Source organism: Coregonus clupeaformis, unplaced genomic scaffold (assembly GCF_020615455.1).
Source record: "Coregonus clupeaformis isolate EN_2021a unplaced genomic scaffold, ASM2061545v1 scaf0282, whole genome shotgun sequence".
NCBI classification, from domain to species: domain Eukaryota; kingdom Metazoa; phylum Chordata; class Actinopteri; order Salmoniformes; family Salmonidae; genus Coregonus; species Coregonus clupeaformis.
Window position 1 is genome coordinate 226,535 of NW_025533737.1, and position 71,714 is coordinate 298,248.

Here is a 71,714-nt window from a genome sequence, read left to right on the forward strand (position 1 = left end):
CTGCTGATTTTGCAGGTTTTCCTACTTACAAAGCATGTAGAGGTCTGTAATTTTTATCATAGGTACACTTCAACTGTGAGAGACGGAATCTAAAACAAAAATCCAGAAAATCACATTGTATGATTTTTAAGTAATTCATTTGCATTTTATTGCATGACATAAGTATTTGATCACCTACCAACCAGTAAGAATTCCGGCTCTCACAGACTTGTTAGTTTTTCTTTAAGAAGCCCTCCTGTTCTCCACTCATTACCTGTATTAACTGCACCTGTTTGAACTCGTTACCTGTATAAAAGACACCTGTCCACACACTCAATCAAACAGACTCCAACCTCTCCACAATGGCCAAGACCAGAGAGCTGTGTAAGGACATCAGGGATAAAATTGTAGACCTGCACAAGGCTGGGATGGGCTACAGGACAATAGGCAAGCAGCTTGATGAGAAGGCAACAACTGTTGGTGCAATTATTAGAAAATGGAAGAAGTTCAAGATGACGGTCAATCACCCTCGGTCTGGGGCTCCATGCAAGATCTCACCTCGTGGGGCATCAATGATCATGAGGAAGGTGAGGGATCAGCCCAGAACTACACGGCAGGACCTGGTCAATGACCTGAAGAGAGCTGGGACCACAGTCTCAAAGAAAACCATTAGTAACACACTACGCCGTCATGGATTAAAATCCTGCAGCGCACGCAAGGTCCCCCTGCTCAAGCCAGCACATGTCCAGGACCGTCTGAAGTTTGCCAATGACCATCTGGATGATCCAGAGGAGGAATGGGAGAAGGTCATGTGGTCTGATGAGACAAAAATATAGCTTTTTGGTCTAAACTCCACTCGCCGTGTTTGGAGGAAGAAGAAGGATGAGTACAACCCCAAGAACACCATCCCAACCGTGAAGCATGGAGGTGGAAACATCATTCTTTGGGGATGCTTTTCTGCAAAGGGGACAGGACGACTGCACCGTATTGAGGGGAGGATGGATGGGGCCATGTATCGCGAGATCTTGGCCAACAACCTCCTTCCCTCAGTAAGAGCATTGAAGATGGGTCGTGGCTGGGTCTTCCAGCATGACAACGACCCGAAACACACAGCCAGGGCAACTAAGGAGTGGCTCCGTAAGAACCATCTCAAGGTCCTGGAGTGGCCTAGCCAGTCTCCAGACCTGAACCCAATCAAAAAAATGTGGAGGAGCTGAAAGTTCGTATTGCCCAGCGACAGCCCCGAAACCGGAAGGATCCGGAGAAGGTCTGTATGGAGGAGTGGGCCAAAATCCCTGCTGCAGTGTGTGCAAACCTGGTCAAGACCTACAGGAAACGTATGATCTCTGTAATTGCAAACAAAGGTTTCTGTACCAAATATTAAGTTCTGCTTTTCTGATGTATCAAATACTTATGTCATGCAATAAAATGCAAATTAATGACTTAAAAATCATACAATGTGATTTTCTGGATTTTTGTTTTTACAGACCTCTACATGCTTTGTAAGTACGAAAACCTGCAAAATTGGCAGTGTATCAAATACTTGTTCTCTCCACTGTATATGGCAGGAAGTTTACCGTATGTACAGATCATAAACCTCTACTGTCTCTTTTCAATGAAATGCTGGCAGTTCCACAGATGTTGTCTCCGAGAATACAGAGGTGGGCGTGGGGTGGAGGGCGCACGAGTATGTCATCGTTTTCAAGGCAGGAAAGTACCATGGGAATGCAGATGCCTTGAGCCGTCTTCCGCTGCCGTACATGCCCATCATAACAGCTCAAGAGGACAGAGTGCTGATGTTCGTGGACACAGACATGGCACTCGTGACTGCAGAGTAAGTGATATCCTGGACAGGTAAAGATACAGTACTGTCTAGAGTTAGAGAATATGTGGTAAGGGGATGGCCACAACAAACAGAAGGGACTGAATTCACACCAGTGTCAGGAAAACCATTGTCAGGAAAACAGAGTTGAGCGTACAGGATAGTTGCGTTTTGTGGGGAGCACAAGTGATTATTCCACAGCCAGCACGCCAGGCTATCCTACAGCAGCTACATCAGAGTCACCCTGGTGTCTCGCGTATGAAAGCGTTGGCTAGGAGTTACTTATGGTGGCCAAAACTAGATCAGGAGATAGAGAATCTAGTCAAGACATGTAACACGTGTCTGGAACACAGAAAGGCACCAGCAGCAGCTCCACTCTACCCTTGGGGGTTTACAGAGAAACCTTGGAGAAGATTGTACATAGATTACGATTCATGGGGAAAATGTTCCTGATAATCATTGATGCACATTCCAAATGGATGGATGTGTATCCTGTTAGTTCTGCTTCATCCACCACTTCTATAGATGGCCTACGACAGAGCTTTAATAACCAAGGGATACCTGAGATGGCGTTGAGTGACAATCTGACCTGTTTTGTGAGTACAGAAACACAAGAATTCTTCAGAAATAACAGTATTTAAGTGCAGAAGGGAGCATAGCAACAAAAGTGTCACATGTTCTGTTCAGCAACAGAATAACCCCTCAATCCACAACAGGACTTTCTCCAGCTGAGTTGTTATTAGGTCGTAGACTACGCTCCACACTGGACCTAGTCTAACCAGACCTGAAAAGGAAAGTTGAACGCAAACAAAACATGACAAACATACCAAGGGCCGAAGTTTTGGAAAGGGGGACCCTGTCCTTACCGGAAATTTCAGTCATGGGCCAAAATGGATTCCTGGATTCATAGACTCAGTGACTGGTCCTGTCTCCTACAAGGTAATATTGGGAGATAGATTGATCAGATTCTTGTCAGACGGGATGGAACAATAAGTGAGTTACCAGTTGTGATCGCAAAGGACAGGCTGTTCTCTAGCTATCCAAGTGCTTCTGTGGTGCACGTTCCACAGGCAGAGACCGTAACAGAGGAAACAGTTCACCAATAGGAGAACCCAGAGTCAGATACTATGAGCTCAGCTCAGAACCAGCTGGTGGCTTTTCCACCGTTGAGAATAAACACTACCCCTAGTGTCCATCATTCACAGAGGCATGCAAAGCTTCCAAGCTGCTTAAAAGACTTTGAACTCTGAACAAGAAAAAAAAAGAACTGTGATATAAATTGTTTCTAAAAGACAACTAAAAGACTCAAGAGTTAAAATTCTTAGTTACATGTGAAATGTCATGTTTATTGTTTACACTGACTTGTTTAGATCAGTATAGTACATAACAAGTTTAAAAGAATGATGTTTCAGTTAAAGGAACTTTATTTCAGAATTAGTTCATTAACGCAATAGAAGAGCAAAGGGAATGTCTTGTGTTGTATATCCTAAAAAAGGGTTTATTTGTGAAGATGTTATATTTAAGCAATAAGGCCCGAGGGGATGTGGTATATGGCCAATACACCACGGCTAATGACTGTTCTTAGCACGACACGGAGTGCCTGGATACAGCCCTTTGCCGTGGTATATTGGCCATATACCACAAACCCTTGAGGTGCGTTATTGATATTACAAACTGGTTACCAACGTAATTAGAGCAGTAAAAATTAATGTTTTGTCATACCCGTGGTATACAGTCTGATATACCACGGCTGTCAGCCAATCATCATTCAGGGCTCGAACCACCCAGTTTATAATGAAATCTTAAGAGGGGAGGAATGTGGTAATGTGGTATTAACGCCAGTACACATACACGCCACCAGGTGATGTAGCACTTGAGTACCGTTTGGTAACATTGTTAGAGTATTGGAATGCACCCCAATACAAATGCTGAGTGCAGCTGCGACTGCCTGTCTGTTACACCATGCTCCGGGTTATTAATAAAGTAATCAGTTCATAAAGAGCTACTCCTAAAGAGTTCCATGGGTTATTAGTCACCAAATGTTGTCATAATATATGCGCAAAACAGGCTTTAGTGCATTCGGTGCAAGCATGCAATTACTCTCACTGCCACCGGCGTCGACATAGTGCCAAAAGTCCAAGGTTAGAAATGTTACATTTATCAACCTCACTGCCTCAAGTCCCCAACAGAACATGGACTAGTGTACTCTAGCTGTTACTGCCTAAAGTAATGCTATAAGAAACAAAGTATATGCTGCACACAACCATTAATGACTATTCTCTATATCTCACCTCTAGTACCCATTACACTTTTGTTTTCTTTTTCGCCCCCTTCATTTCAATTTCTTCATCCTTAGTTGTCATTTCTTCCTTCACCCAGTCCCTGTGACCTTTGTCTCATCCTCCTTCACCACTCTCTTCTTTTTCTTTTGGTCAGCCTAGACCCCATCCTCTAAGCTATTAGACTAAGAAAACAACAAGGGAGAATGTCATTATTCACTTAATGGTGAGGAATAATTGTTGACTCCATGATTGTGGTTTACCTGATACTTCTCACAAATTCTATATTATAATACCGTAAGCCACAACTGCGGTGGGATCTCGTCCTACAATTGTGTGAAGATTTTCTTCATTTCATTTTATTTCTTCAAAATAAAGGAAACACCAACATAACATGTCTTAATTGGGTGTTGGGCCACCATGAGCCACCAGAACAGCTTCAATGCCAGGGTTGGGTAAATTCCAGTCGATTCAGAAAGTAAACCAAATTTTACTCTTTGAAAAGCACTGAAGAGAATGGGAATTGACATCAAAATGTCAGTGTACTTCCTGAATTGACTGGAATTGAAATAGAATTGACCTCAACCCTGTTCAATGCATCTTGGCATAGATTCTACAAGTGTCTGGATCTCTATTGGAGGGATACGACACCATTCTTCCACGAGAAATTCCACCATTTGGTGTTTTGTTGATGGTGGTGTAAAATGCTTTCTCAGGCACCGCTCTAGAATCTCCCATAAGTGTTCAAACCCCCTATACTCCTTTGAGACCCCTCTTTCAAAGTCACTGAGATCTCTTCTTCTAGCCATGGTAGCCAAAATAATGGGCAACTGGGCATTTTTATACATGACCCTAAGCATAATGGGATGTGAGTTGCTTAATTAACTCAGGAACCACACCTGTGTGGAAGCACCTGCTTTCAATATACTTTGTATCCCTCATTTACTCAAGTGTTTCCTTTATTTAGGCAGTTACCTGTATATTCCGCTGTGTTTTTTTTGTGTGTTAATTTCCCAGGTTTATTTTGTGTTTTGGAGTGTCCAGTATCCCTGGGATATGTGCTGTCACAATGCATATGATGCATGCATCTGTAGGCCAATTTGGAAAATGTAAAATTAGTCCATGAGCCAGACCCCCAAATTTTGGACATCACTATATTTTTAATTACTTCATTACCCATAATTGTATCTGTTTCCATTCCATTATGTGATGTCATGAAAATGCATCATAATGGCTGCATCATAATGCTTCTGGTGAAAAGCTCAATGACCAAACTGTATGGCTCTGCAAAACAGGTGTTGGAGGTAAGACGTGTCCACTCACCTATCAACAACTGCATATCTCATGGCCCGCTGCCCTGTTTTCCCCACTAACCATTAAATCCTTTCAAATAATGCTGTCAAATAAGGCACATAATGAATCAAATGAGTACTAGGCCTTGTCACGAATTCCGCCGAGACTGCTCCTCCTCCTTGCTCGGGCAGGCTTCGGCGTTCGTCGTCCCCGGAGTACTAGCTACTACCGCTTGATGTCTCGATGTTTGTTTGGTCTTGTCTTGTTAGTGCACCTGTTTCGTGTTATGTATTGATTAGGTCACCTATAAGTTTCCTTTAGTTTTGTTTGCAGTTGTGTGTGATTGTCCGCCTGTCCGTTGATGTATGGTATTTGTTCTCGTGTTGATAGTGTATTTACGCACTGTATGCGTAATCGCTCGCCTCCAGTGTTTGAGGCCCGTTATTTTGTATTGTCTTGTTGACTAGTAAAGTCGTTTTGACTGAGCTTCTGTGTCCTGCGCCTGACTCCAACACCGCATCCACATCAGCTTGTGACAGAATCACACACCAATACTATGGAGTCAGCAGGAGCAGCGGCGGCGACCGAGTCGCTGGAGGATCGGGTCAGCTGCCAGGACACCAGGATCCAGCAACTCGGCTCCGCCATGCAAGAGGTGATGAACACCCTGCGCCGATGGGAAAGGGGAGGCGTGCCCACACCTCCTCCTACCTTACCACCACCATCGGCCAGCCCCACCAGACCAGCTCCGGAGTCCAGTGGGATTCGGCTCTCGCTCACGAGGACGTATGATGGCACCGCAGCCGGGTGTCAGGGGTTCCTCCTTCAGGTGGAACTCTACCTGGCCACCATACACCCGGCGCCCTCGGGATACGAGAGCGTTTCCGCCCTCATCTCCTGTCTCTCCGGCAAGGCGTTGGAGTGGGCCAACGCCGAATGGAGGGGAATAGACGCCGCCACCATCAGCTACGCGGAGTTCTCCCGCCGCTTCAGGGCTGTGTTCGATCACCCTCCTGAGGGTAAAGCGGTGGGGGAGCGTCTGTTCCACCTCCGACAGGGGAAGAGGAGCGCACAGGAGTTCGCCCTGGATTTCCGGACTCTAGCGGCGGATGCGGGGTGGAATGAGAGGGCCCTCATCGACCATTATCGGTGTAGCCTACGTGAGGACGTTCGACGAGAGCTGGCCTGCAGGGACACCACTCTATCCTTCGACCAGCTGGTGGACATGTCCATCCGTCTGGATACCCTGCTGGCCACCCGCGGACGTCCCGAGTTGGGGCCGTCCATTCCATCCCCCAGCATCTCCGAGCCGAGCACGGTGGAGAGTCCGAACCAAGTGCCCGCAATGCACATTCCCCCTGAGTATGAGGATTTGGCACTCGTGTTCAGCAAGACTAGGGCGACGCGATTGCCACCTCATAGACAGGGAGATTGTGTGATAAACCTCCAGACAGGTGCGGCACTCCCGCGGAGCCATGTGTATCCTCTGTCTCAAGAGGAGACGGCGGCTATGGAGACATACATAGCCGAGTCCCTGAGACAAGGACACATACGGTCCTCCACTTCCCCTGCGTCCTCGAGTTTCTTTTTTGTGAAGAAGAAGGATGGACGGTTGCGTCCGTGTATTGATTATCGTAGTCTCAATCAGATCACGGTTAAATACAGTTACCCTCTTCCTCTGATTGCGAGTATGACTGAATCATTACGCGGAGCGCGTTTCTTCACAAAATTGGATCTCAGGAGCGCCTATAACTTGGTGCGCATTAGGGAGGGAGATCAATGGAAGACGGCATTTAGTACCACCTCAGGTCATTATGAGTATCTCGTCATGCCATACGGGTTAATGAATGCTCCTTCAGTCTTCCAATCATTTGTGGACGAGATCTTCCGGGACCTGCATGGACAGGGTGTGGTAGTGTACATTGACGACATCCTAGTGTACTCTTCTACATGAGCCGAGCATGTAGCCCTGGTGCGCCGAGTGTTGGGTAGGCTGTTGGAGCATGACTTGTATGTCAAGGCAGAGAAATGTCTGTTTTTCCAGGAGTCCATCTCCTTCTTGGGTCATCGGTTGTCCGCGTCAGGGGTGAAGATGGAGATTGACCGTGTGTCAGCCGTGCGTAACTGGCAAACCCCAACCACTGTTAAAGAGGTTCAGCAGTTTTTGGGGTTTGCCAATTACTACCGGAGGTTTATCCGGGGTTTTGGACAGGTAGCAGCTCCCATTACTTCCCTGCTGAAGGGGGGCCCGGTGCGTTTGCAGTGGTCGGCTGAAGCGGACAGGGCGTTTGGTAGACTGAAGGACCTGTTCACTTCGGCTCCGGTGCTGGCGCACCCGGACCCCGCTTTAGCGTTCCAGGTAGAGGTGGACGCGTCAGAGGCCGGGATTGGGGCAGTACTGTCGCAACGCTCAGGCACGCCTCCTAAGCTCCGTCCCTGCGCTTTTTATTCTAAAAAGCTCAGCCCGGCGGAACGTAATTATGACGTAGGGGACAGGGAGCTGTTAGCTGTGGTTCAAGCTCTAAAGGTGTGGAGGCATTGGCTTGAGGGGGCTCAACACCCTTTTCTCATTCTGACTGATCACCGTAACCTGGAGTACATCTGGGCAGCTAGGAGATTGAACCCTCGTCAGGCTAGGTGGAACATGTTTCTGACCCGGTTCGTGTTTAAGATAACCTACATCCCAGGGTCCCAGAACGGTAAGGCAGACGCCCTGTCCAGGCGGTATGACACAGAGGAGAGGTCCATTGAGCCCACTCCCATACTGCCAGAGTCTTGTCTGGTGGCACCGGTGGTATGGGAGGTCGATACAGAAATTGAGCGGGCGTTACGCACCGACCCTACTCCCCCAGAGTGTCCAGTGGGTCGGACGTACGTGCCGCTCGAGGTCCGTGATCGTCTCATTTATTGGGCTCATACGTCACCCTCCTCTGGACATCCAGGTATTGGCCGGACAGTGCACTGCCTTAGTGTTAAGTACTGGTGGCCAACATTGGCTAGGGACGTGAGGGTTTATGTCTCCTCCTGCTCGGTGTGCGCTCAGCGTAAGGCGCCTAGACACCTGCCCAGGGGGAAGTTACAATCCCTGCCCGTTCCACAACGGCCCGTGGTCTCACCTCTCGGTGGACTTTGTTACGGACCTTCCCCCCTCTCAGGGGAATACCACTATTCTGGTCGTTGTGGATCGGTTCTCTAAGGCCTGTCGTCTCATCCCAATGCCGGGTCTCCCTACTGCCCTACAGACTGCTGAGGCTTTGTTTACCCACGTCTTCCGGCACTACGGGGTTCCCGAGGATATAGTGTCTGATCGGGGTCCCCAATTCACCTCTAGAGTCTGGAGGGCGTTCATGGAACGCTTGGGGGTCTCGGTTAGCCTTACCTCGGGGTTCCACCCTGAGAGTAATGGGCAGGTGGAGAGAGTGAACCAGGATGTGGGTAGGTTTGGTCGCCGGCAGGAGGAGTGGTCGGGGTATATCCCCTGGGCAGAGATGGCTCAGAACTCTCTTTGCCACTCCTCTACTAACCTGACCCCTTTCCAGTGTGTGTTAGGGTATCAGCCGGTTCTGGCACCATGGCATCAGAGCCAGATCGAGGCTCCTGCGGTGGATGAGTGGTTTCGGCGCTCGGAGGAGACGTGGAACGCTGCACACGTCCATCTGCAGCGGGCCATCCGTCGGCAGAAGGCGAGCGCCGATCTCCACCGCAGTGAGGGTCCAGTATACGGACCTGGAGATCGAGTCTGGCTCTCGACTCGAAACCTGCCCCTTCGCCTGCCCTGCCGGAAGCTGGGTCGGCGGTTTGTGGGGCCATTTAAAGTCCTGAGGAGATTGAACGAGGTTTGCTACAAGTTACAACTGCCTAATGATTATCACATTAACCCCTCGTTCCATGTGTCTCTCCTCAGGCCGGTGGTAGCTGGTCCACTCCAGGACAATGAGATAAGAGAGACTCCTCCGCCCCCACTGGACATCGAGGGGGCTCCGGCGTACTCGGTCCGGTCCATCGTGGATTCGAGACGTCGGATGGGGGGTCTACAATATCTCGTGGAGTGGGAGGGGTACGGCCCGGAAGAACGGTGCTGGGTGCCTAGGAAGGACATTTTAGATCCATCCCTCCTGACTGAGTTCCACCGTAGTCATCCCACGCGCCCTGTGGACAAAATATATGCATATTGTCTTAATAAAAATAAAAAAACACAACCATTTTAGGATGTTGCACACCACTGAGTCTATTGTTTACCCCTGGCTGAATGCGGTGCACAACAGAAAGTAGCATTAGCCACCCTAGCATGGTGGTGGAAAATGTTGTTTTATTAAGACATAACGCATGTTTTCCCCCTTTTTTCCCACCGACGAGACATTAAATTGAGTAAAGTTGGAAACCGACGCCTTTGCCGCCTGAATGGAGAATGTTTTATGTACGAACCGGTCGTCGGGGGACACTAGTGTATTACTGACTGGGCACATTAATTCCAGATGAAAGTGAGGATCCATAGCGCTCACTAGCGGCTGCATAGGCTACTTCATCATCATTGTGGCCTCACAAATAAATCACTGTGATGTCTCGATCAGAGAAGCCACTTGGTAGATGTTTTAAAGAAATCCAGTAGACCTATTATATTTGTTTAGCAATGGAATTACATGATTACCTTTTAAAATGAATAATATTCCGAATTTGTGTCCGACATGCAATAAAACATTTGAATTGTCCATACAGCTATTGTTGTAGTAGGCTATTTGCGCCTAACTTCGAATCATAGGCCAATGTGTAGCCTATAGCAATTTGACTGAATTTCTGTTAGAAAAAAAGTAGGCCTAGGCTACATTAAATGTAGCTTGTACCCTACTAAAACTAGCCGACATTCTAATTCAGAAATCAACAAACAAAACAGTCAGCCTATCAGTTTACATCACTGACTTTCGCATGCTCAGGTAGGCCTGTCAGGGGTCATTTTTAGGCTGCTATTACCAACTTTGCCCAATACAATAGGTTGGTTGGTCAGTGATGTACAAAATATTGCACAAAAATATAATCTTTATAACAGTTAGATTCATCCTGGTAAGAACTTATTCCATCACTTATTCCATCATTCAAAACAAATGTGCTTGCAAAAGCAGTGCCGCATATTCGATGTATCTGAGGTGAATGCAGAGAGACAAGCGTATTTGAGTAAGATGAGAGGGAGGGGTAGAGAGGATGGAGAGGGAGTGGGACCCGGATGCTGATGCGAATGAGGCGAAGGAAGAGAGAGAAAATATCGATTTACGGCAAGAAAAGCAAAGGACTCTAAACGGGGAGGCCCTCTCACGCAACGTGTGCAATGATATGAAAACGTGTCTATCTAGTATAGTGTAAATACATATGCAGATATTTATTTTTCACTAGCAAATCGTTGAATTAATGAAATTGGAACCGGTGAGGGAGGACACGCCAAAGGAGAGAGAGAAGATGCTGTGATACGCTTAGCCTACTGGCAGGGCTAGAGCGAGAGGGAGGGGGAGGGTGATACGGTAAAGATGGTTGTTTTGCAAGGGACGCATCTTTCCTCTAAAAAAATCGCAACAATGTGGCTGTTGGACGAAACATATCATTTCGCGTTACAAAGAAACTTCAAAATGATCCGTTTTTGACAGACGCTGACAGACGTGGATAAACGTAGGTTAGGCTAACCACTGTGTATGGAAGCACTTGTGTGGCTAATAACTCGAAGATAACATGCTGCTCCACCTGTGATATAGGCCTGACACAGTGAATACCATTTACATCTGTCTGCATTGAACTATAAGGACGTTTTATGTTGCAATACGTTGTTTGAATGAATTGATGTAGCATCCCAATGATAGTAACCTGTTTATGAGCAGGTTGCAGATAGAAGAGGAATGGTGCAGTCAAAACTAATGTTGATAAATATCTATTGATGGTTGTTGCTGTCAAACGGAGATAGATATTGGTACTGATCTATGTTGATTGACCAATGTATCATAAGCGAAGTTTTTTTAAATCTGAAAACTGACATATAGGCCTACCATGTTATCAATCTTGTCATACTTTTTATCATGATAGTTGTCGATATTTCGAGTTTAGGCTAGTGCATAACATGATATGTGTGTCATAGCAATCCATTTACTCAGCTGTTGCCTACCTGTGATAGTTCAGTTTCAGTATAATACTTGTCTATATCAAATGAAAGGGAAATATATGAGTCCAGAACCACCTATCCACTAAGAAGTAAAACCACAATTCTCAATTCAGGACTTGTCCGGTCTTTAACTCTGAATATAGACCTGTAACTCCAGTCTAGCTAAAAGCAGCATTGCAATATTTTCCTAACTTTTACCATTGTTATCCAGGCTTCCTTTTTTATTCGGGGACGATAATTCATGAAATCCACCTAACTATAGAGCTAGTTATCACCATTAGTCGTTATAAGTCGTAGTCAATAGGTAGAGCAGTATGAGTAAGGAACTGTCACTAAGTCAGTCAGCTCAATATGTTGGGCCATATCGACTGGAAAAAACACTGGGAAAGGGCCAGACAGGTGAGTTCTGAATTTCACCGTTTTTTTATGTGTGTGAAAAATAATAATGTGTTTGTGTGTGTTTATTATGGGATGGAGGGATGGATGGACGAGTGAGTGGGTGCAGTGGATTGGTGGATACATGGACAGATAGATGGAAGTCATATGTTTTGTGAATGTGTTATGATAGCGTAATACCCTTGTATTGGCCAGTGTATGGTGAGCATGTGACTCACTCTCTCAGGCCTGGTGAAGCTTGGAGTTCACTGCATTACGGGACAGAAGATAGCCATCAAAATTGTCAACAGGGAGAAACTGTCTGAGTCAGTTCTGATGAAGGTAAGATGATGATGATGATGATGATGATGCAAATAAGGATATCCCAGTATGATGACTACTTTTCTAAAAACAGACAATATCACGATTAACTGTCTGTTTGCAGTAGTTGGGTCTTCCAATAATTGGGTGCCTTTTGAGTAGTGAAACTTTGTGTAATAATAATAATGTTTTATTTCACTTAATTTTAACATTGTCATAAAGAGCACATGTTCAGCTTAATAAAAAACAAATTTTCCCATCTCAAGAGGTTAAATAAAAAATGGACAATAGTAAGTGCCTATTAAGTGCCAAATAAAGTAACAAGGTTGACTGTAACAGGGTTGATGACTTTCTCTTAAATCAGCCATGAATCCCCTTGTGACAGGGGGAATGGAAGCTTGTTGTATGCAACAGGGAGGGGCAATTGAATGCAAGCCTCACAAGAAATATAAAATTGTTAAAACATTTCTAGCCTGTCTATCTATGGGTAACAAGGTTGACATGTTATGCTCGACCCGCTCAGTTTTCCACCACAAAACACCAGAAAATTAGAGTAGTTCACCTGCTTTTACACAATGATTTGACCATTAAATGTTCAATGTCTCTTTTGAAAAATATATTTAGAAAGAAATAGTTTCACCATATTAAAACGTGAGTTCAGTTCATGTAACAGGGTTGACCTTAAAATGATGGACAGGTTTTTTTTAACCTTAAAATGAATCACTAATAATGTATTTAATTTTATTTACTTACTTACTTAGGCCTATGTATGCTGCAATCCAGCTTTTAGCTGCAAATGTGTACAATTCCAAATAAACCTTAAATATATATACAGTGAGGGAAAAAAGTATTTGATCCCCTGCTGATTTTGTACATTTGCCCACTGACAAAGAAATGATCAGTCTATAATTTTAATGGTAGGTTTATTTGAACAGTGAGAGACAGAATAACAACAAAAAAATCCAGAAAGACGCATGTCAAAAATGTTATAAATTGATTTGCATTTTAATGAGGGAAATAAGTATTTGACCCCCTCTCAATCAGAAAGATATCTGGCTCCCAGGTGTCTTTTATACAGGTAACGAGCTGAGATTAGGAGCACACTCTTAAAGGGAGTGCTCCTAATCTCAGTTTGTTACCTGTATAAAAGACACCTGTCCACAGAAGCAATCAATCAATCAGATTCCAAACTCTCCACCATGGCCAAGACCAAAGAGCTCTCCAAGGATGTCAGTGACAAGATTGTAGACCTACACAAGGCTGGAATGGGCTACAAGACCATCGCCAAGCAGCTTGGTGAGAAGGTGACGACAGTTGGTGCGATTATTCGCAAATGGAAGAAACACAAAATAACTGTCAATCTCCCTCGGCCTGGGTCTCCATGCAAGATCTCACCTCGTGGAGTTGCAATGATCATGAGAATGGTGAGGAATCAGCCCAGAACTACACGGGAGGATCTTGTCAATGATCTCAAGGCAGCTGGGACCATAGTCACCAAGAAAACAATTGGTAACACACTACGCCGTGAAGGACTGAAATCCTGCAGCGCCCGCAAGGTCCCCCTGCTCAAGAAAGCACATATACAGGCCCGTCTGAAGTTTGCCAATGAACATCTGAATGATTCAGAGGAGAACTGGGTGAAAGTGTTGTGGTCAGATGAGACCAAAATTGAGCTCTTTGGCATCAACTCAACTCGCCGTGTTTGGAGGAGGAAGAATGCTGCCTATGACCCCAAGAACACCATCCCCACCATCAAACATGGAGGTGGAAACATTATGCTTTGGGCGTGTTTTTCTGCTAAGGGGACAGGACAACTTCACCGCATCAAAGGGACGATGGACGGGGCCATATACCATCAAATCTTGGGTGAGAACCTCCTTCCCTCAGCCAGGGCATTGAAAATGGGTCGTAGATGGGTATTCCAGCATGACAATAACCCAAAACACACAGCCAAGGCAACAAAGGAGTGGCTCAAGAAGAAGCACATTAAGGTCCTGGAGTGGCCTAGCCAGTCTTCAGACCATAATCCCATAGAAAATCTGTGGAGGGAGCTGAAGGTTCGAGTTGCCAAACGTCAGCCTCGAAACCTTAATGACTTGGAGAAGATCTGCAAAGAGGAGTGGGACAAAATCCCTCCTGAGATGTGTGCAAACCTGGTGGCCAACTACAAGAAACGTCTGACCTCTGTGATTGCCAACAAGGGTTTTGCCACCAAGTATTAAGTCATGTTTTGCAGAGGGGTCAAATACTTATTTCCCTCATTAAAATGCAAATCAATTTATAACATTTTTGACATGCGTTTTTCTGGATTTTTGTTGTTGTTATTCTGTCTCTCACTGTTCAAATAAACCTACCATTAAAATTATAGACTGATCATGTCTTTGTCAGTGGGCAAACATACAAAATCAGCAGGGGATCAAATACTTTTTTCCCTCACTGTATATATGTATATATAACTTTAATGCAATGTACATAGTAAGGACTGTTTGGAATAGTAATGAAATTACATGCATGCAAAGGCTTTCTCACTCTTCAACAAGACATATTTCATCAGGTATGCATTAAGAGTGAACACTGGAATGTAAATTCCTCTCAAATTACAATTGTATATGTCTCTCTCTTCCCCCCTCTCTCTTTCTATCCCCATCTCTTCTCTCCCTCCCTATATCCCCCCTCTCTCCCTCTATCCCCTCTCTCTCGCTCTCTCTCTCGCTCTCTCTCTCTCTCCCCCATCTCTCTTTCTACCCCCCCTCTCTGTCTAGGTGGAGAGGGAGATTGCCATCCTGAAGCTGATTGAGCATCCGCATGTGTTGAAGCTGCATGACGTTTACGAGAATAACAAATACCTGTGAGTTCATTCATTGTACATTCAGGTGCGCCCCTCAGCTCTGCCTGTGTCCTGTAGCTCTAGACCCGTGGCTGTGATGTGTAAATATTACTCTGCATTCTGCTGCGTCTCTCTCTTGAAGTCTGTGCAGATTTCTGCCATAAAATCTCCCATTGACTTCAATTCATGTTCTACGCAACTATACTAATTACACAAGCCTATCCTCAGGGTAGGATTCAACCCTCTTTGAATTCTTGCTCAACTTCTCTCTCTCTCTCTCTCTCTCTCTCTCTCTCTCTCTCTCTCTCTCTCTCTCTCTCTCTCTCTCTCTCTCTCTCTCTCTCTCTCTCTCTCTCTCTCTCTCTCTCTCTCTCTCTCTCTCTCTCTCTCTCTCTCTCTCTCTCTCTCTCTCTCTCTCTCTCTCTCTCTCTCTCTCAATGTCTCCCCAACCTTTATCCCTGTCAATGTGTTTCTTCCCTCACCCCTTTCTCTCGCCCCCTATCTGTCACCCCTCCCTCCCTCCCTCCCTCCCTCCCTCCCTCCCTCCCTCCCTCCTCCCTCCCTCCCTCCCTCCCTCCCTCCCTCCCTCTCTGTAGGTACCTGGTGTTGGAGCATGTGTCAGGTGGGGAGTTATTTGACTATCTGGTGAAGAAGGGCAGACTGACACCTAAAGAGGCCAGGAAGTTCTTCCGACAAATCATATCGGCCCTGGACTTCTGTCACAGTCACTCTATCTGGTAAACGACTCTATTCATGTACAAAACTCATTGTGTGTGTGTGTGTGTGTGTGTGAGTGGCCTGTGTCCTCCAGCGGTTAGAGCCTCTACCAACTTTCATGTCTTTCCTCTACTGTCCTATCGTTCAATAAAGGTACAACAAATATGAAATGGTTTGGACTGCCCACTTCTTAAAAAATGCAGCTTTAAAAAAATATGTTTTATAACGTAGCAGCGCCTGGTTGAGCTTTCCTGGTGCAATGGAACCACTCGATTTGTCCCAAAAGTGAAAACCCTGCCCAACTTGCTCCCCAGCAGGCACAATCAAATGGTCTAGTGTGGTCTCAGGGTTTTTATACTCCCCTATGAGTACTTCTAGTCTATTCACGCCATCTGCCAATATGTGACTAATAATGTCATTTTATTCTAATCTATTCTATTTTACTCACTCAGTGTTTTAATGCATACTTTCAGTAGATAATTCAAGGTCTCACAAAAAAATGAATTATATTCTATTCCATCCCACAGTCACAGAGACCTGAAGCCAGAGAACCTGCTCCTGGATGAGAAGAACAACATCAGGATAGCAGACTTTGGCATGGCCTCCCTACAGGTGGGGGACAGCCTGCTGGAGACCAGCTGTGGGTGAGTACGCTCTGTGTGCATGCGGGTGTTTGTGTTTGTGTGTGTGTGCATGCAGTATGTGTGTGTGTCTTATGTGCTGGTAAAAGCTTGCATCTTCTCAATGCCTCACTTCTATCCATTTCAGATCCCCACACTATGCCTGTCCAGAAGTGATCCGGGTAGGTGCCTGCTCATCTTCCCTTTTCATTGTTTTAAGTGGCTAAGATCATCCAACCAAATGAGATAGAAATGTAATGATCGATAAGACATAAGAAATGTCAGTATTTGATAAGGTAAGAGTTTGCTGATACCAACATGTGTAAGTAAGGAGGGATACATGTTGCATATTAGACATTTCTATCTCTCTCTCTCTCTCTCTCTCTCTCTCTCTCTCTCTCTCTCTCTCTCTCTCTCTCTCTCTTTCTCTTCTTTCTCTCTCTCTCTCTCTCTCTCTCTCTCTCTCTCTCTCTCTCTCTCTCTCTCTCTCTCTCTCTCTCTCTCTCTCTCTCACATTCTCTCTCTCTCTCTCTCTCTCTCTCTCTCTCTCTCTCTCTCTCTCTCTCTCTCTCTCTCTCTCTCTCTCTCTCTCTCTCTCTCTCTCTCTCTCTCTCTCTCTCTCTCCCTTTCTTTCTCCTTCTCTCTCTCTCTCTCTCTGCCTCTCTCTCTCTCTCTCTCTCTCTCTCTCTCTCACATTCTCTCTCTCTTTCTTTCTCTCTCTCTCTCTCTCTCTCTCTCTCTCTTTCTTCTCTCTCTCTCTTTCTCTCTCTCTCTCTCTCTCTCTCTCTCTCTCTCTCTCTCTCTCTCTCTCTCTCTCTCTCTCTCTCTCTCTCTCACTTCTCTCTCTCTCTCTCTCTCTCTTCTTTCTTTCTTTCTCTCTCTCTCTCTCTCTTCTCTCTCTCTCTCTCTCTCTCTCTCTCTCTCTGTCTCTCTCTCAGGGAGAGAAGTATGATGGTCGCAGGGCAGACGTGTGGAGCTGTGGAGTCATCCTCTTTGCTCTGCTGGTGGTGAGAAAGTGTCTTCTGATATTTTTGCCTTTTTCCTGTTTGCCCTTTTTGCTTACGCCTTACACCTACCCAGTCCTTTCAAATCGAGAGGAGGGGCTAGGGGTCAGTTTGGAATTTAGTATTCGTGGAGTTGGGTTATAACCTTGTGACCCAACATAACTGGTCGGTTTGCTTGGCACAAATTATGTCTAGCCCTAGACTAAAAAGTATGTTCAATGGAGATTCTCCATTGAAAGTGCTTCTTTGTCCAAGACTAGGTTTAATCTGTGTCAGGAAAACCAGCCCAACATGTTTGTATGTGTAGTCCCGCCTCCCATTCCTTATAAAAGTGCCTATTTAACAGTAACGTCCCTGTTCCCCTGTCCTCTCCTCTGTAGGGTGCCCTACCATTTGACCATGACAACCTCCGTCAGCTCCTTGAGAAGGTGAAGAGCGGGGTGTTCCACATGCCCCACTTCATCCCCCCAGAATGCCAGGCCCTGCTCAAAGGCATGATCGAGGTCGACCCCGACAAGAGGCTCACGGTACGAGAGAGGAGGAGAGGGATGAAGGAGAGAGAGGAAAGAGGGAGGGTGAAGGGGGACAAGGAGGGAGGGAGAGGTTAACCCTGACACGAGACAGTAGGGGGGGGGGGGGTGAGAAGGAAAAGGGGAGGTGATCCCAATTGAACATTTGTCATACAGTATTCAATAACGTTTTTCAATGACTCAACAACGCGATGGATGCGTCCCAAATGGCCCCTTATTTGAATATGGTGCCATTTGGGACACACTAAATAAGATTTAGATGCCTAAAATGTAGGCAAAAGTGATGAGATAAGTCTCTTCCCGATCTCAAAAGTCAGGCCCAGCAGGAATTGTTTACACCTTGCGCTAGCAGTCATCTGTGTGTGTGAACAGACTGTACTAATCGTTCCATCTGCCCTCTCGCCCTTCCAGCTAGAGGCCATCCAGAAGCACACCTGGTATCAGTAAGTATGGATTAGTTTGGTCTGCCTTTGGATTATAAATAGGGAGGAATTGGGAATTTGAAGTTGATGTCAAACATTGTGTATGGTGCCCAGTGTTTTGGGTCACTAACATGGGGGTGTGTGTCTTTGTGTGTGTGTGTGTGTGTGCGTGTATCTGTTTGTCTGCTTGTGTGTGTGTGTCTCAGGTCGGGTCGTAACGAGCCTTGTCCTGAGCAGCCTGCTCCCAGGCGTGTGTGTGTGGGGCGCATCCTGTCGCTGACCGAGTTGGACCCGGACGTGCTGGACAGCATGCACTCTCTGGGCTGCTTCAGAGACCGCGGGAAACTCACTCGTGACCTGCAGTGTGAAGAGTATGTGTGTCTGTTCGTCTGTGTGCATGTGTCTTCTCTCACATTTCTCTCTTTCTTTCATTGTCATCTGTCTCTTTCTTTTGTTGTTTTGTCTAGCTGGACCTACAGTATGTCTACCTTTTCTGTGTCCTTTCTTCTTGTTTGTAATCTGTCTCGTCTTGCGCTCTTCCTCCAGATTGTATTCCTGAATTGAAATCTTTGCAACTTTATACACAAATCTCCCCTTGACTTTAATTTGTGATTTACGAGAAAGTCCAAGTGCATATCTCAAGATTCAACTCTCTTTCAGCACTTCCCCCTCTCTCTCTCGCTCTCTCTCCCTCCCTCCCTCCCTCCCTCCCTCTCTCTCTCTCTCTCTCTCCCTCCCTCTCTATCTACCTCCCTCTCCATCTACCTCCCTCCCTCTCTATCTCCCTCTCTCTCTCTCTCTCTCTCTCTCTCTCTCTCCCTCTCTATCTCCCTCCCTCTCTCTCTCCCTCTCCCTCTCTCTCTCTCTCTCTCTCTCTCTCTCTCTCTCTCTCTCTCTCTCTCTCTCTCTCTCTCTCTCTCTCTCTCTCTCCCTCGCTATCTCCCTCCCTCTCTATCTCCCTCCCTCTCTATCTCCCTCCCTCTCTCTCCCTCCCTCTCTCTCTCTCTCTCTCTCCCTCTCTATCTCCCTCTCTCTCTCTCTCTCTCTCTCTCTCTCTCTCTCTCTCTCTCTCTCTCTCTCTCTCTCTCTCCCTCCCTCTCTATCTCCCTCCCTCTCTCCTTCCCTTTATACAGTGGGGGAAAAAAGTATTTAGTCAGCCACCAATTGTGCAAGTTCTCCCACTTAAAAAGATGAGAGAGGCCTGTAATTTTCATCATAGGTAAACGTCAACTATGACAGACAAAATGAGAAAAAGAAATCCAGAAAATCACATTGTAGGATTTTTTATGAATTTATTTGCAAATTATGGTGGAAAATAAGTATTTGGTCAATAACAAAAGTTTCTCAATACTTTGTTATATACCCTTTGTTGGCAATGACACAGGTCAAACGTTTTCTGTAAGTCTTCACAAGGTTTTCACACACTGTTGCTGGTATATTGGCCCATTCCTCCATGCAGATCTCCTCTAGAGCAGTGATGTTTTGTGGCTGTCGCTGGGCAACACGGACTTTCAACTCCCTCCAAAGATTTTCTATGGGGTTGAGATCTGGAGACTGGCTAGGCCACTCCAGGACCTTGAAATGCTTCTTACGAAGCCACTCCTTCGTTGCCCGGGCAGTGTGTTTGGGATCATTGTCATGCTGAAAGACCCAGCCACGTTTCATCTTCAATGCCCTTGCTGATGGAAGGAGGTTTTCACTCAAAATCTCACGATACATGGCCCCATTCATTCTTTCCTTTACACGGATCAGTCGTCCTGGTCCCTTTGCAGAAAAAACAGCCCCAAAGCATGATGTTTCCACCCCCATGCTTCACAGTAGGTATGGTGTTCTTTTGGATGCAACTCAGCATTCTTTGTCCTCCAAACATGACGAGTTGAGTTTTTACCAAATAGTTCTATTTTGGTTTCATCTGACCATATAACATTCTCCCAATCCTCTTCTGGATCATCCAAATGCACTCTAGCAAACTTCAGACGGGCCTGGACATGTACTGGCTTAAGCAGGGGGACACGTCTGGCACTGCAGGATTTGAGTCCCTGGCAGCGTAGTGTGTTACTGATGGTAGGCTTTGTTACTTTGGTCCCAGCTCTCTGCAGGTCATTCACTAGGTCCCCCTGTGTGGTTCTGGGATTTTTGCTCACCGTTCTTGTGATCATTTTGACCTCATGGGGTGAGATCTTGCGTGGAGCCCCAGATCGAGGGAGATTATCAGTGGTATTGTATGTCTTCCATTTCCTAATAATTGCTCCCACAGTTGATTTCTTCAAACCATGCTGCTTACCTATTGCAGATTCAGTCTTCCCAGCCTGGTGCAGGTCTACAATTTTGTTTCTGGTGTCCTTTGACAGCTCTTTGGTCTTGGCCATAGTGGAGTTTGGAGTGTGACTGTTTGAGGTTGTGGACAGGTGTCTTTTATACTGATAACAAGTTCAAACAGGTGCCATTAATACAGGTAACGAGTGGAGGACAGAGGAGCCTCTTAAAGAAGAAGAAACAGGTCTGTGAGAGCCAGAAATCTTGCTTGTTTGTAGGTGACCAAATACTTATTTTCCACCATAATTTGCAAATAAATTCATTACAAATCCTACAATGTGATTTTCTGGAAAGAAAATTCTCAATTTGTCTGTCATAGTTGACGTGTACCTATGATGAAAATTACAGGCCTCTCTCATCTTTTTAAGTGGGAGAACTTGCACAATTGGTGGCTGACTAAATACTTTTTTCCCCCACTGTATCTACCTCCCTCAGAGACAACCAGGAGAAGATGATCTATTATCTCCTGTTGGACAGGAAAGAGCGTTACCCCAGTTACGAGGATGAAGATCTGCCGCCCCGAAATGACGTAGGTGAGTCCCTAGGTGTCAGGAGCGAGCCACTGACTGCACTGACTGACTCCATCCCTGTCTGGTCTGCTGTCTTCCTCCTGCCCCTCTGTCTCTGTGTCTTGGTGTGTACCTTTCTCCTGCTTCTCCACGGACCACCTTTTAAACCTATCTCCTAATTTTGCTGTCTGACAGTGTGAATCTGGAAACTGATGCATATGAGTGTGGGGTAGAAGTGTGTTTGGGGAAAGGTGCGTTGTGTGTGTGTTTGGGTTATGTGTGTGTGTGGGGGTTGGGGGGGGTAGGTGTGTGTAGGGGCTGTCTGTGTGTGTGTGTCTGGGGATATTTTGAGTAGTTGTGATAGGCTTACTATGTACATTGTATGTTCTGATGAAGGGGGTGGGGTTGGGGTGGGTCTTACTGCGTAATGTACTAACTCCACCCTGGTGTCGCTCAGCGGACCCCCCTCGTAAGCGCGTGGACTCTCCCATGCTGACGCGTCATGGCCGCTGCCGCCCGGAGAGGAAGAGCCTAGAGGTGTTGAGTGTGACCGAGCAGGGGTCTCCCACCCCGCCCCGCAGGGCCCTTGACACGGCCGCACACAGCCAGAGGTACTGGAGGGGTGTCACACACATGGTCCAGAAACACAAACACACAAAAAATAGCAAATGCAGGCACACACTCACATAGACAGACAGGCACACATGCACACACACACACACACACATATTACATTCTTACTAGCCAAAAACATTTTGCTAGCCAAAAATAATACACACAGTATACATTATAATAAAATTATTATAATTTGTCACATTTTACTTGATGGTGGAATATTCTTCACCTTTATGATGATGACCTTTAACCATATGACCTCTTGTGACCCCTCTACAGGTCTCGATCAGTCAGTGGGGCGTCCACCGGCCTCTCCTCCAGCCCTCTCAGCAGTCCCAGGGTAAGAGGCTTGTTGGCCAACACTTTTAACATCCACTCTGAAATTATAAAGTATACAACGTTGACTCTGAACTGTCTTTTCATATACAGTATATGTCAGATTGTCTTTTAACATTGCGTTAATGTTGCTTTAACGTTTCCTCTGAGATTGTCCATCTCACTCAAGCTCCTTGGTCATTCTGAGCCATTTTACATGTCATACCACATTATCAGAATAATTCTCACCCATTTGGAGTTTCTTTGGCATTTATCTTATTTTTCTGCTTTTTCTACACCACACTTTCTACAATATGGTCCAACTTAAAACATGCATATTTTTATAAAGCAGCACAGTACATAAAGTAAAGTTAAAACATGTTTGGGTTGCAGAAATGTAAGATATACGATGTTGATCATCGTTGGTAGTCATTGTTGGTTTGAGTTATTATTATTAAATTTTTTTGAAGTTGTGTTCCACTGTAACCATGAAAATGTCAACATACTGATTCAATTTATTTTATCCGTATCAGCAAAAGCAGAAACCCTATTTTACTACAGTCACTACCGAAAGACTAAGTTCAGAGTCATAAAATGGCTTTACGCCATTTTGTAGTGTTTGTCTTCCGTACGGTTTCTGACATGGAGGGATTTTTGTGTGCTGGGTTATCTAAAAAAAGAGTGAGGTTGGAACGCAAATGGTTGAATGCAGGGTCAGAACTAATGATTTTACAATCAGTTATACAAATATCTCACACCATCAGTGCAGTTTCTTCACCATCATTCAAGAAGCACTCCTTTGTCATAACCCATAACACTCATTTCCATCCTTCTTTTCCCATTTTTTCCATCCCCCTCTTTCTCTTCTTCATTTCCATTCCCCCCCTCCCCCTAGTCCTATCAGAGCCCTGTCTTCACGTTCAGCCAATCAGACGTCACTTCTGCCACCCCTCACACTAAGGACCCATCCAAACTAGGAAGTGCTACCACGCCTCGGCCGGCCCGAGCCCACGACAAACCCAAAGCGGCCCAGAACCCCAAAACCCAAACCCTGCCCACCACCACCAAGGGCGGTCCCGCCGCCAACCGGCCCCACCTCCAGCCCATCAAGTCCCTCCCCATCCACAACTCCCCCTCCCGCTCCCCCTCCCCCCTCCTCTCACCCATCCCCCGCTTCTTCTTCTTCCCCTCGCCCTCCGTGCTCAAATCGGTCACTAAGAGCTTCTACCCCAACTCTGTGTCGCAGGTTACCCCCCAGGGCTCTCCACTGCCCACCCCCATGGGCACCCCCGTCCACCACCCCCACCACCCCTCCTCCACCCCTCCCTCCAACTCCTCCTCGTCCTCCTCCTCGCGGGCGGAGGGAGGCGGAGGGGTGGGCTCCCTGTCCCTGACTCCGCCCTCCAGCCCCGGAGGGAGCGGCGGCATGGCAGCTAGCAGCTCAGCCCATTGGAGGACCCGCCTCAACTCGTTCAAGAACAACTTGCTGGGCTCGCCCCGCTTCCACCGCCGCAAGATGCAGGGTGAGAGGTTACAAGGTCATACGGTCATAATAAAGTCACTTTCTTTTGGTGTTTCTTTAGGAAGTTGCAGTCTTACATTGAAAAGGGAAAATCAGAGCCTGTGTTTTACAGTGTTAACATCCCAATTTTGACACGATTGACAATATAGAACAAATGAATACAAATTGACTTAGAATACGCAGACATAATATATGTAACTACATAGCAATAGATCTTAAACAATTTAAATTGAGTTTGAGCAAATTAGCATACATAGCTACATTAACAAATATCCTGTTTTTTCAGTACCCACATTAGAGGACATGTCAAGCCTGACCCCAGAGTCCAGCCCTGAGTAAGTCACACACAAACACACACACACGCACACACACACACACTCATGAACATGCCTCCCAGATGCCCTACGCCGAGGACCGACTCATTTTACCTCGCTATAACCTTTTCTTTGTTTGTCTGCCTGTGTCTGTCTGTCTGTCTGTGTATGTGTGTCATGCTCCCTCAGGCTGGCTAAGAAGTCGTGGTTTGGGAACTTCATCAGCCTGGAGAAGGAGGAGCAGATCTTCGTGGTGATCAGAGACAAACCGCTGAGCTCTGTCAAGGCAGACATCGTCCACGCCTTCCTCTCTGTGAGTATCTGACTCTGCTCTGAACATCCTCAATTAACAATGTCCGAGACTTGTCTTGAGAAAGGCCTACATTCTATCTCCTTGTTTTTCTGAATCACACTTCAGTCCTAGTAATATGTTCATGTTTTTGAAGTGTTAGGAATTTCTCTTGTGAACCTTTATATGTTCAATACAATCCGTTTTATTGACATGAAAAACGTGTCAAAGTTTCAGATGGTAGTAAATGTTCTCTCTACTACCCCATCTCACATTGACCCTCTTTCTCTGTCTCTCCCTCTTACTTTCTCTACCCACCTCTCCCTTTCTTTCTTTTCATTACCCCACATATTTATCCCTCCCTTTACTTATCCTATCAACCCCCCCAGATCCCCTCCCTCAGCCACAGCGTCATCTCCCAGACCAGCTTCAGGGCCGAGTATAAGACCTCCGGCGGCCCCTCCGTCTTCCAGAAGCCCGTTAAGTTCCAGGTGGACATTGCCTTCTCTGAGGGAGAGAGAGAGCGGGAGAGGGAGAAAGCCGAGAGGGAGGGCAAGAGAGAGGCAGGCATCTACAGCGTGACATTTACCCTCATATCAGGCAAGTGGTGCTTGGAATGGAAAGGACAAAGTGTTCATTCTAATGCTGTTAGTTGGGGATTTACAGCATCTGGTTTATATGGTGGATTTAATTGTTACAGTTCTGCGAATTAATTAAAGTAGGGCAGGTTTGTTATGGTGGAAGGGAGAGCTTTGGCTGTGCTTTTGGTATATGCTAAGTGTGTGTGTGTGTGTGTATGTGCGGTGTAGGTGTGTGTGTCTTTAGTGCTGGTAAAAGCTTGCTTCTTATCAATGCCTGTGTGTGTGTGTGTGTGTGTGTGTGTGTGTGTGTGTGTGTGTGTGTGTGTGTGTGTGTGTGTGTGTGTGTGTGTGTGTGTTCGCAGGTCCTAGTCGCAGGTTCAAACGAGTGGTGGAGACCATTCAGGCCCAGCTTCTCAGCTCCCACGATCAGCCCATGGGTGTCTCTGGTGAGTCACACACATTCTCTGTTACTCACCAACCTCACACACTATTTCCCACATCCAGTTACACTTCATAATAACCTAAATTAAAAATCCATGATTTGCTTTATAAATTATTGTAATTGTTATAAGTGATTGTATATGTTTACAAATAATGAAATATGAATGTATTAATAGTATGCACACTATTAGTAGTTTATTAATTATTCATTAAGATTATTATAAAGTGTTTCCCCACATTCTTACACACCCTGGTTTCACCTACATGAATGGAGTCACTTTATTCTCTCTCTCTCTCTCTCTCTCTCTCTCTCTCTCTCTCTCTCTCTCTCTCTCTCTCTCTCTCTCTCTCTCTCTCTCTCTCTCTCTCTCTCTCTCTCTCTCTCTCTCTCTCTCTCTCTCTCTCTCTCTCTCTCTCTCTCTCTCTCTCTCTCTCTCTCTCTCTCTCTCTCTCTCCAGACCCCTTCCCAGACGAGAAGAACAGTCGGCCCCACGGGACCCCCACCCGCCAGAACTCCCGCCGCTCCGAGGGCGGGGGCGACCGGTGCGAGTGGGGTGAGCGAGGTGATGGAGGAGGCATCGGAGGAGGCATTGGAGGCAGTGGGGGGGTCCTGCAACGCCGAGGCTCCGGGAAAGAGAGAACACGACTACTGTCCTCCAATGGAACACAGTCCCAACCCTAAATGAGAGAGAGAGAGAGATGGAGAGAAACCAGTCGGGTAGCAGGTGTCCAAACTCCATTGGTGAAAAAAAGAAGACAAATTGTAATCAGACAAAACCCCAACCCTTCACAATCCATGAGATATACATTATCTCCCATTCCGCCCCCAGAAGATGTCTCAACAAGATTAAGCCTGAACACAAGCTGATATTTTTTCTGCTTTTCACCTGTGTTAAAATATACATTCATGTTGATTCACTGAATCAAGCAGGGATCCCATCCAAACCAGTAATAAAACTAAAACAAAAACATTTTTCCAAAGGGGATACATGGATGAGCCAGACACAGCACAGGTCAAACTAGGAACTTTGAAGAAGCGCTAATTTGCATGCCAGTTAGCCAGTCATTACGATAAAGGATGTTTGATTTAGATTATAAGATCTGCTAGCATACCATTCCTTTGCAATAACAAGCCAAAAGATAAGAACGGTTTAAACAATCTTGTGATGGTTCTCAAAAATACACAACGTCCCCCCTTCCCGTACCTCTACCCCTCAGCAGCATAACTGAAAAGGATGAATACCTTGATGTGCCCAACATTGTACGTACATTTACTCAAAAGACAATGAAAGACGATGGAGACATGTAGAACCCTCTTGCTTATTATCACAGACCACCCATTCCAGAAATTAGAACCTGCTGCCAATTCAATGAATGACTTTGACAACAACACCTAAAGATCCTATTTTAAAAGGGAGAAATTAGGTCCTTAAAAAAAATGAATTTCAACATTGTCTTCTTTTGCTGTAAAGAAATACAAATTAAGCTAACTAAGTGAATGTGAAAAATATTTTTTTATTTAGGTTTAGTTAAGATGATTTAGTTATTGATTTTGAGGTTGACGCTAGCAGTGAAGATATAGGAGAGAGGAACGACAACAGGAAGAATTGACATCCTGGACATATCTGCTCCAGTATCCAAATATGGAAGCCAAGCCGATGGGAATTTGAAAGGAAGTCAGAACGAAGTTACCATTGATGTATTTGGAATTCTTTTTGTATTTTCTTTTTACTCAGAGACAAATACAATGTAACCAAGATGTATGCGTCATCGGAAACCTTTGCTCTGAAGAAAAGTATTTTTGATTTGAAGAGAAATATGAAAATATATTTAAAAAAACATGGGCAAATAGTTACATGGATTGGACTTCCACTGTTTGTCGTGACTCAATGAGAAGAGCATTCCAGACCTACAAATCGGACAGACTCCATCTGAGCTTGTCTAATATCACCACACTATTCACATATTGACTCCAAACATAAATTGGAACATTCATTGATCGATGGACATTCTCATGAAGCTGGACTCAAAATGCTGACTTATTACTCCTTGTTATCCAAGACTTAAAAAAGACAAACAAATGATAGTCCCTCTGCCGTCACCAATGAGCCAAGTGATCCATCCTCTGCGCCCACGTCACCGTAATAATCACCACTCTACAAGCAGACGTAGCTTTTCTGACGATCATGTATTACAACAGTATTATGTGGTAGAAACTAGACACATTACCAACCAGTCTTCCTTACTGCACAATATGCAACAGATGCAGAATGTTTTGAGATATTCAATTTCCTTGTCATTTATGTATTGACGTATTTATTTACTTATTTATTTACTGTATGTATGTATTTATTGATATATTATTTATTTATTTGGGAAATGTATCTTGCACCAACAGAAATATATCAGGAGCTAGGGAAAGAGTGTTTTTCTTGTCAACATTATTTATCTTTGATTTCTTTCTCATGACACTAATATTGTTTTAGATCATGAACTTACAACATTTACATTCCTTCCCACCATTCTGTCTAAATGTTAGTGTCTTAGTTTATATTGTATGAATTAGTTTATATATTTCACGTTCTGTTCGGGGTCATATTCACTAGGAACGAAACGGAAGCAAACGGACCGAAACAGGGAGGGACTACCTGAAGTTGTCCAACAAGATACACTGTTTTTGTTTTCCATTGCAAAGTGTTTTGCTACGTTTTGCTACCGTGTGCACTAATGAATACGACCCAGTTCTGATTATGGGATTGTAAGACTTGAGTCAATGACTGAGTCAGGGGTTTACATTTCAGATCTGTTTCACCACCCGTGACCAGGTTACAAGCAAAGAGATGAGAGGGACTCTCTTCAAGCATTCTGTATAAAGTGACTGAGCCAGCAATGAGCACATTGCTCTGGCAAGCTCAACTATCCACATTCATTGACAGACACTAGCAACCACTATCATACACCTTTCCTCAACAACATCAAATGCTCATCCTGCTCCCATGTCTTTCTTTATGCTTTTCCCCTTGACCTGATGTGTCTGTCATCACCAGTTCCAGCCATCATTGTGCAGATCACTTGACTTAGAGAGAGACCATACTGTACAAGTCGGGCGTCACTGTCGCTATTCACCTTATGATTGTTCACAGTTATTTTCATAATCGCCATCATCATCATCACCATCATCATCACCAAGATCATCATATTCATCATCCTTACTCTAGCTAAGATTGTAAACTATTGTCCATTCCTAAGGGTCAGTAGAATAAGGTGTTAAAAAAGAAATGTCTGTATCATCATTTAAATATAAAAGTGCACTATTATAACTATTGCCTGTGATAACAAACTAAACAATTATGGTTGAATTGATGGTCAAAATAAAGACACATCCACCTTATTGTTATGATTATAATAATAAACTCTAAAATAGTGTGTCTGTTGTTTCCTTTGAGTTTCTAGCTAGATGTTCCAAAATGAATTTGTAACCCATTGAAATGCATAAATAATTTACATAATCCACATTAAAGGGTAGGATGCATGAGCTTTTACTCACCAAAGTAACAACGCAGTGTGGTCAAAGACTTAGTAACTTCGTTGTAGTCACGATCTGGTTACCTGTAACTACAAACAGTTATGTTTTTAGTTTCTTTTACATATTTCTTAATTTATTTCCAGATACCTTCTAAACTACCCACAATGCACTATTTATCAACGTCATATGGAGAATTTACTCTGCGTTAGCTAGCTAGCTCGAGATGGCTAACGTTAGCCACTAGCCATGCAGACGAGTGTTGGCAGTGGTGAGCTACAATCCACCAATCATGAGGAGTTGTGATGTAAACAACCAATCAGATTCCCCACAAGTGGGGGCCGCATGATCCTGCTCAGCTGTTCCAGGCAGCTCTGACTTCTGCACTGGCAGGCTTGCCTCTGGCTCAAAAGAAAAGTGGAAAATCATTTCCGCATGCTTTAATTGTTTAGTACCTTGTCTGTTCTTCGTTTGTTTTTCGTCTTCCAATTTGTTTGGTCAACTTTTTGACCTGTTCTCCATGAAGTAGGCTACCAGAGTTTTTCAACCTTGGCTTAGTACAGTAGCTGATTGACTGTGCTGTTGTGATCATTTCCATCTGCCTGGAGCCCTCCTCCAATCACCGTTTTATTGTTGAATCTTCTGTCTCCTGTGCCCAATGCTGCCTCTGGATTATTGCCTCTGGAAACGATCTACTTCGGATTTACCTCACTATATCGCTATTGGATTAGCTGACTCCCTCAGCCGGTAAAATGGCCTCTCCCTCAGAAGCGCCTCTCTCGTTGGCTCTTCTTTGGTAGCTACAGTGAGGGAAAAAAGTATTTGATCCCCTGCTGATTTTGTACGTTTGCCCACTAACAACGACATGATCAGTCTATAATTTTAATGGTAGGTTTATTTGAACAGTGAGAGACAGAATAACAACAACAAAAATCCAGAAAAACGCATGTAAAAAATGTTATGAATTGATTTGCATTTTAATGAGGGAAATAAGTATTTGACCCCTCTGCAAAACATGACTTAGTTCTTGGTGGCAAAACCCTTGTTGGCAATCACAGAGGTCAGACGTTTCTTGTAGTTGGCCACCAGGTTTGCACACATCTCAGGAGGGATTTTGTCCCACTCCTCTTTGCAGATCTTCTCCAAGTCATTAAGGTTTCAAGGCTGACGTTTGGCAACTCGAACCTTCAGCTCCCTCCACAGATTTTCTATGGGATTAAGGTCTGGAGACTGGCTAGGCCACTCCAGGACCTTAATGTGCTTCTTCCTGAGCCACTCCTTTGTTGCCTTGGCTGTGTGTTTTGGGTCATTGTCATGCTGGAAATACCCATCCACGTCCCATTTTCAATGCCCTGGCTGAGGGAAGGAGGTTCTCACCCAAGATTTGACAATACATGGCCCCGTCCATCGTCCATTTGATGCAGTGAAGTTGTCCTGTCCCCTTAGCAGAAAAACACTCCCAAAGCATAATGTTTCCACCTCCATGTTTGACGGTGGGGATGGTGTTCTTGGGGTCATAGGCAGCATTCCTCTTCCTCCAAACACGGCGAGTTTAGTTGATGCCAAAGAGCTCGATTTTGGTCTCATCTGACCACAACACTTTCACCCAGTTCTCCTCTGAATCATTCAGATGTTCATTGGCAAACTTCAGACGGGCCTGTATATGTGCTTTCTTGAGCAGGGGGACCTTGCGGGCACTGCAGGATTTCAGTCCTTCACGGCGTAGTGTGTTACCAATTGTTTTCTTGGTGACTATGGTCCCAGCTGCCTTGAGATCATTGACAAGATCCTCCCGTGTAGTTCTGGGCTAATTCCTCACCGTTCTCATGATCATTGCAACTCCACGAGGTGAGATCTTGCATGGAGCCCCAGGCCGAGGGAGATTGACAGGTCTTTTGTGTTTCTTCCATTTGCGAATAATCGCACCAACTGTTGTCACCTTCTCACCAAGCTGCTTGGCGATGGTCTTGTAGCCCATTCCAGCCTTGTGTAGGTCTACAATCTTGTCCCTGACATCCTTGGAGAGCTCTTTGGTCTTGGCCATGGTGGAGAGTTTGGAATCTGATTGATTGATTGCTTCTGTGGACAGGTGTCTTTTATACATGTAACGAGCTGAGATTAGGAGCACTCCTTTTAAGAGTGTGCTCCTAATCTCAGCTCATTACCTGTATAAAATAATAATAATATGCCATTTAGCAGACGCTTTCATACAAAGCGACTTACAGTCATGTGTGCATACATTTTTACGTCTGGGTGGTCCCGGGGATCGAACCCACTACCCTGGCGTTACAAGCGCCATGCTCTACCAATTGAGCTACAGAGGACCACCTGGGAGCCAGAAATCTTTCTGATTGAGAGGGGGTCAAATACTTATTTCCCTCATTAAAATGCAAATCAATTTATAACATTTTTGACATGCGTTTTTCTGGATTTTTTTGTTGTTATTCTGTCTATCACTGTTCAAATAAACCAACCATTAAAACTATAGACTGATCATTTCTTTGTCAGTGGGCAAACGTACAAAATCAGCAGAGGATCAAATACTTTTTTCCCTCACTGTAACTCAGCCTTCAATCGGTAAGTCTCTGCTCTCTCTACTTTATATCTGCTGGCTTTTTTTGTGTTCTGTGGGTTTCTGACTGTGCTAGTCTAGTTGGTGTTGTTCTCTGGCTTACTACTTAGCTATGTCGACCGTGGTGGTTGGCTAGCTAGGCTAGCTAGCAGGCTAAAATAGCTAACTTTAGCTGGCTGGCTTACTTACTGGCTAAGATAACTGCATATACCGGTAATATTATTTGATAACTGCTTAGATGGCTTTATGTATTTCCAAAACGTTGGTTTACTTTAGTGTAGCTGTAAGCTAGGTGTTGATAGCAACTGGCTGACTCATGCAATGCTAAAGTAATGTTAGCAGGCTGTTAGGGCTAACGTTAGCAGGCTAGTTGGCTAGCAACCTTGCAAGCTGATTTGTAACAATAAATTCATAAAGTATTTGCTTGTAAGTTGGCAGAAAATGTTATTGAAACCAGTAGTCATGAGTGCAAACGGTTTGGTTCAATTTTAAGTTATACATTTGAGTTTACATTAGGAAATAGGCTGGTTTGCCAGGTCCTCCATATTATGTCACACCATGCAATTTTTTTCTCCTGCATTCTATGGAATTCTGATCAGTTTTATGTAATAACTAGAAAAATTGAAAAGTGAGGTGTAACTTTTAATTGGGACTTTTGATGTGTATACTAATGCATATCCATATGTTATATGTGCAGTTCCATTTATGCTAACACCCTTTAATCATTGAACCATGGGCAAAATGGGCATTTTCCTTATTATTGTAGGCGGTCCTGAGTACAGTTGTCTGCGAGCCAATCGAAAATGATTGCCCTGCATAGATATCATCGCACTCTACACAGCAGCCCATAAGAGAAAGAATGACCGTTCTCCTAGCAGCAGGATATTATGCTGACATCACGATCGCGGATTTTCTTATTTTTTTAAATTATAAGAGTCCCTCTGCAAAGACAGGCTAAACTTTGGGAATATCGATTTTTGTTTGCACTGTTTTTTACAAGCACCTTTGAAAAAATAAATGGATAATTTGACATATTTTATACCAGCATTTATTTTGAAAGTTTACACAAATACTTGTATGTTGAAAGCTATTGTGTAGTCTATATTCAAATAAATACCATTTTAATAAAATACAAATAGATGTTGTTGGAATTACTCAATAGAGTCTGCACAACTTAAATGGGTCTCTTGTGCTAGGCAACGGATTTAATACAGAGTACTGGTGACTCCTTACTCCGCCCACTCAATTCACTGCAATACAATACACAGTATATGGGATACATATTGGCTTGTAGAGAGAACTTTTATACCTGTCTCAGCTAAAGTCGGGTGGGAAATACTCAGTAGGGTCTCTACTAACCAAATATGTGTAGTTTTGGAGGGGGACTGTGTCGCACGGGCTGCTGCTGTCTTTTCACTCCACCCCCTCCATTGCATATGATAGTGCCTGTGAACTTAAAGTCACATTGGACAGTTATAGCCATAGATATGCAATATTTAGTTAGTAGCAGTAATTGCATTACATTAAATCTTAAAATTATGGATTCCTTAAGCCAGTATGAAAGATAATTTAAAGGATACACTACTTCCACTTCCAATACCAGGCATTACAGTATCTGGCAATGCATGGACTTGTGATGGATGTGACAATAAACTATGCATTTTCTCATCGGTGCCCCCATTTTAGAAAACAGTCAGACGGTAGTAGTTATGGTGTTTATGTGTGCTTATTCTCTAAAGCAGTCTTATTTGAGGGCATTGTGAATACAATGGCATGCGAGAGTATGTTTTATATCAGCTATCAGAGAGGAAATTACTATGTAATACATTTAAAACTCTACAGAAAATGCCTTTGCTGAGCTTGATAGATAATCAACACGTCTATGTATTATGTATTATCTTTCAATCTTGTCTCTGTTATTGGTTTTGAAAACATGGTTAATGGGACTTTACAGTATACTGCTAACCTTGATAGAAAAGCAACACATAGAGACCTATAACTTGTGAATAATGTTCTCCATTGTTGTTCTGAAAGCTCGATTAAACTGTGTACTGTTAGCCTTGTAGCCTTGTTGTCTCTTGTAATACATTGTAAACTCTACAAAAAGTGACTTTGCTGACCTTGATCGATAATCATGACCATATAGCTTGTAAATAATCTTGTCTCTGTTATTTACAAAAATAAATAGGCAATAGGCCTTTACTGTATACTGCAAACCTTGATAGATAAGAGCCACATATTGGCCTACAAATTGTAAATAATTTTCTTCATTGCTGTTCAGAAGGTGTGATTATACTGTGTCCCAATAGCCTGGTTAATATTCATAACATTTAACTTGTAAATAAATGAGAATTCGTTTTGATAAAAAAGTTGTTTCTTTTTTGTTGTTGTTGAGTGTGTATTGATTTCAGGACCATGGATAGTACCAGATCATTTAAAATCAAATCAAATCAAAATCAAATGTATTGGTCACATACATATGGTTAGCACCTGTTATTGCGAGTGTAGCGAAATGCTTGTGCTTCTAGTTCCAACATTGCAGCAATATCTAGCAAGTAATATCTAACAGTTCCACAACAAATATCTAATACACACAAATCTAAACAAAGGCATGGAATAAGAATATATAAATATATGGATGAGCAATGTCATTATCAGAGTGGCATAGGCTAAGATGCAATAGATAGTATAGAATACAGTATATACATATTAGATGGGTAATGCAAGATATGTAAACGTTATTAAAGTGCCATTATTAAAGTGACTAGTGTTCCATTTATTAAAGTGGCCAATGATTTTCAAGTCTGTATGTAGGCAGCAGCCTCTCTGTGCTAGGGAGCTTAAAGCTTAAAGTTGTGTTGCTGGATATGTACTACACAGTCCCCCTCCAAAACGAATTTGGTTAGTAGAGACCCTACTGAGTATTTCCCACCACACTTTAGCTGAGACAGGTATAAAAGTTATCTCTACAAACCAATATATATCACATGTACAGTCTATTACAGTATATTGCATTTGGGGCTATGGAGGGGGTGGAGAACGAAGCACTGCTGGGTATGTACGACAGTCTCCCTCCAAAACTAACTGTATTTGGTTAGTAGGGACCCTACTGAGTATATCCCACCCCACTTTAGCTGAGACAGGTAGAAACGTTTTCTCTCTACAGCCCAATCTTCTCAACATACCTGTGTCAACATTGTATTTTTTTTCATTATTGGACTTAACAAATATTTTGTATTTATTTTCATAAATTACTTATTGCATTTTCTTTTTGGCACAACAGAAGTGGCCATTGATTAAAATCAGGCTGCTGAGGGGAGGACGGCTCATAATAATGGCTGGAATGGAGCGAATGAAATAGCATCAAACACATGGAAACCATATGTTTGATGTATTTGATACCATTCCACTAATTCCACTCCAGGCATTACCACGAGCCCGTCCTCCCTAATTAAGATGCCACCAACCTCCTGTGATTAAAATTCAATATAATTTGAATGATTTATCCACATTGCAATGTTTTGAAATGCGTGCTTTTATTTTGAAGATTTCCTCATTACCATACAAAGTGACATCATAATTTGTGCTGCTGGCAGAATACTAGTAGAGAAGGAAAGTAGCAGAGAGAAGAGGAGGGTATTGGAGAATTTTTTGGATGCCAACTGCCGTTAAACCTCATCGAAGAAGGTCTCGACGTCACTACAGGTGCCTGCAGAGTTCTCGAATTTTCGTCTTCCCCAGATTCCAGGTATGCTAACGAAATGCCTTTACATCTTTAAATAATTGTTGTCATACATTACACTGTTAGAAAATCCACGCGTATAATGGGCAGGAGGTTAGCTCTTCTTTGGCTCGGTCTGCCAAAGCTAACATTAATTAGAAGGCAGTTGCTAACGTTAGCCTGCTAAACCAGAGATGATCCTCTCTGGCTAAACTCGCCGGCTATTTTGGAGTTCGTGACAATTAACAAAGTTAGCTAGCTAAGTTAGTTATGTTTGTTAGTTACGAAATAGTTCAATGTGTCTTAGCAGGCTATCCTTATGCCTTTGCTGACTGCAGTTTATTAAATTGTAGGTTGATGTCTAATTTAGCCGTTAGCTAACAATACGTGTTATTCAGCGTTCGCTATTTAGCTATTCTAGTCAAGTCATTCTGGAAAGATGCTTGTAAGCGTGTCGGTGTTTCCGTTTTTCGCTCGTGACGAACAAGCGCGTGGTAGTATGTAAAAGTAGCATCCATTAGGTAGCTTGCCCTGTTAGCTAGCAAACTAGTGATTCGGCTTGATTAGCTATCCAAACAGGTTACCGTACTTTCTCCATCCTAATAATGATTAGCATAACTTTAGGTCACTCTCTGCAATGCAAGTTGAGTTCCTCGAATGCTTTGGTTACAGTAACGTTAGATCAGGCATTTAGCCAAATAACTAAAGTTTCCGAGGGGTATACTACGATCAGGGTTTTCTAAAGCTAGCCAGCTTCAGTTAGCTTCACATTCCATTTCAGGCTTCATCCATACATACTACGACGGAGGATATTGCTCGTCTGCCTGCCGCCACTTTTGGACATAAATGCAGCCGTTTTTTCTCTCTCGATATCAATTCATTTCTGGGGGACAATTAAGTACCTAACTGTGATTGTTTACAATTAAAACAGTAAAGAAAATAAACATAGCTTCTTAGCAAAGAGCAATTTCTCAAGCAATCATTTTTCTAGGACTGTCTGGGAGTGGTCTCAGTGGGGAGGGGAAACCCAACCTGGACTAAGGGTAGACAGAACATAGTAAATGTAAATCCGGGATACTCAATTACTACGTGTTACGTTTGATATGGTATGTATTCATTTGTGGATCTCCATCCAGTTCGTATGATATGTTCCGAATTGCAGTTCCTATAATATGTTACGAATTCCAATTTGTTGTGGCTAACATTAGCTAGGCTAAGGGTTAGGATATACTTTTGTATATATAGTGTATGTGGACAACTCTTCAATTTAGTGGATTTGGCTATTTCAGCCATACACGTTGCTGACAGGTAAATAAAATCGAGCACACCGCCATGCAATCTCCATAGACAAACATTGGCAGTAGAATGGCCTTACTGAAGAGCTCGGGGACTTTCAACGTGGCACCGTCATAGGATGCCACCTTTCCAACAAGCCAGTTTGTCAAATTTCTGCCCTGCTAAAGCTGCCCCGGTCAACTGTAAGTGCTGTTATTGTGAAGTGGAACGTCTAGGAGCAACAACGGCTCAGCCGCGAAGTGGTAGGCCACACAAGCTCACAGAATGGGACCGTTGAGTGCTGTAGTGCGTAAAAATCGTCGGTCCTCGGTTGCGACACTCATTACTGAGTTCTGGAAGCAGCGTCAGCACAATAACTGTTCTTCGGGTGCTTCATGTGGCGGCGCACAATTGGCCCAGCGTCGTCCAGGGTAGGGGAGGGAATGGCCGGCAGGGATGTAGCTCAGTTGAGCATGGCGTTTGCAACGCCAGGGTTGTGGGTTCGATTCCCACAGGGGGTATGAAAAAAATAATGTATGCACTCACTAACTGTAAGTCGCTCTGGATAAGAGCGTCTGCTAAATTACTAAAATGTAATGTAAATGTTCATGCAATGGGTTTTCATGGCCGAGCAGCCGCATACATGCCTAAGATCATGTACAATGCCAAGCGTTGGCTGGAGTGGTCAAGCTCGCCGCCATTGGACTCTGGAGCAGTGGAAATGCGTTCTCTGGAGTGATGAATCACGCTTCACCATCTGGCAGTCCGACGGACTAATCTGGGTTTGGCAGATACCAGGAGAACGTTACCTGCCCGACTGCATAGTGCCAACTGTAAAGTTTGGAGGAGGAGGTGGAATAATGGTCTGGGGCTGTTTTTCATGGTTCGGGCTAGGCCACTAGTTCCAGTGAAGGGAAATCTTAATGCTACACCATACAATGACATTCTAGATGGTTCAGTGCTTCCAACTTTGTGTCAAACGGTTGGGGTAGGCCCTTTCCTGTTTCAGCATGACAATGCCCCCGTGCATAAAGCGAGGTCCATACAGAAATGGTTTGTCGAGATCTGTGTGGAAAAACTTGACTGGCCTGCACAAAGCCCTGAACTCAAACCCATCGAACACCTTTGGGATGAATTGGAATGCCGACTGCGAGCCAGACCTAATCGCCCAACATCAGTGCCCAACCTCACTAATACTCTTGTGGCTGAATGGAAGCAAGTCCCCGCAGCAATGATCCAACATCTAGTGGAAAGCCTTCCCAGAAGAGTGGAGACTGCTATAGCAGCAAAGCGGGGGGACCAACTCCATATTAATGCCCTTGATTTTGGAATGAGATGTTTGACAAGCAGGTGTCCACCTACTTTTGGTCATATACGGTATGTTAAAGGCAAAGGGTTGGCTAACATGCTATGTCGTTGCAAAGTAGTTAAAAAGTAGGCTAGTAAGTAGTTGCAAAAGTTGTCCGTGATGAGATTCGAACACCCGTCCACCCTACTTTTGTTTGTGCCTTAATAGTAACCTTCTGTCTTCTGTAACCAAACGTAACAATTGATACTAATTTGAGGGTCTCAGATTTACATTTACTATGTAACAGCTAGTCTCAGACCATGCTGGGGAAACTGAAAACTAGCTGTTATTGGCAAAGAGGTTTGGAACTCTTTCTTACCTACTTGTTTTGTGTATGTACTGACATGTTTGTGTAACTGATAGATGCGCGCGCACACGTTAATGTTTTTAAATGTATGTAAATTGTAAAGTCTTGTCTAATGTCTTATTTTTATTTCACCTTTATTTAACCAGGTAAGCCAGTTTAGAACAAGTTCTCATTTACAACTGCGACCTGGCCAAGATAAAGCAAAGCAGTGCGATTAAAAACAACAGAGTTACATATGGGGTAAAACAAAACAAAGTCAAAAATACAACAGAAAATATATATACAGTGTGTGCAAATGTAGCAAGTTATGGAGGTAAGGCAATAAATAGGCTATAGTGCAAAATAATTACAATTAGTATTAACACTGGAATGATAGAGATGCAAGAGATGATGTGCAAATAGAGATACTGGGGTGCAAATGAGCAAAATAAATAACAATATAGGGATGAGGTAGTTGGGTGGGCTAATTTCAGATGGGCTGTGTACAGGTGCAGTGATCGGTAAGGTGCTCTGACAACTGATGCTTAAAGTTAGTGAGGGAGATAAGTGTCTCCAGCTTCAGAGATTTTTGCAATTCGTTCCAGTCATTGGCAGCAGAGAACTGGAAGGAATGGCGGCCAAAGGAGGAGTTGGCTTTGGGGATGACCAGTGAGATATACCTGCTGGAGCGCATACTACGGGTGGGTGTTGCTATGGTGACCAATGAGCTAAGATAAGGCGGGGATTTGCCTAGCAGTGATTTATAGATGGCCTGGAGCCAGTGGGTTTGGCGACGAATATGTAGTGAGGACCAGCCAACAAGAGCGTACAGCTCACAGTGGTGGGTAGTGTATGGGGCTTTGGAGACAAAACGGATGGCACTGTGATAGACTACATCCAATTTGCTGAGTAGAGTGTTGGAGGCTATTTTGGAAATGACATCGCCGAAGTCAAGGATCGGTAGGATAGTCAGTTTTACGAGGGCATGTTTGGCAGCATGAGTGAAGGAGGCTTTGTTGCGAAATAGGAAGCCGATTCTAGATTTAACTTTGGATTGGAGATGCTTAATGTGAGTCTGGAAGGAGAGTTTACAGTCTAACCAGACACCTAGGTATTTGTAGTTGTCCACATACTCTAGGTCAGACCCGTCAAGAGTAGTGATTCTAGTCGGGTGGGCGGGTGCCAGCAGCGTTCGATTGAAGAGCATGCATTTAGTTTTACTAGTGTTTAAGAGCAGTTGGAGGCTACTGAAGGAGTGTTGTATGGCATTGAATCTCGGTTGGAGGTTTGTTAACCGTGTCCAATGAAGGGCCAGATGTATACTAAATGGTGTCGTCTGCGTAGAGGTGGATCTGAGAGTCACCAGCAGCAAGAGCGACATCATTGATATACACAGAGAAAAGAGTCGGCCCAAGAATTGAACCCTGTGGCACCCCCATAGAGACTACCATAGGTCCAGACAACAGGCCCTCCGATTTGACACATTTAACTCTATCTGAGAAGTAGTTGGTGAACCAGGCGAGGCAGTCATTTGAGAAACCAAGGCTATTTAGTCTGCCAATAAGAATGCGGTGGTTGACAGAGTCGAAAGCCTTGGCCAGGTCGATGAAGACGGCTGCACAGTACTGTCTATTATCGATCGCGGTTATAATATCGTTTAGGACCTTGAGCATGGCTGAAGTGCACCCATGACCAGCTCGGAAACCGGATTGCATAGCGGAGAAGGTACGGTGGGATTCGAAATGGTCGGTGATCTGTTTGTTAACTTGGCTTTCAAAAACTTTCGAAGGGCAGGATGGATATAGGTCTGTAACAGTTTGGATCTAGAGTGTCACCCCCCTTGAAGAGGGGGATGACCGCGGCAGCTTTCCAATCTCTGGGGATCTCAGACGTTACGAAAGAGAGGTTGCACAGGCTAGTAATAGGGGTTGCTACAATTTCGGCGGCTAGTTTTAGAAAGAAAGGGTCCAGATTATCTAGCCCAGATGATTTGTAGGGGTCCAGAATTTGCAGCTCTTTCAGAACATCAGCTGTCTGAATTTGTGTGAAGGAGAAGCGGGGGGGGCATGGGCAAGTTGCAGCCGAGGGTGCAGAGCTGGTGGACGGGGTAATGGTAGCCAGGTGGAAAGCATGGCCAGCCGTAGCAAAATGCTTGTTGAAATTCTCGATTATTGTAGATTTATCAGTGGTGATAGTGTTTCCTAGCCTCAGTACAGTGGGCAGCTGGGAGGAAGTGCTCTAATTCTCCATGGACTTTACAGTGTCCCAAAACGTTTTGGAGTTAGTGCTACAGGATGCAAATTTCTCTTTGAAAAAGTTAGCCTTTGCTTTCCTAACTGCTTGTGTATATTGGTTCCTAACTTCCCTGAAAAGTTGCATATCGCGGGGGCTATTTGATGCTAATGCAGTACGCCACAGGATGTTTTTGTGCTGGTCAAGGGCAGTCAAGTCTGAGGAGAACCAGGGGCTATATCTGTTCTTAGTTCTGTATTTTTTGAATGGGGCATGCTTATTTAAGATGGAGAGGAAATTACTTTTAAAGAACAACCAGGCATCCTCTACTGACGGAATGAGATCTATATCCATCCAGGATACCTGGGCCAGGTCAATTAGGAAGGCCTGCTCGCTAAAGTGTTTTAGGGAGCGTTTGACAGTGATGAGGGGTGGTCGTTTGACCACGGACCCGTTACGGACGCAGGCAATAAGGCAGTGATCGCTGAGATCCTGGTTGAAGACAGCGGAGGTGTATTTAGAGGGTAAGTTAGTCAGGATGATATCTATGAGGGTACCTATGTTTACGGATTTAGGGTTGTACCTGATAGGTTCGTTGATAATTTGTGAGATTGAGGGCATCTAGTTTGGATTGTAGGATGGCTGGGGTGTTAAGCATATCCCAATTTAGGTCACCAAGCAGTACGAACTCTGAGGATAAATGGGGGGCAATCAATTCACATATGGTGTCCAGGGCACAGCTGGGGGCTGAGGGGGGTCTGTAGCAAGCGGCAACAGTGAGAGACTTATTTCTGGAAAGGTGGATTTTTAGAAGTAGAAGCTCAAACTGTTTGGGCACAGACCTGGATAGTATGATAGAGCTCTGCAGGCTCTCTACAGTAGATTGCAACTCCACCCCCTTTGGCAGTTCTATCTAGACGGAAAATGTTATAGTTGGGGATGGACATTTCAGAATTTTTGGTGGCCTTCCTAAGCCAGGAATCAGACACTGCTAGAACATCAGGGTTGGCGGAGTGTGCTAACGCAGTGAATAACTAAAACTTAGGAAGGAGGCTTCTGATATTAACATGCAGAAAACCAAGGCTTTTACGGTTACAGAAGTCAACAAATGATAGCTCCTGGGGGAGTAGGAGTCATACTGGGGGCTGCAGGGGTTAGCCTCTACATCACCAGAGGAGGAGTAGAATAAGGATACGGCTAAAGGCTTTAAGAACTGGTCTTCTAGTGCGTTGGGTACAGAGAATAAAGGGGGCAGATTTCTGGGCGTTGTAGAAAAGATTCAGGCCATTATGTACAGAAAAGGATATGGAAGGATATGTTATGTGTTAGACCCCAGTAAGACTAGCTGTTGGCTAATGGGGCTCCTAATACAAATAATATTGGTCTATTAACTAATTTACCACCTGGTGATGTCGCCAGGCAGGCCAAAACTCCATCCCACCAAAACGGGCTGAACTTTCAGGTGGTCTTTTCAAACAGTGCTTACAATAAAAGGGCATAATCATCAGTGTCACAATTTCACAGTATTATTCCAACCTCCTAGTGTGGAAATATCACAGGAAAATCACGTTTTTTTACTGCACTAATCCACTTTGACTGTATTGGTTGAACAGTGCAGAAGAGAACCGCCCCTGATTGTTGTTTTCTTCCTCATTGGGAACAGAAAGAAACGCTGCTCTGGCGTTTTTCCCACAAAAGGATTTTATAAAGTAATACGAAAGTTTTACTGTGCGTGAAGTTTCAAATGCATTCTGTCATTACTAAATGTGTTATGTTACGTGATAGGTATTTTAACATTACTATTTTTAACACAAACATTCTGGCTACTAAAATATTTAAAGGGCAACTGCACCTGCTGATTTGGCCTCGTTTTTTGGCGTGCTCCTCAAGAAATGCTGGCGCCCATGACAGAAGCCAAGCGTGAGTTGGCTTGGGAGTGTGGTTTGATGTAGGTGTGTCCTTGCCACCACCCATCTGTCAGAACCTTTCCCACAGCTGTTTCCCCCAACATTTTTTTTATTACTTTTTATTACCCCTTTTCTCCCCAATTTCGTGACTTCGATTTTGTCTCATGCCTGCAAATCCCCAACGGGCTCGGGAGAGGCGACGGTCGAGTCATGCGTCCTCCGAAACATGACCCGCCAAAGCGCGTTTCGCTTAACCCGGAAGCCAGCTGCTCCAATGTGTCAGAAGAAACACCGCTCAACTGACGACCGAGGTCAGCCTGCAGACGCCCGGCCTGACACAAGGAGTCGCTAGAGCACGATGAGTCAAGTAAAGCCACCCCGGCCAAACCCTCCCCTAACCCGGACGACCCTGGTCCAATTGTGCACCGCCCTATGGGACTCCCAGTCACGGCCGGTAATGACTGGGATGGAACCCCAGGCTGTAGTGACGCCGTCGGGAGCCCCCCCCACTGAATCTTAACAAACAAATCTCCTGCAGGTTGAGTTCAGTAACTACAGGCAGGTGTATGGTGAGATGTCAGAGGAAGCTTTGAATAGGTCGGTAGCCTACAGAGTAATATGAGAAGAATGCAATTGCTGAATTTATGTAGATATTATAAACTAAGTGTTTTTGATAACTTTCAAATGTAGTAACAGGTCCATGTAGAATAAACAAGCCTTTACATAATATCATAGCTGTGTTCTGCTAATATAACAATATGCACATTTCATATTCCATTGTCATTCCCACCCGATACAGATACTGTGCCTATCGGCATTTTGTCTGGGGGTAATGGACAAAGGTTAAAGCAACAAAAAAAAAACCTTGATTACATTGTCTGGGGCCAAGTTAATGTCACCCTTTCATGTAAGAAATTCATTACCATCATGCTTTTAGGGAAAGAGGCTCATCTTGTACATCCTGTTAAACTGCAAGTTTGACTAATTCCAGTCCCATTGCTTAAGACTAAGAAGCTCAGTTCTGGTGACTTTTTAAAAGGACATTCTACTCCTCAATGTATTAAAATGATGCTGACACCATTTCAAATATAATTTCGACCTCCAGAAATGGGCCCAATAACATTGGTAAAAATGATCAAGTATTTTAACATATTGGACCATGCAAATAGCTTATGCATGCTCTATATTATCAGATGTGCTATTAGCGATAATCATTATCACCTGTAGCCCAACTGATGAATCATAGTGGCTATAAAATGTACATGGGCTGAAGCATGGGGTTTGTCCATCTGCATTTACCCCATTGGACACCATCTTGATTGTAATAATGATTATTATAAGTTATTATAAATTATTCACTCAATTCATTTTTACAAAGCATGTAATTTCCCTTTTAAAGATGATATTGCCCCTTTTTTAAGAGCTCCGTGCTTGAATTCTGTTTGTAAAACTGCATTTGCAAAACGATGCCACGCGTGCAATGGAAGGAGAATAGAAATAGCAATGTAACTGCTTTCAAAATACATTTGCGGAAAGTGTTTTCCTGCGATTGCATTAAGAATTGTTGTCCATTGACTGCTTGTCAGAATACATTTCCCTCCTATTTCTCTCGCAACTTGAATGCGCCTCTAGAGGAATGTTTCTTACTTAGAACACACAACAACCAGACTAGGTAAATAGGTCAACTATTCTACTATGGGGTTGTCTGATTTTGTTTTAATAACATTACATGGCAAAAAATTGTAGCACTGGAAAGTTACATCCTGCTTGATAAAGTATAGCCTTTGAATTACTTTGCCAGCAGCTACACACCTCGGTTTGAGTTCAGCGCTGCTGTGGTGCGCATTACAGACTATTTCATTTCCTTCATCTGAACATTGGCGTGTCAGCAAAAATCATGCATGTCAGTTCACTGCACACAGGGTAACCGAGAAAGAGAAATATTTGAATAGATTTATTTGAATATACACTGAGTATACCAAACATTACGAACACCTTCCTAATATTAAGTTGCGTCTAGTAAAATTCCTATGTTCTCCCATGTCACCCCGCTCCTCCACACACTCCACTGGCTTCCAGTCAAGGCTCGCATCATCTCAAAGACCCTGGTGCTTGCCTACGGAGCAGCAAGGGGAACTGCCCCTCCTTACCTTCAGGCTATGCTCAAACCCTACATCCCAACCCGAGCACTCCGTTCTACCACCTCTGGTCTCTTGGCCCTCCCACCCCTACAGGAGGGCAGCTCCCGCTCAGCCTAGTCAAATATCTTCTCTGTCCTGGCACCCGAATGGTGGAACAAGCGTCCCACTAAAGTCAAGACAGCGGAGTCCCTGCCCATCTTTTGAAGAAGTCTAAACACTACCTCTTTGAAATTCACTGCTTGACTGAGGGACCTTACAGATAATTGTATGTGTGGGGTGCAGAGATGAGGTAGTAATTCAAAAATAGTGTTAAACACTATTATTGCACACAGTGAGTCCATGCAACTTATTATGTGACTTGTTAAGCAAATATTTACTCTTGAACTTATTTAGGCTTGCCATAACAAAGGGGATGAATACTTATTGACTCAAGACATTTCAGCTTTTCATTTTTAAAATTTGTAAAAACAATGTCACTTTGACATTATGGGGTATTGTGTGTAGGCCAGTGACCAAAAAAATCTATATTTCATCCATTTTAAATTCAGGCTGTAACACAACAAAATTTGCAAAAAAGTCACGGGGTGTGAATACTTTCTGAAGGCACTGTAGCTATCTTAAGATGAATGCACTAATTGTATGTCTCTCTTAGGGCTGACCCCAACTAGTCGATTGTTTGGTCGATAGGCTGTTGGTCGACTGCAATGTATTTATTTTTTAGTCTAGCAGTGGAAAAGGCCCGTAGAGTTGGTGGAATCGCCCTTTAATTCATGGCCGCTTGCGCAGCTGGGCGGGTGCGCTTAATTAGGTCGGGTGGAAATGTCCGACAGATCTCAACTCATTAAGGAGGAAATCGCCACCGCCCGACCTCGCTGCTTTCTCTCCCCCAACTCCGTCGAATCCAGACATTGTGTGTGTCCACAAATCAACGTAAGTCCATCAAATCTATTATCTTTAATCTGAACGATCTGTTGCGCTCTGGAGAACAGTTATTGTTTATAGTTATTAACAAGGAAGCGCGGCTTGGAGCGCACGCTTCAAACCTATTGTGCTATATCAGGTATCACAGCCCTATGGTTAAAATGTAACGAAATGATATGTACATATGAAGACAAACGTGGAAGTATGAAACTTAATTATTGTTTGCTAAATTGATAATCCTGAGATTGTAGATTGAATAATTGATAACTGATCGATTTATTTGTATGGTTATGATCCTAAATGACTCAATCATGCTTCATATTGAACTGAATTGCTGAATTACTTCATTACGTTAATTTTGAGTGATATTATGATTTGACTTTTGTGAATATGATTTACATTTGATACATGTTATTCAGTTTCCTTTTGTTATGCAGCACACAACTATCCAGTAAATATATTACTTTGTGGTTAAAGGAATTCCTGCCTCAGTCTCCTCCACTCCTCTCAGTCACCTGACCCGTGACCACCTGTTCACCTTCACTATTGTCAGTCGTCCTACCTGTCCGGCAACACACACAGATTCCAAGAATCTTTCAATGGTCCTTCTAACCGGTTGATGACTGAACCAAAGACTGGTAAAAATGAAATGTAGGAGAAGGAAGAATTGTCTCCACTGGAAGGAAGGAAATATGAGAAAATGGCAGCTGGGGCTAGAGATGAGGGGAAAGTCCTGGAAAGAATAAAAGATCCAGGAGTTAGGCCTAAAGCACTGAAGAAGGCTACATCCTCAACCACCAGGAGAACCAGGCAACAAACGAGCAGACAACCACCTGGTTATCTTAAGGATTATGTGGTAGAGTTGCCCCCACCAAAGGGCAAGCCCAACAAGGCTCAAAGCAGTTAACCAAGCTCAATGCGTATAGTTGATTTTATTAAAACACAGGGTGTGTATATATGGAAAAATACATGTTTAAAAAAAATTGCCCTATCGATTGGTCGAAAGAACACACTACTTTCGGTTGACCAAGATTTTTTTGGTTGTTGTCGGGGACAGCCCTAGTTGCTCTGGATAAGAGCGTCTGCTAAATGGCAAAAATGTAAATGTAAGTTATCCTATGTACACTTTGTCAATTTTGACACTAGAATAAATGTTTGACTCTTATTGATGCTACAGGCCGTTTTCAAAGGGATTAGTTGGTTTTTGGGGCAGTCACTCTTTAATCAGTTGTCTTCATCAAATGAAGGGGATGAGGCAATCTTTGCAAGAGGGAGGGAATCTGATTTCATTGGTCCTTAACTCACGGCTCCGACACTTCATTCAGACTAAATTGAATTAGCCCTGAGTTAGCCTGCCCGGGAGCAGGTTAGTTCTGAAAGATTTGTTGCCATAGAAATGTACCTGGCTAAAAGGTGAGCCACTTTCTTGGTACCGGTTATCCTGAGTTGAACTCAGAGTTGACCAAAGTTACCTCTAACTCCTCAAACCAGGTACGGAGTATAGGGCTCTTGTCCATGAACTTGAGAAAAGTTAGGTCATCATGACTCTGGACCGCAGTTGGCCAATTTATCTCCCTCCATGTATTGCGTTCTACTGTTAGTGGTTGTATTCAGTTGTAATGCATGTTGTCTAAAAGCTGCTGGAAGTCATAGGTATTTATTTGTTCAAGTTCAGAATTGCAGTAGTGTTTACAATGGAGGTGTGCCTTGGTGTGTCCAATTGTTATATATTTATCATCTATTTTGTGCTTTATGGTGTCTTAAAGAGACTGTAGGCCTATATGATGGAAATGAAATCAATTGTTAGGCCTACTTGCTGTTGCCGGAGTGACGCAAAGTTCTAGATTGTATATGGCTATAATTTTCTGTTCTTGTAATTTATCTGGCTGTCAAAGAAACACTGTTTTGGAAAAGCTCATTCTGAGAGAGAACTGTGGACAATACTTTAATGGCTAAGTGAATCTGAACAACCCTTTAACCGGAACAAAATATGGAAAAATATCACATTGGCACAACGTAATCTGAACCATCAACTTATACGTTTTTTAAGTTAATTCATTCACAGACTGTATTTAACACCAAAGAAACCTTTTATGATGAAATTGGCCCAGACTCCCAACTGTTCCCTGTGCCCCCTAAATCAGGTAGACACATTCCTTCATATGATGTGTGAGTGCCCTGTAGTTAAATGCTTCTGGGATAAAATTAGAAAATTAATTTAGAAGTGCATGAATGGAAATATTAAATGCTTTGCATCTACTATGTTAACGATGATAGCTCCTTGAATCTCTCAATAAATCAGAAACTACTACTGCTGGCAGGCAGCACTGTTTTTAGATGGCAATCACCTCACAATTCACCAGTGGATACGGTTATTAGAAGTTATAACATTACAATTATCGACAGTGAGAATGAATGGTGGTAGTCAAACAATTGAGGCCTGGACAATTACACTTGACTGTAAATAATAATTTCAGCTAAAGCCCAACACACAAATAAATAAATAATTTATGAAGCCCAAACAAAATATATTTACCTACTTTCATCTTTTTTACTTTCTTTGCTTTCATGCCCATGGGGAAGGGGTGGTGGGGGCAGGGCAATCGTGCTCAAACAAGACTACTTGCAGTCAGTCGGTGTTCCGGTCCCATATGTTGACTGTGTCACTATGTCTTCTAGCCTGTGGGAACACTCACCTTTTACCTAGTTTACACCACGCCCTCCCCCATCCCTCTCTCCTCCCTGCTGTTCCACTCTGCCTGCTTGTAGTTTTCCATCTGTCTGTGCTGGAGGATGGAGGGGTGAAGTGAAAAGAGGGAGCCTTTTGTTGTTTTGAAGAAGTTCTTGATATAATTGCATAGAACAAAATTATACATTTTCTGTCGATTTGCGCTTGGATTGAAGAAGGAAAATGTACAGCAATTTGTTTTTTCATATTGTTCTCTTTCATTCTGGATCCATTATCCTGTCACATCCGATACCGATTATAATTTATTTTTTCTGAAGCAATTGGCTACTGTAATCATTTTAACAACCATAAAACAATGTCCCTTAGAACTCTCAGCGAATAAACGTTGCCTAAGATATGGAAGGATAAAGTGCTATCATAATAGATGAAGCTCTCATGCCTGCTGCATTAAATGAGATCAAACTGATTTCAGTGATGACTTGAACCCGAGCCAACATTTCCTAGTGTGGAAACCCTCCGTGTGCTGGCAGTCTGCTGAGCTAAACAGAAGGTGTTTTTTGGGGGGGTTGGCAATCAACTAGAGAAGGGCTGCAGTGAAGTGATCAGAGCTGAAATTCACTGCTGTTAGTCCCTGGCATGGACACTCACTGCTTCATATGCCAGCTCTCTCCTATAGAACGGGGGGGGCAAAGAGAATTTTGCAGTTTTAAAGCAAGTTTGCTGCAATTTTACACATTTTGCGATGGTCTGTAGAGAAGATTTAGCAATGTTATAACTCATTTCATGCATCTCTACACATTTTGCCTTAGGGTGGAGACAAATGTTGGCAGTTTTTAATATATCTGATTCCTGGTCCTATGGGCCCTGGTCAAAAGCAGTGTACGATAGGCCTATAGGGAGTAGGGTGCCATTTGGGATGTACCCTCAAGAGCACGGCAGAGGGTGAGGGAATCAAAGGCATGGGGGAGGTGTGTTTTTGGAGAATTAATAGATACTGTATGTGACCTATAGGAATGATTGTCTATGTTCCCCAGGCCATTATCGGTATTTGTGGAGAGCAAAATCAATCCTTTCAGTGGTGAAAAGGGTGATTGGCTCAGAGACACTCGTTCCACCATGTCAGTCAACATCCCTATCAACTTTTGTAGCATCAGTCTGAGTCTAACTGGCAATGTCCACTACGGCGTTGGCCTTCGACAAAATCACATAGGCCACTCCCATTTTCAAAGGAGGCAAGTTACAGTAAGCAAGGCGAAACGTTTCAAGTTTTGTCACGTGCACAAATACAGTGAAATGCCTTTCTTGCAAGCGCTTTCCCATCAATGCAGTAATCAATATCTGTAGTACTATAATATAAAGTAGAACAAAAACACGAGAAATAAGAAGAACACGAGAAAGTAAGTAAGCAATATACAGGGTCAGTGTCAATACCGTATGTGACCGACATACAGTATTTTTTTCATTGGATAAAAGTAGAGGCTCAAGTAGAGACAGCTATAAAATGGCATATCATACACTACAGTTGAAGAACAATAGGGAAGTAATTCTGCTTTGAAAGTTGATAAACTTGTAACCCCACTTTTGAGAGAATGGCCCTTGAATGTTTTGGGACACCTACTCGAGAGCTCTTTGTCTACACCATTCAGCATTGTTCACACCCTCTTAAGGCTTAGCCCCACCCATCTCTTTAAGGATTCACATGTGAGGCTAAACAGTGAGTACGGTAGTGTACTAAACAACCAAAGATTTCAAGACTAAAGGCTGGTTTATACTACGTCTATCAACATGTCTGTATACAGTTGTCGCAGTGACATCATGAACATTCAATTGTCGTCCAACATCAAAATTGTCGTTGTCGTTTATGAAAAAGTATAAATACAAAAGTGACATGCTGCATGACATCAGCAGCCTGGTGGTCCAAAATAGCATAACTGGTGTATTTTAACACCAATAAACCCATCCGTTTTAAAAATGAATTTACTATATGTCAATCTAGCAAACCAGGCAACTAAAAACAACTTCCTAAACAATGTTTTGGTTCGTTTCTAGCTTCTGGCTAGCCAGTTCAAATAATGACCATATCATATAGCTGACAACATCTTAGCTTTAGCTAATTTGTATTCATTATTACAGGAAAATAAACTCACAATCATTTTTTAAGTTAATGGTGAGCTAATTACAGAAAATAGCTTACGGTTGTCAGTGTGATTTAAATAAAAGCAGGGCATTCTACCAGTGTCCAAGTTCTAAAACTATCTTGTTGGCCTAACATTATATCCTAATTTGACTTTGGTGTTATTCACATTACGGTCTCTGGTAAACACACTATATAAAATCAAAGTTTGTCACAGACAGGATACAGAAGGTGTAAACAGTACAGTGAAATGGTTACTTGCATAGTGGAGTCTTTTGTTTAGACATGTAGCTAGCTAAACAATGAACCATAATCCCAACTCATAACGTTACTACCCTGCATGAATCTACAGGTAGGTAAAGCTAACCAACTAGGTTCAATGTTAGCTAGCTAAGATTAGGCTATAACTAGCCATGCAAATGGCTCTGAGATACGAATAATATTACTACACAGATCATACACTAGTGAGCCAGCCAACTAACAGTGCACTTTAACTTGCAATGAAAATGTAGAAACGTATAATGTCTGAAAATGTAGATTGGCTAGCGAGAAGGTTCCTGTCTTTTTCCGTGGCTAAACCAACTAGGCTCGTAATTTAACAATTGTATTCTTATTTACAGATGGCATACAAGTTTGTGATTAAGGCACAAAAAGTTAATGTTCCAGAAGGCATTTCTGCCACACAAAAAAAGCATTTTGATCAAAAAATGAAATTATGTTCAAATGCCTCTCCTGAGAAGTAGTGATGCGCTACATACGCCTAGTTTCCTGAGTCACATATTTACAATGTGCAGGGTATACTGGAGTGGTATGGGTATATATGTATAGGGGTAAGGTGACTAGGCATCCGATAAATGGAGTAGCAGCAGTGTGTGTGCGTGTGCATGCGTCATTGAAGTGAGTGTGTAGAGTCCTGTGAGTGTGCCTAGTCAGTGCTAAAATAAAAGGGTCAATGCAGATAGTCCGTGTAGCCATTTTGTTACCTATATAGCAGTCTTATGGCTTGAGGATAGAAGCTGTTCAGGAGCCTGTTGGTGTCAGAGTTGTTGCTCCGGTACCGCTTGCCGTGCGGAAGCAGAGAGAACCGTCTATGGCTTGGGTGGCTGGGATCTTCAGCAATTTTCCTGGCCTTCTTTTCACACCGCCTGATATACAGCTGTAGAAAAAATTGAGACCACTGCAAATTTTTCTTAAATCAGCATATCTACATGTATGACAGCCATTCCGTTTCAGTGTCTGTTGAATTCCAACACAGGCACACCTCATTCTACTGAATTAGGTGATCAAATGAACCAAATCTTATTTAACGAGGAAAAGTATAAAAACCACTGCTGTGGTCATGCCAAAAGAGTTGAAAAGGAACGTTTTGAGTGAGGAAAAGAAGGGTTAAATTCTGGCTTTACTGGCAGAGGGATACAGTGAGCGTCAGGTTGCTTCCATCCTTAAAATGTCAACGACGGCGGTTCATAAGAACAAGGTCAAGCAGCAGACATTGGGGACAACAAAGCTACAGACCGGCAGAGGGTGATAACAACTCTCTACTGACCGGGATGACCGACAACTCATTCGAATGTCACTCAACAACCGTAGGATGACATCAAGTGACCTACAAAAAGAATGGCAAACGGCAGCTGGGGTGAAGTGCACGGCGAGGACGGTTCGAAACAGGCTCCTAGGGGCAGGGCTGAAGTCATGCAAAGCTAGAAAAAAGCCCTTCATCAATAAGAAGCAAAGAAGAGCCAGGCTGAGGTTTGCAAAAGACCATAAGGATTGGACCGTAGAGGACTGGAGTAAGGTCTTCTCTGATTAGTCCAATTTTCAGCTTTGCCCAACACCTGGTCGTCTAATGGTTAGACGGAGACCTGGAGAGGCCTACAAGCCACGGTAATGATCTGGGGGTACTTCAGCAAGGCTGGAATCGGGCAGATTTGTCTTTGTGAAGGACGCATGAATCAAGCCACGTACAAGGTTGTCCTGGAAGAAAACTTGCTTCCTTTTGCTCTGACATTGTTCCCCAACTCTGAGGATTGGTTTTTCCAGCAGGACAATCAAGGTGTGGATGGAGGACCACCAGATCAAGACCCTGTCATGGCCAGCCCAATCTCCAGACCTGAACCCCATTGAAAACTCCTGGAATGTGATCAAGAGGAAGATGGATGGTCACAAGCCATCAAACAAAGCCGAGCTGCTTGAATTTTTGCACCAGGAGTGGCATAAAGTCACCCAACAACAATGTGAAAGACTGGTGGAGCGCATGCCAAGACGCATTAAAGCTGTGATTGACAATCAGGGTTATTCTACCCAATATTGATTTCTGAACTCTTCCTAAGTTAAAACATTAGTATTGTGTTGTTTAAAAATGAACATGAACTTATTTTCTGTGCATTATTCGAGGTCTGACAACACTGCATCTTTTTTGTTATTTTGACCAGTTGTCATTTTCTGCAAATAAATGCTCTAAATTACAATATATTTTTTTGGAATTTGGGACAAATGTTGTCAGTAGTTTATAGAATAAAACAAAAAAGTTATTTTTTACCCAAACACATACCAATTAATAGTAAAACCAGAGAAACTGATCATTTTGCAGTGGTCTCTTAATTTTTTCCGCAGCTGTAGAGGTCCTGGATGGCGAACAGAGCATTAACAGGGTGGGACTTAAGTTTGGGAAAGCTCGATATTATGCAAATGCTCTGCGATATTGCGGTACGATTTGACAAATCAAAGTGCACTATAGCTTCAAGCCCTACTGGATTGGCTGTTGATACCTAGCATGCTGTTGGCTTGCTATCACCCACATGGCGAGCCACTCTGGGCGAAGCTAGCGTGGCTAGGCAAAGCATCGCTGGCTAGGCAAAGCATCACTGGTTAGTGGACACTGAGCGTTCGCAAGGGAAAGGCGTTTACATGATCCCTGTAATGGTTGGAGCTATCATTTGGCCCTCTGATTTCAGCCAATCCGATCGCTTATCTGAGAATAGCGTGCCGTTTCCATTGGACGAATCAGCCGTCAGTCATTTCACCACACAGTCCTGCCCAGCCCATCTATGGGCATCAATCTCCCATTAGCAGCTGAGGCTGCTTGAATGCCCATTATCATCATGAACCAGTTTAGCTATGGAGAGTAAAGCAAACCTTTTTCCTTTGTTGTTTTTTGTTAATGACTGACAGGGTGCCTGGTCAGTCTGCCTTTACTAATGGATGGGCAATACTTACTGTATTAAAGGGATGGGCAATGTCCTACTTACCCAGAGTCAGAGGAACTCAAGGACACCATTTTTATGTCTCTGCGTGCAGTTTGAGGAAGTTGAAGGTAACATATCGTTAGCTTAGTGCAATTGCTGGAAGTCATCGGTAACTACTAGCCTGCTCCTTTCAAAAGCAGGGAAATGGACTTAACAACTCTAAAGCTGGGTGGTTGGTAATTGTATTGTCTTACAAAGCTATACATAGTAATCAATATTCTAGAAATTCATTAATTTTACTGATTTGTAAAAAGTTATTTTCTATCAACTTCCACATTTATGGACTACTTTGGGTTCTGTCTGTGCTCTCTTCCCACGAGACTTCGTTTGGTTTTGTAAACAACTCCCGTGAGGCAGCCAGCTGTTGCTTACTCTAGTAGCTAAAGTAGCTAGCTTGCTTATTGGCAAATCATAACATTTGATAAGTCATGTTGTACTTTGAGGTAGAAGAAGACCATTTTCATTCAGACCAAAAGACACATTTCCACCGGTCTAATGTCCATTGCTTGTGTTTCTTGGCCCAAGCAGGTCTGTTCTTCTTAATGGTGTCCTTTAGTAGTGGTTTCTTTGCAGCAATTAGTCCTGATTCACACAGTCCCCTCTGAACAGTTGATGTTGAGATGTGTCTGTTACTTGAACTCTGTGAAGCATTTATTTGGGCTGCAATCTCTGAGGCTGGTAGCTCTAATGAACTTATAATAATAACTTATCCTCTGCAGCAGAGGTAACTGGGTCTTCAATTCCTGTGGCGGTCCTCATGAGAGCCAGTTTCATCATAGCGCTTGATGGTTTTTGCGACTGCACTTGAAGAAACTTTCAAAGTTCTTGAAATGTTCCGTATTGACTGACCTACTTGTCTTAAAGTAATGATGGATGGACTGTCGTTTCTCTTTGCTTATTTGAGCTGTTCTTGCCATAATATGGACTTGGTCTTTTACCAAATAGGGCTATCTTCTGTATACCCCCCCATCTTGTCACAACACAACTGATTGGCTCAAACACATTAAGAAGGAAATAAATTCCACAAATTAACTTTTAAGAAGGCACATCTATTAATTGAAATGTATTCCAGGTGACTACCTCATGAAGCTGGTTGAGAGAATGCCAAGAGTGTGCAAAGCTGTCATCAAGGCAAAGGGTGGCTATTTGAAGAATCTCAAATATAAAATATATTTTTATTTATTTAACCCTTTTTTTGGTTACTACATGATTCCATATGTGTTATTTCATAGTTTTGATGTATTCACTATTATTCTACAATGTAAAAATAAAGAAAAACCCTTGAATGAGTAGGTGTGTCAACTTTTGACTGGTAGTGTATATATATTAGGATGAACAATGTCAGTGGCTTTGACTAGAATACAGTATATACATATGAAATGAGGTAAACATTATTAAAGTGACCAGTGATTCCATGTCTATGTACCTAGGGCAGCAGCCTCTAAGGTGCAGGGTTGAGTAACCGGGTGGTAGCCGGCTAGTGATGGCTATTTAACAGTCTGATGGCCTTGAGATAGAAGCTGTTTTTCAGTCACTCGGTCCCAGCTTTGCACCTGTACTGACCTCGCCTTCTGGATGATAGTGGGGTGAACAGGCCGTGGCTCGGGTGGTTGATGTCCTTGATTATCTTTTTGGCCTTCCTGTGACATCGGGTGCTGTAGGTGTCCTGGAAGGCAGGCAGCGTGCCCCCAGTGATGTGTTGGGCAGACCACACCACCCTCTGGAGAGCCCTGCGGTTGCGGGCGGTGCAGTTGCTGTACCAGGCGGTGAAATAGCCCGACAGCATGCTCTCAATGGTGCTTCTGTAAAAGTTTGTGAGGGTCTTAGGGGCCAAGACACATTTCTTTAGGCGCTGTTGCACCTTCTTCACCACACTATCTGGGTAGGTGGGCCATTTTAGATTGTCAGTGATGTGTACGCCGAAGAACTTGAAGCGTTTCACCTTCTCCACTGCGGCCCGTCGGTGTGGCGAAGACCCAACAAAACATAGGGTATTCAATTGATGAACCGGCAAAGATGACAATTATTGATTTTTTTAGAACACAGTACAGTTCGCTGCACATAATGTACCGTACACAATATAGACAAGGCATTCACACGATTCACATCAATTAAAACTCAAATATACAAGAAAATAGGTATGGCGGTTCTGTTATGTACAGTAGTAGCCTACAGTGAATGTATTTAGGAAAAAAATGCTGCAGATACAGAGTGATAATGAGTAGAGGCTAACAAATTGTTACATTGGAATGTGTTTGTATTAGGTTGTAGTGCAAGGAGCACCATGTCCATGGATACCGGGGGAGTTGGGGGGTGTCAGAATAATCCTCAAGTGTCCTTGAATCTTGATGAGTCCTTTGGGTGCCTTTTGGCGAACTCCAAGTGGGCTGCCTTTTACTGAGGAGTGGCTTTTGTCTGGCCACTTCACCATAAAGGCCTGATTTGATGGAGTGCTGCAGAGATGGTTGTCCTTCTGGAAGGTTCTCCCATCTCCACAGAGGAGCTCTGTCAGAGTGACCATCTGGTTCTTGGTCACCTCCCTGACCAAGGCCCTTCTCCCCAGATTGCTCAGTTTGGCCGGGAAGCCAGCTCTAGGAAGAGTATTGGTGGTTCCAAACTTCTTCCATTTAAGAATGATCGAGGCCACTGTGTTCTTGGGGACCTTCAATGCTGCAGACATTTTTTGCTACCCTTCCGTCAGATCTGTGCCTCGACGCAATCAAGTCTTGGAGCTCTACGGACAATTCCTTCTAAACTCATGGCTTGGTTTTTGGTCTGACGTGCACTGTCAACTGTTGGACCTTTATATAGACATGTGTGCCTTTCCAAATCATGTCCAATTAATTGAATTTACCACAGGTGGACTCCAATCCAGTTGTAGAAACATTAAGGATGATCAATGGAAACAGTATGCACCCGGGCTCAATTTCGAGTCTCAAAGCAAAGGGTCTGAATACTTATGTAAATAGAATACTTATGTCAATAAGGTATTTTTTTTTTTTTATACATTTGCAAACATTTCTAAACCTGTTTTCACTTTGTCATTATGGGGTAGTGTGTGTAGATTGAGAAAAAATTGTTTTTAATCAGTTTTAGAATAAGGCTGTAACGTAACAAAATGTGGAGAAGGGGTCTGAATACTTTCCGAATGCACTGTATTTGGGCTTGAAGTGACAACCGAACTGCCCGCTTCGTGCAAATTCGTGCCAATGACATATAAATTATTTTGCCTTTGATTCGTTTCATGGCTGGGTTTTATTTGAATGATACCACCCACCAATTCCTGAGGTGGGCCTTTAAACACTGAGACAATAGATGCCTCTGAGCTCAGCTGAAAAGTGACCTCTCAGAGCAAACCAAACCAAACATTACAACACAGCAGCAGCAGACCCACGTTATCTATGGTCAGATCTGCCACTTCCACTTGAGGCAGGCCTCAGGTTCCAGTCAGTGGTCATCCAACCTGTTCTACCTGTAATGCCTAGGTTCACTCCATCAACTGCCTAGGTTATACAAATGCAGGTTTGAGTGTAGGTTATTCACTCACTACTCAAGAATGTAGTGAAGTACTGGTAAATGTTGAGAGGGGCCATTTCTATGGAGATTTAAAAGGAAAGACTGAAATACACCATGAAAACTGGAACTGATTTTATTTATTTGGGGGGGCTAGTAGATGTTAAAATTGTCTGTCTGATTTCATTTAGAATGTGCACACGTTGCTACAAGCATTTCTCGCTTTGATCTCAAAACAAGTGCATAATAATTGCGACCGCTCATGATGTAAAACAGTCCAGTTCAAAGTGAATGGCACAGATTCATATATGGCAATGGTCTATTTGCATATAGGCCTACTGCAGTTCTGATTTGGTTATGGCGCGCCGGTCTGTCTAGAGTACGGGATAGAGTAATGTCTGTCAATGCAATAGAATCCTACTCCAATGCGCTCTGCCTACAACAAAATCTCTTTGATTTGATCACAATTCCCACAGTGAAGGGAAACGTTGATAGTGTAAACTAACAGGAAAAACTCTGAACTTCACTCAGCTTTCTAATCTCGTGCTTCTCTGCGCAGGCTGATTTTTCTTCTGCACTGCAGTCCCTGGGAAGCTGCGCGCCCGCGAGCAGCTTAGAGGGAACATTGGGGGAACCCTTGCCCTATATAGTGCACTAATATGGGCCCTGCTCAAAAGTTGTGGACTATAAAGGGACTAGGGTGCCATTTGGGATGCAACCCAAGTGTCATCCCATCTTTAGTTACAATGCAGCTCATCTGCTGACACAACCTTTTAGCAGGTGTTTGTATAACAGTTCGAGCATTACAGGTAGAACAGACTGGATGACCACTGACTGACTGGAACCTGAGGCCTGCCTCAAGTGGAAGTGGCAGATCTGACCATAGATAACGTGGGTCTGCTGCTGCTGTGTCGTAATGTTTGGTTTGGTTTGCTCTGAGAGGTCACTTTTCAGCTGAGCTCAGAGGCATCTATTGTCTCAGTGTTTAAAGGCCCACCTCAGGAATTGGTGGGTGGTATCATTCAAATAAAACCCAGCCATGAAACGAATCAAAGGCAAAATAATTTACACACAATTGGCACGAATTTGCACGAAGCGGGCAGTTCGGTTGTCACTTCAAGCCCAAATGCATTGCATTCGGAAAGTATTCAGACCCCTTCCCCTTTTCCACATTTTGTTACGTTACAGCCTTAATCTAAAATTGATTAAATAAAACTTTTCCTCATCAATCTACACACAATACCCCATAATGACAAAGCGAAAACAGGTTTTTAAGAAATGTTTGCAATTTTAAAAAATATTAGTATTCAGACTCTTTGCTATGAGACTCGAAATTGAGCTCAGGTGCGTCCTGTTTCCATTGATCATCCTTGATATGTTTCTACAACTTGATTGGAGTCCACCTGTGGTAAATTCAGTTGATTGGACATGAATTGGTTTAGGCGCACACGTCTATATAAGGTCCCACAGTTGACAGTGCATGTCAGAGCAAAAACCAAGCCATGAGGTCGAAGGAATTGTCCGTAGAGCTCGGAGACAGGATTGTTTCGAGGCACAGATCTGGGGAAGGGTACCAAAAAATGTCTGCAGCATTCAAGGTCCCCAAGAACACAGTGGCCTCCCTCATTCTTAAATGGAAGAAGTTTGGAACCACCAAGACTCTTCCTAGAATTGGCCGTCTGGACAAACAGAGCAATTGGGGGAGAAGGGCCTTGGTCAGGGAGGCGATGGTCACTCTGACAGAGCTCCAGAGTTCCTCTGTGGCGATGGGACAACCTTCCAGAAGGACAACCATCTCTGCAGCACTCCACCAATCAGGCCTTTATGATAGTGGCCAGACGGAAGCCACTCCTCAGTAAAAGGCACATGACAGCCCGCTTGGAGTTTGCCAAAAGGCACCTAAAGGACTCTCAGACCATGAGAAACAAGATTCCCTGGTCTGATGAAACCAAGATTGAACTCTTTGGCCTGAATGCCAAGCGTCACGTCTGGAGGAAACCTGGCACCATCCCTACAGTGAAGCATGGTGGTGGCAGCATCATGCTGTTGGGATGTTTTTCAGCGGCAGGGACTGGGAGACTAGTCAGAATCAAGGGAAAGATGAACGGAGCAATGTACAGAGAGATCCTTGATGAAAACCTGCTCCAGAGCGCTCAGGACCTCCGACTGGGGCGAAGGTTCACCTAACAGGACAACGACCCTAAGCACACAGCCAAGACAACGCAGGAGTGGCTTTGGGACAAGTCTCTGAATGTCCTTGAATGGCCCAGCCAGAGCCCGGACTTGAACCCGATCGAACATCTCTGGAGAGATCTGAAAATAGCTGTGCAGCGACGCTCCCCATCCAACTTGACAGAGCTTGAGAGGATCTGCAGAGAAGAATGGGAGAAAGCTTTGTCATTTATGGGGTATTGTGTGTAGATTGATGAGAAACTATTTATTCAATTTTAGAATAAGGCTGTAATGTAACAGTGGAAAAAGTCAAGGGGTCTGAATACTTTCCGAATGCACTGTATAACATACGATGACTTATTGACTTACATCATTGTGAAACATCATGGGTAAGCTCTGGCCATCGTCTTTCAGCTCGAAAAAGTGGATTTCTACTGGTGTGGGCGTTTTTAAGAGTAATTTTATTTTTAGCTTGACACTCGCCTGGTGAGTCCTGTAGACCAGTGGTTCTCAAACCTCTCCTCAGGGACCCCCAGCCATTCCATGTAATTGAACTATTTCAGAGCTAGCACACCTAATATGTTTAAACTTGTCAACTAATTATTAAGCCCTTGATTAGGTGATCAGCTGAGCTAGTTAAGGGCAACATCAATATTGTGAAACGTCTGTGGGGCCCCCTGAGGAGAGGTTTGAGAACCACAACTGTAGACTATTTTAGCAAAGTAAACAAATTAGGCTTAACTCACCATTTCCTCCCCTTTTCTCGATTGAATTCAGTATAGCTTTATTGATAATTTTGCATACATGGGTACAGTTGAAGTCGTAAGTACATACACTTAGGTTGGAGTCATTAACTTGTTTTTCAACCACTCCACACATTTCTTGTTAACAAACTATAGTTTTGGCAATTCGGTTAGGACATCTACTTTGTGCATGACACAAGCAATTTTTCCAACAATTGTTTACAGACAGATTATTTCACTTATAATTCACTGTATCACAATTCCAGTGGGTCAGAAGTTTACATACACTAAGATGACTGTGCCTTTTAAACAGCTTGGAACATTCCATAAAATGATGTCATGGCTTTAGAAGGTTCTGATAGGCTAATTGACATAATTTGAGTCAATTGGAGGTGTACCTGTGAATGGATTTTAAGGCCTACCTTCAAACTCGGTGCCTCTTTCCTTGACATCATGGGAAAATCAAAAGAAATCAACCAAGACCTCAGAAAATAAATTGTAGACCTCCTCCACAAGTCTGGTTCATCCTTGGGAGCAATTTCCAAACGCCTGAAGGTACCACGTTCATCTGTACAAACAATAGTACGCAAGTATAAACACCATGGGACCACGCAGCCCTCATACCGCTCAGGAAGGAGACACGTTCTGTCTCCTAGAGATGAACGTACTTTGGTGCGAAAAGTGCAAATCAATCCCAGAACAGCATCAAAGGACCTTGTGAAGATGCTGGAGGAAACAGGTACAAAAGTATCTATATCCACAGTAAAACGAGTCCTATATCGACATAACCTGAAAGGCCGCTCAGCAAGGAAGAAGCCACTGCTCCAAAACCGCCATATAAAAGCCAGACTACGGTTTGCAACTGCACATGGGGACAAAGATCGTACTTCTTGGAGAAATGTCCTGGCCTTAGTGACCATCGGTATGTTTAGAGGAAAAAGGGGGAGCTTGCAAGCCGAAGAACACCATCCCAACCGTGAAGCACGGGGGTGGCAGCATCATGCTGTGGGCGTGCTTTGCTGCAGGAGGGACTGGTGCACTTCACAAAATAGATTACATAATGAGGAAGGAAAATTATGTGGATATATTGAAGCAACATCTCAAGACATCAGTCAGGAAGTTAAAGCTTGGTTGCAAATGGGTCTTCCAAATGGACAATGACCCCAAGCATACTTCCAAAGTTGTGGCAAAAGGGCTTAAGGACAACAAAGTCAAGGTATTGGAGTGGCCATCACAAAGCGCTGACCTCAATCCTATAGAAGATTTGTGGACAGAACTGAAAAAGCGTGTGCGAGGCCTACAAACCTGACTCAGTTACACCAGCTCTGTCAGGAGGAATGGGCCAAAATTAACCCAACTTATTGTGGGAAGCTTGTGTAAGGCTACCCAAAACATTTGACCCAAGTTAAACAATTTAAAGGCAATGCTACCAAATACTAATTGAGTGTATGTAAACTTCTGACCCACTGGGAATGTGATGAAAGAAATAAAAGCTGAAATAAATCATTCTCTCTACTATTATTCTGACATTTCACATACTTAAAATAAAGTGGTGATCCTAACTGACCTAAGACAGGGAATTTTTACTAGGATTAAATGTCAGGAATTGTGAAAAACTGAGTTTAAATGTATTTGGCTAAGGTGTATGTAAACTTCCAACTTCAACTGTAGGCTAAGGCAAAAGAGTTGTAGATGGTATGGAAGAGGGTCACTTATTTATTTTTCTCTCTCTGCCCCGTCTCTCTCTCTCTCTCCCTTTCGTACCTCTTTCCAGGCATGGCTGAAGCCCACCAGGCCGTGGCCTTCCAGTTCACGGTGACTCCGGAAGGCATCGACCTGCAGCTGTCCCACCAGGCCCTCACAGAGATCTACCTCTCAGGCCTGCGCTCCTGGAAAAAGAAGTTAATCCGCCTCAAGGTACTGAACTTGTCTGTAGGCCTGTCGGTCTTTCTTTGGTCTTTCTCTTTCTTTTGGTATATGTCTCTCTCTAACTAGCCTGAATGTACATATTCTCAGTCAAGCTTTCTGGGTTATCGCTGTTGGTCTTTATCGCCTGCTTATCTGTTTCTGTCTGACTCCCTGTCCATCTATCTGTCTGTAAGGAGACAAATTGCTCTGACATGCTTAAACCTGACCTCCGCTAAGTGTAGGGCCTAGGCTATCCCTTCAGACTAGCTCTCCGAGTTAACTCTGTCTGCCTTAATTGCCTGCCTGTACACCTGTCTATCTGCCTCCCGGTCCATCTGTCTGTCTGTAAGCCTGTCTGCTCTACTGCACTACCACCTGACTACCACCTTTTCTTCTGTTTGCCTCTTAAGATTGGTCCGTCTGTCTTTCTGTCTTCCTCTCTATGCCTCCCTGTCTTCCTCTCTATGCCTCCCTGTCTTCCTCTCTATGCCTCCCTGTCTTCTTCTCTATGCCTCCCTGTCTTCCTCTCTATGCCTCCCTGTCTTCCTCTCTATGCCTCCCTGTCTTCCTCTCTATGCCTCCCTGTCTTCCTCTCTATGCCTCCCTGTCTTCCTCTCTATGCCTCCCTGTCTTCCTCTCTATGCCTCCCTGTCTTCTTCTCTATGCCTCCCTGTCTTCCTCTCTATGCCTCCCTGTCTTCCTCTCTATGCCTCCCTGTCTTCTTCTCTATGCCTCCCTGTCTTCTTCTCTATGCCTCCCTGTCTTCCTCTCTATGCCTCCCTGTCTTCTTCTCTATGCCTCCCTGTCTTCCTCTCTATGCCTCCCTGTCTTCCTCTCTATGCCTCCCTGTCTTCTTCTCTATGCCTCCCTGTCTTCTTCTCTATGCCTCCCTGTCTTCCTCTCTATGCCTCCCTGTCTTCTTCTCTATGCCTCCCTGTCTTCCTCTCTATGCCTCACTGTCTTCTTCTCTATGCCTCACTGTCTTCTTCTCTATGCCTCCCTGTCTTCTCTCTATGCCTCCCTGTCTTCTTCTCTATGCCTCACTGTCTTCCTCTCTATGCCTCACTGTCTTCTTCTCTATGCCTCACTGTCTTCTTCTCTATGCCTCCCTGTCTTCTTCTCTATGCCTCCCTGTCTTCCTCTCTATGCCTCCCTGTCTTCCTCTCTATGCCTCACTGTCTTCTTCTCTATGCCTCCCTGTCTTCTTCTCTATGCCTCCCTGTCTTCTTCTCTATGCCTCCCTGTCTTCTTCTCTATGCCTCACTGTCTTCTTCTCTATGCCTCCCTGTCTTCCTCTCTATGCCTCCCTGTCTTCCTCTCTATGCCTCCCTGTCTTCCTCTCTATGCCTCCCTGTCTTCCTCTCTGCCTCCCTGTCTCCTCTCTATGCCTCCCTGTCTTCCTCTCTATGCCTCCCTGTCTTCCTCTCTATGCCTCACTGTCTTCTTCTCTATGCCTCCCTGTCTTCTTCTCTATGCCTCCCTGTCTTCTTCTCTATGCCTCACTGTCTTCTTCTCTATGCCTCCCTGTCTTCCTCTCTATGCCTCCCTGTCTTCCTCTCTATGCCTCCCTGTCTTCCTCTCTATGCCTCCCTGTCTTCCTCTCTATGCCTCCCTGTCTTCCTCTCTATGCCTCCCTGTCTTCCTCTCTATGCCTCCCTGTCTTCTTCTCTATGCCTCACTGTCTTCTTCTCTATGCCTCCCTGTCTTCTTCTCTATGCCTCCCTGTCTTCCTCTCTATGCCTCCCTGTCTTCCTCTCTATGCCTCCCTGTCTTCTTCTCTATGCCTCCCTGTCTTCTTCTCTATGCCTCACTGTCTTCTTCTCTATGCCTCACTGTCTTCTTCTCTATGCCTCACTGTCTTCTTCTCTATGCCTCCCTGTCTTCTTCTCTATGCCTCCCTGTCTTCCTCTCTATGCCTCCCTGTCTTCCTCTCTATGCCTCCCTGTCTTCTTCTCTATGCCTCCCTGTCTTCTTCTCTATGCCTCACTGTCTTCTTCTCTATGCCTCACTGTCTTCTTCTCTATGCCTCACTGTCTTCTTCTCTATGCCTCCCTGTCTTCCTCTCTATGCCTCCCTGTCTTCCTCTCTATGCCTCCCTGTCTTCCTCTCTATGCCTCCCTGTCTTCCTCCCGGTCTGCTTTTCTCTCTCTGTCTGTCGGTTAGAATTACATCACATGGTTTCTGCACAACAGCATCCGTACGTCTCTACTATGCCATGCCTTGGATGTGTATAATAATCATATCATCACAAATGGCAAAAGGGAACATACTGCTCTGACACTCTTAAATGTCATGCTGTTCAGCAGAGGTCAGGTTTAACGTCACAGTACTGCTGAATGGTAGAGAGCTAGAATGTAAACGGCCAGCAGCGTCACATTTATCGAATCTGTTTGGGTAAACATGCCCTCCGGGTGCCCACGTTAGTACCAACACATGCACACGTGCTGTGTTTGTCACAACTCAATGCCGGCATGCATTCATCCCTGTTCTGTTCTTCTCCGTCTTAACTTTGACTGTGTCTCTGTCTGTCCCGTCACTAGTGCTGGAGATAAGCTTGGGGAGATTGTGGAGTTTTGCTTTTAAAATCAGGCCAAGTTCCGTAGTAGTAGCTGCTAAGATCATTATCCAACGCCCTCGTTGAATAATATGCGGTGTTGACATGGCTGGGAAGTTGATTGGGTTTTGAATGGGTGTCATGGGTTGTGTTCATTAGGGCATGCAACGTAAAACGAAAATGATTAAAGTATGTATTTTTTTGTCCATAAAGTCCTTCCCTTTTTCAGTTTGTTTTCTTCCGCCTTAATGACCAAACTCTTGTCCCCTCTTCCCCAACAGAACGGTGTGATAACAGGGGTGTACCCCGCCAGTCCCTCCTCCTGGCTGTTTGTGGTCATCGCCATCCTGGCCACCATGTACATGCGCTCCGACCCCTCCATGGGTCTCATCGCCAAGATCCAGGAGCACCTACCTGTCAGGTAGCTAGCACCAGCAACCAACCGTGCACAGACACCCCACTGTCTTCAAAGTCTATAAATATCGCTTAAAGACTGGTATTGAAATAAAATATTTCCCTTTTCTCAGATGTTTTCACCAAATCATTTAAATCTTTCTCTCTCTCCTCTTTCTCCTCTCTCTGTCCCGCTCCCCCTATTTCTCCCTCCCTCTCTCCCCCTCTTTCATTCTCTAATTTAATTCATTCCTCCCTCCCAGTCAGTCTCTGAGTGCCCAGTGCCAGACGGTGGTGTCGGCGGTGCTGTTCAGCACGCTGCTCTGGCTCTCCCTCATCTTCACCATGCGCATGTGCCTCAAGCAGCTGCTCTCCTACCACCGCTGGATGTTCGAGCAGCGCGGCAAGATGTCCAACACCACCAAAGTCTGGGTGGTCAGTACCTCTCTTCCTCACCTTCTCCTGTGTGTGTGTGTGTGTGTGTGTGTGTGTGTGTGTGTGTACACCGTGCATCTGTAGAGATTCCTGCCAACAATTGAAAATCAAATCATTGTATTTGTCATATGCACACAATACAGCTTAGTGTACATTGTACAATGAAATGCTTACTTGCAAGCTCTCCTCTCAATTAGTTTTGTCTAAATTATCTTTCTACCTCATTGCAATCAGTGTCAAAAAGTGATTAGATAGATTGGAAAAGAATCACCCTGCTAGCTAGATTAAAAGCTGTAGTATTTCAAGGTGGTTGTAGGAGAGCTTGAGAAAGCGGCTGCATTTTACCCCTGGACTCCGGCTGACTGTGTGTGTGTGTGTGTGGTGTGTTATAGGCGCTGGTGCGGATCTTCTCAGGCAGACAGCCTCTGCTCTACAGCTACCAGGGGTCTCTGCCAAACCAGCCTGTGCCGGCCGTCAAAGACACGGTCAAGAGGGTGAGACACTCTGAATTTCAATAAAGATTTAATTGAATTTTACAAAAGCGTTTACAAAAGATACAACGTATCTGCTCACCAGATATTCACACTTGACAAAGACTAACCTAATGTAGCACTGAAACTACATCCCCTATATACTGGTCTTGACGAGAAGGAAAAAAACTGTTGGGAGGTTCTCTTTTGCACTGTTCAACCAACCCAGTAAATGTGGAGGAGGAGTTAAGATGGAGTGTCGCTTTGTTAATGTCCAAAAGCGGAAGTTGCATCACAGGCTCTCTTTCTGTTTCCCCTGAAACCCGGAACTTCCGGTTGTTGGGACCTCTAGACAAAGACAAACGCATGTTGGAAGTTGCCATCATCTCTCCCTCCGCTCGCTTGATTTCTCTCTCTCTCTCTCTCTCTCTCTCTCTCTCTCTCTCTCTCTCTCTCTCTCTCTCTCTCTCTCTCTCTCTCTCTCTCTCTCTCTCTCTCTCTCTCTCTCTCTCTCTCTCTCTCTCTCTCTCTCTCTCTCTCTCTCTCTCTCTCTCTCTCTCTCTCTCTCTCTCTCTCTCTCTCTCTCTCTCTCTCTCTCTCTCTCTCTCTCTCTCTCTCTCTCTCTCTCTCTCTCTCTCTCTCTCTCTCTCTCTCTCTCTCTCTCTCTCTCTCTCTCTCTCTCTCTCTCTCTCTCTCTCTCTCTCTCTCTCTCTCTCTCTCTCTCTCTCTCTCTCTCTCTCTCTCTCTCTCTCTCTCTCTCTCTCTCTCTCTCTCTCTCTCTCTCTCTCTCTCTCTCTCTCTCTCTCTCTCTCTCTCTCTCTCTCTCTCTCTCACTGAACTTCTAACACTCAGTTTTGTTGTATGTGGGATAATGTTCTGTGTCAACTGCATAATGTTATAATGATGTATATAGTAGTATAATGTTCTGTGTGTTTAATGTTCATCTCTCTCCGTTTCTCTGCAGTATCTGGAGTCGGTGCGGCCGCTGAAGACCCCTGATGAGTTTGAACGCATGACGTCGCTGGCCACTCAGTTTGAGAGCAGCCTGGGGAACCGGCTACAGTGGTATCTCAAACTCAAGGCTCTCTGGGCTTCCAACTACGTAAGTAACCCCCTATATGTACACTTTGGCTATGGCTGTGTCCAAAAACGTTACGAGCTGTTGAATCCTTGCTTCCTCTGGCCTTCCTTATTGGAGGAGGTCTGATGGAGGATTCTTGGATCCTCTCCTCCAATGAGCTTTAAGAGAGCAGGAGGTGAGACAAAGGTCGGAGGAAGCAAAGATTTGACGGCTGGTAATGTTTTAAGTCATTGATGACAATAGATGCGCATAAAAAAATCTCATGAACAATGTAGATCTTTGTCGGAGGCCATTTTGAATTATTCATTGTAATGGATGTGATGAGGGTGTGTGAGGGCTGTGGCCCTGGACAGGATGTTGCGTGGTTGTGTCACAGAGGATTTCTATGGGGTGTATTCATTAGGGTACTTCGTAAAAAAACATTTTGTAATGGATCAAGAAAACAACCATTTCTTATTGGACAACTTCAGATGGTACCTCCCTGTTGTCCATTTTGTGTCTACTGAACACGACCCTGGTGGTGTGTTTTTCCCTTTCAGGTGAGCGACTGGTGGGAGGAGTACATCTACCTGAGAGGACGGAGCCCTATCATGGTCAACAGCAACTACTACGGCATGGTACGTATCAACAAATTATCGAATACTCCCCACGTTCTGTCTGCTAATAGCTGAGGTGTGTTCAGTGAGGTGAAACGTTCACAACGTTGCAGATAGAAATGGAATAAATAGAGCAAACACGATTCCCTATTCTACTTGAACGATGACCATGGTTTGGTCCATTAAACAACATATATATTTATAACAGTACCCCTACAGTCCAAAAGGCACTTGATAAACTTGAAATACTCTCAAATAAATCATTGCCACCTTTCATGGAAATGGGGAAGGCGTTTCACATACTAATAGTATTTTCTGGTTTGTCACTAGCAATGCTTATTTGCGTTGTCAAGACGGTCACTCTCCCTTTCTCTCACACGTTCTGTCTCTCCCCCTCTTTCTCCCCAGGACTTCTTGTATGTGACGCCCACCCCCATCCAGGCTGCCAGGGCAGGCAACACCCTCCATGCCTTCCTCATGTACCGCAGGAAGCTCAACAGAGAGGAGCTCAAGCCTGTGAGTTCAACAACCAGTCAACCTCCACCATTAACGCGTGATAGGGCCTGGAGTTTTACCTGGGTCATATTCATTAGGGCACGCAATGGAAAACGTTTAAAAACGTTTTACAATATAATATACTTTTTTTTTAAAGTCCAGATAGTCCTCCCTGTTTCTGTCCATTTTCTTCCATTTGATGCCCAATGAAAAACTGAGCCCTATGCATGAAAATACCATTGGCCTTTGAACGTCATGCATTGTTCAGTGAATACCATATATAATTCATGGTATTGCCTCGATGGCTGCTGTGTGATCACGGTAGGTTTGGTGCACCAATCAGCAAGCTTCATTTGACTACTAGGGGTGTGCCGAGTAGTCAGACAAAAGAGGTATCATAACGGATATGGGCAATTTTCTGGATACGATTATGATCAGAGTATTTTTTTTGATCGGAGGGTGTTTTTTTGGAGTGCCAGCAAGCATCTTTCTCCTGTCAGCCAGTCAGAGTTTCTAAACCATACTGTCTTTGAGTCAGTCATGTGCATAGTCTAAATAACTAGCTAGTTTGCCTTTCTGTACAGATCAGGGCGGGCTGTATGTTGATGCTGCTGCTCTGATTGGAATAGAGTGAACCTGTATTTTCACCGTCCACTCGCTTCATAATTTCACCCGAGCACTTTTCCTCGCAAATTTTCGGTCTGATCATTTAGATTGCTGCTGCCTGCTACTATGATACATCACAAGGCGAGGACGTTTGCTATCAATGTGCATAATATCTAACAAGTGGGGCAAGGGTAGGGGGAAAATATATGAAACGCTAATGCCCATTCTGACTGAGTTTTTTGCAGTGACAACGTGCAGGGAGGTATTTTGCCAACATCTATTTAGGCATATTAAAACACTTTTTTCCGATCCGACTAGCAACTGACAACTTACGGATACGAGTATGGCCATGTCGGCACACCCCTAATCAAAACCCTCTAAACTCATTTTACATATGGGCCTGTGCCAAGGTGTGTACATGTTTTTATTGTGATTACTTTTAAATACATACCGATCTAGGAAAGATGTGTTGAGTATGAACTCATCCGTGTGTGTTTGTCTGTTTACATTTTGAGTGTGTGCTGGTGTGGACTGATCATGTTCGTGTGTGAGCTGCATCAATCCATCCGTCCATTTTGTTATAGCTCCCTCCGTGTGTAGAGGTTTGATTTTCCAGTTTATTTGAAACCCATTCCCTCTCATGGTCTCATACCATCCCCATCTCTCCTCCCTACCCCCACACTCTGTACCTTCCCTTGGCCTTTCTTTCTTTCTTTTCTTTTCCTGTCCTTCTCCCTCTGATCTGAACTCTCGCTCTGTGGTCTGAACTCTCGCTCTCTCTCGCTCTCTGGTCTGAACTCTCGCTCTCTCTCACTCTCTCTCTCTGGTCTGAACTCTCGCTCTCTCTCTGGTCTGAACTCTCGCTCTCTCTCTCTGGTCTGAACTCTCGCTCTGGTTCTGGTCTGAACTCTGCCTCTCTCTCTGGTCTGAACTCTCGCTCTCTCTCTGGTCTGAACTCTCGCTCTCTCTCTGGTCTGAACTCTCGCTCTCTCTCTGGTCTGAACTCTCGCTCTCTCTCTGGTCTGAACTCTCGCTCTCTCTCTGGTCTGAACTCTCGCTCTCTCGCTCTCTGGTCTGAACTCTCGCTCTCTCTCTGGTCTGAACTCTCGCTCTCTCTCGCTCTCTGGTCTGAACTCTCGCTCTCTCTCGCTCTCTGGTCTGAACTCTCGCTCTCTCTCTGGTCTGAACTCTCGCTCTCTCTCTCTCTCTGGTCTGAACTCTCGCTCTCTCTCGCTCTCTGGTCTGAACTCTCGCTCTCTCTCGCTCTCTGGTCTGAACTCTCGCTCTCTCTTGCTCTCCCCCCTCTCTCCCTCTCCTCCTGTTCCTCCCCAGAGTCGTGTTCCAGGCACTGTCATTCCTCTGTGTGCAGCTCAGTGTGAGAGGATGTTCAACACCACACGCACTCCTGGAGAGGAGACCGGTAAACACATATGTAGAGTCATCTACATCAATACACACTTCTCAACACAGTACCTATATGTACAATACATGCCTCGCGTTCAAAGCACACATTAACACAGACCTATAGGTTTTACTGTACACATATCAGTAGCCATTCAAATAAGACAGTGCTTTTCAAACTTTTTTACTCAAGCCCCCCTTTCATCATGGAGGAAGGGTTATTTGGAGAGGGTAGCCATACCGTAACTGACTGGACATTTGCAGTAATGTGTGTGGTCTCCTGTCCATTGCATGAAGAGAGGGGTGTTTGTACTTCACACAGTCACAAAATGTCCGCCACAAAACTGGTCTGTCATCTTTCACTGTCTTTCATCCTTCCTGTTTCAAGTCTGTTGTCTGTGCCGTCACTCTGGAAAGGGCTTGCCTCTAACTGACTTCTCTTTTATCTATCCACTTTTATATTTGTTTGGTTCACCTCTTTCCTTTTCATTATTCCCACCTGTTCTGTTGTTATTCCTCTCTTTCCTTTCACTTGGTCCCTTGTTTTTGTCTGTCATCCCATTGTTTCCTCTCCTCTATCCTCCCCATATTTCTTTGTTTTTTCTATCGCTCAGTGGTTGTTGATGTCTTCGGTTCCTTGCTGTTCCTATCAGTTTGAGAGGATGTTTGACTCTTGTCGAATCCCCGGGACGATCACAGGTATTAACACTTCCTCAATACATGTAGGTTGCGTCTCATATGGCACCCTTTTCCCTATATAGTGCACTACTTTTGACCAGGGCCCATAGGGAATATGGTGCCATTTGGGACACACATGTAGTATCCCTGTCCTTGTATCTCCCATGTGTTGTGACATCCCTCTGCAAAGTCCCTGCGTTTACCACCGCGCCATTGCCCGGTTACAAACAGGAGCCCTTATTTTATAAATCAGTCCAGTATTTAATAATTCCCCACCTGCTTGGTTTATGTTGACAATGACAATGGATAGCCTGTTTATAGTGCTCTTCACTAGGTATTGAAGCGCTTGACTAGGATTTACTACCCAATTGTTGTAGTAAAACATTTACAAGTTATCAACAAATCACTTTGATATACAGTACCAGTCAAGAGTTTGGACACACCTACTCATTCAAGGGTTTTTCTTTATTTTTACTATTTTCTACGTTGTAGAATAATAGTGAAGACATCAAAACTATGAAATAAAACATGGATTCATGTAGTAACCAAAAAAGTGTTAAATAAATCAAAATATATTTTAGATTTTAGATTATTCAAAGTAGCCACCCTTTGCCTTGATGAAAGCTTTGCACACTCTTGGCATTCTCTCAACCAGCTTCATGAGGTATTCACCTGGAATGCTTTTCCAACAGTCTTGAAGGAATTCCCACATATGCTGAGCACTTGGTGGCTGCTTTTCCTTCACTCTGCAGTCCAACTCATCCCTACCCATCTCAATTGGGTTGAGGTCGGGGGATTGTGGAGGCCAGGTCATCTGATGCAGCACTCTCCTTCTTGGTCAAAAAGCCCTTACACAGCCTGGAGGTGGGTTTTGGTTCATTGTGCTGTTGAAAAACAAATGATAGTCCCACTAAGAGCAAACCAGATGGGATGGCGTATCGCTGCTGAATGCTGTGGTAGTCATGCTGGTTAAGTGTGACTTGAATTCTAATTAAATCACTGACAGTGTCACCAGCAAAGCACCATCACTCCACCACCTCCGTGTTACACGGTGGGAACCACACATGCGGAGGTCATCCGTTCACCTACTCTGCGTCTCACAAAGACACGGCGGTTGGAACCAAAAATCTCAAATTTGGACTCATCAGACCAAAGGACAGAGTTCCACCGGTCTAATGTCCATTGCTCGTGTTTCTTGGCCCAAGCAAGTCTCTTCTTCTTATTGATTGCCTTTAGTAGTGGTTTCTTTGCAGCAATTCGGCCACGAAGGCCTGATTCATGCAGTCTCCTCTGTACAGTTGATGTTGAGATGTGTCTGTTACTTAAACTCTGTGAAGCATTTATTTGGGCTGCAATTTCTGAGGCTGGTAACTCTAATGAACTTAACCTCTGCAGCAGAGGTAACTCTGGGTCTTCCTTTCCTGTGGCGGTCCTCATGAGAGCCA

At 44.1% G+C, this 71,714-nt stretch overlaps 2 protein-coding genes across 5 annotated transcripts in view; both read left to right on the forward strand.

The window, feature by feature from the left end:
- The first annotated feature begins 10,592 nt into the window (after positions 1-10,592).
- On the forward strand, positions 10,593-28,656 carry LOC123484349 (serine/threonine-protein kinase BRSK2-like). Its single transcript, XM_045214575.1, has 19 exons — positions 10,593-11,911; positions 12,135-12,229; positions 14,971-15,056; positions 15,632-15,772; positions 16,280-16,396; positions 16,521-16,554; positions 17,311-17,379; positions 17,757-17,903; positions 18,318-18,349; positions 18,535-18,699; positions 21,080-21,177; positions 21,611-21,764; positions 22,048-22,108; positions 23,330-23,606; positions 23,892-23,940; positions 24,109-24,232; positions 24,598-24,808; positions 25,152-25,235; positions 25,689-28,656. Exons 1-19 carry the CDS (start codon positions 11,827-11,829, stop codon positions 25,910-25,912), a joined length of 2,253 nt encoding a protein of 750 aa, XP_045070510.1. The 5' UTR covers positions 10,593-11,826; the 3' UTR covers positions 25,913-28,656.
- Positions 28,657-34,931: 6,275 nt separating this feature from the next.
- The window catches only part of LOC123484354 (carnitine O-palmitoyltransferase 1, liver isoform-like), a 43,902-nt gene continuing 7,119 nt past the window's right edge, over positions 34,932-71,714 (forward strand). Inside the window, exons 1-9 of one of the 4 annotated variants that reach the window (XM_045214584.1) lie at positions 34,932-35,073; positions 61,427-61,569; positions 64,396-64,535; positions 64,771-64,942; positions 65,335-65,436; positions 66,377-66,514; positions 67,033-67,110; positions 67,498-67,605; positions 69,523-69,610. In XM_045214584.1, coding sequence (XP_045070519.1) covers positions 61,429-61,569; positions 64,396-64,535; positions 64,771-64,942; positions 65,335-65,436; positions 66,377-66,514; positions 67,033-67,110; positions 67,498-67,605; positions 69,523-69,610 — 967 coding nt within the window. In that variant the 5' untranslated portion in view covers positions 34,932-35,073; positions 61,427-61,428. Of the gene's footprint in view, positions 35,074-35,553; positions 36,153-45,082; positions 45,166-61,426; positions 61,570-64,395; positions 64,536-64,770; positions 64,943-65,334; positions 65,437-66,376; positions 66,515-67,032; positions 67,111-67,497; positions 67,606-69,522; positions 69,611-70,205; positions 70,291-71,714 lie in introns of those variants that run through there. The other 3 variants (XM_045214587.1, XM_045214585.1, XM_045214586.1) reach the window with 3 other exon arrangements.

Bases quoted from the DNA above. Each gene is read 5' to 3' on its own strand.
- LOC123484349 (XM_045214575.1), top strand. From the start codon at position 11,827: ATGAGTAAGGAACTGTCACTAAGTCAGTCAGCTCAATATGTTGGGCCA. The intron at 12,230-14,970 runs GTAAGATGATGA...CTCTCTGTCTAG, and splicing joins CTGAGTCAGTTCTGATGAAG to GTGGAGAGGGAGATTGCCAT. The intron at 17,380-17,756 runs GTGAGAAAGTGT...TCTCCTCTGTAG, and splicing joins TCCTCTTTGCTCTGCTGGTG to GGTGCCCTACCATTTGACCA.